Genomic DNA, 71346 nt, shown 5'->3' on the forward strand with positions numbered 1-71346 from the left:
TATGATGATAGTATATATATATGATAGTATATCTGTATCATGAATCAATTTAAGTGGACCCCGACTTAAACAAGTTGAAAAACTTATTCGGGTGTTACCATTTAGTGGTCAATTGTACGGAATATGTACTTCACTGTGCAACCTACTAATAAAAGTCTCAATCAATCAATCAAATTTACACAGCACTGCAGAGCAGACAATTTGGCCGGGCAGGGGCCGGGTTGACAAAAATTTCGGTTCGGTACATACCTCGGTTTAGAGGTCACGGTTAGGTTCATTTTCGGTACAATAAGACAACAATAAAATATAAATTTTTTGGTTATTTATTTACCAAATTTGTAAACAATGGCATAACATACATTACACACAGGGTCCATCGCCAGGGTTAATGTGGTCAACATATATAAAATAAAAACAAAATAAGATAAGGCTCAGAATGGTTTCTTAACAAAACTTTTCTACATATAAAATGCTTTTTTTGATTAATTGATTGAGACTTTTATTAGTAGATTGCACAGTACAGTACATATTCCGTACAATTAACCACTAAATGGTAACACCCGAATAAGTTTTTCAACTTGTTTAAAGGCCCACTGAAACCCACTACTACCGACAACGCAGTCTGATAGTTTATATATCAATGATGAAATCTTAACATTGCAACACATGCCAATACGGCCGGGTTAACTTATAAAGTGCAATTTTAAATTTCCCGGGAAATATCCGGCTGAAAACTTCTCGATATGATGACGTTTGCGCGTGACGTCACGGGTTGAAGCAGACATTTTGGAATAGCACAGTGGCCAGCTTAAGTCGTCTGTTTTCACCACATAATTCCACAGTATTCTGGACATCTGTGTTGGTGAATCTTTTGCAGTTTGTTTAATGGACAATGAAGACAGCAAAGAAGAAAGCTGTAGGTGGGATCGGTGTATTAGCGGCTGGCTACAGCAACACAACCAGGAGGACTTTGAGTTGGATAGCAGACGCGCTATCCGACGCTAGCCGCCGACCGCACCGATGATCGGGTGAAGTCCTTCGTCGCACCGTCGATCGCTGGAACGCAGGTGAGCACGGGTGGTGATGAGCAGATGAGGGCTGGCGTAGGTGGAGAGCTAATGTTTTTAGCATAGCTCTGTCGAGGTCCCGTAGCTAAGTTAGCTTCAATAGCGTCGTTAGCAACAGCATTGCTAGGCTTCGCCAGGCTGGACAGCATTAACCGTGTGGTTACAGGTCCAGGGTTTGGTTCGGTGTCTCCTGATAGTAGAAGTAAAAATAGTATAGTTGATCTTCTGTCTATCCTTCCAGTCAGGGGCTTATTTCTTCTGTTTCTATCCGCAGTTAAGCACGATGCTATCACGTTAGCTCCGAAGCTGAAGTGCTTCACCGATGTATTGTCGTGGAGATAAAAGTCACTGTCAATGTCCATTTCGCGTTCTCGACTCTCATTTTCAAGAGGATATAGTATCCGAGGTGGTTTAAAATACAAATCCGTGATCCACAATAGAAAAAGGAGAAAGTGTGGAATCCAATGAGCCCTAGCTTGTACCTAAGTTACGGTCAGAGCGAAAAAAGATACACCCTGGCGTCTTGCACTGCACTCTAATCCTTCACTGTCACTTTCCTCATCCACAAATCTTTCATCCTCACACAAATTAATGGGGTAATCTTCGCTTTCTCGGTCCGAATCGCTCTCGCTGCTGGTGTAAACAATGTGCAGATGTGAGAAGCTCTTCAACCTGTGACGTCACGCTACTTCCGGTACAGGCAAGGCTTTTTTTATCAGCGACCAAAAGTTGCGAACTTTATCGTCGTTGTTCTCTACTAAATCCTTTCAGCAAAAATATGGCAATATCGCGAAATGATCAATTATGACACATAGAAGGGATCTGCTATCCCCGTTTAAATAAGAAAATCTCATTTTAGTAGGCCTTTAAGTCAGGGTCCACGTTAATCAACATTAAACTGCCTCAAGTTGTTGCTCATATTAAATAAAATGACAAAACTTTTCTTCTACATATAAAAAGTGCAACATCAAACAGTTTTAAGTCAACTCAGCCTCAGATTAACTTTTCTTCCCCCCAACCCCCAGCCTGGCTAACTTGGCAGTAAGAGGTGGGAGCTGTTTGCTCGTCTTTATCTTTGTTGAAGCGATGTTCACTTGAGGGTGGTGCCGCTTCAAATGGGTTAGCATGTTTGACGTGTTGGCAGAAGCATACCTTACCGCTGCTGAACAATGTCGGCAAACCTCCGTCCTCCGCACCGTGCAGCCGAAGTGTTCCCAAACGGGAGATCTTAACGAGGCAGGAGGGTCTTCCAGCTCTGGCTTTTATATGTTGTCCTTGCCCGGTCATTGCTAGCATGCCGTGTGTTGTGCCTCGGTGTGCATTGTTTACACAACGTGCGCTACTTAATATGTCCGTGTGGAAACTCGTTCGGTACACCTCCGGACCGAACCGAAGCCCCCGTACCGAAACGGTTCAATACAAATACACGTACCGTTACACCCCTAATATATATATGTACAGTATATATATATACAAACTGTACGATCAGTGTCAGAGCTTGGTCCGCATTGCCAGCAGTAAGTCGGACACGTTTCCAGTGAGGGTTGGACTCTACCAGGGCTGCCTTTGTCACCGATTCTGTTCATAACTTTTATGGACAGAATTTCTAGGCGCAGTCAAGGCGTTGAGAGGATCCGGTCTGGTGGCTGCAGGATTAGGTCTCTGCTTTTTGCAGATGATGTGGTTCTGATGGCTTCATTTGGCCAGGATTTTCAGCTCTCACTGGATCGGTTCGCAGCCGAATGTGAAGCGACTGGGATGAGAATCAGCACCTCCAAGTCCGAGTCCATGGTTCTCGCCTGGAAAAGGGTGAAGTGCCATCTTCGGTTAGGGGAGGAGACCCTGCCTCAAGTGGAGTAGTTCAAGTACCTCGGAGTCTTGTTCACGAGTGAGGGAAGAGTGGATCGTGAAGTCGACAGGTGGATCGGTGCGGCGTCTTTAGTAATGCGGACGCTGTATCAATCCGTTGTGGTAAAGAAGGAGCTGAGCCGGAAGGTAAAGCTCTCAATTTACCGGTCGATCTACGTTGCCATCCTCACCAATGGTCATGAGCTTTGGGTTATGACCGAAAGGACAAGATCACGGGTACAAGCGGCCAAAATGAGTTTCCTCCGCCGGGTGGCAGGGCTCTCCCTTAGAGATAGGGGGAGAAGCTCTGCCATCCGGGAGGAGCTCAAAGTGAAGCCGCTGCTCCTCCACATCGAGAGGAGCCAGATGAGGTGGTTCGGGCATCTGGTCAGGATGCCACCCGAACGCCTCCCTACGGAGGTGTTTAGGGCACGTCCGACCGGCAGGAGGCCACGGGGAAGACCCAGGACACGTTGGGAAGACTATGTCTCCCGGCTGGCCTGGGAACGCCTTGGGATCCCCCGGGAAGAGCTGAACGAAGTGGCTGGGGAGAGGAAAGAGGAAAGTCTGGGCTTCCCTGCTTAGGCTGCTGCCCCCGTGACCCGACCTCGGATAAGCGGAAGAAGATATATATATATATATATATATATATATATATATATATATATATATTCCTTGCGCAGTAATTGACTGAAAGAGCATGCACTTGTCACGTTATCGATGGGAAAATGCATTTTTAGACAACATGATATGCCTGAGCGGCTGGGAGACACCGAGGGTAACAAGCGGTGGAAAATGGATTAGAAAGGACAGATTTTAAAAAATAATAAAACAAAATTTAAAACAATTTTTTTTTTTTTAAACTTGGGACTTTCCGCGGGCCGAATTTTGGATGCCGGCGGGCTGCAGCCGGCCTGCAGCCTGTAGTTTGGTGACCTCTGCACGAGACAGTATATCTTAACTTTACTTGTAAATGGAGTCCATTCGCCTTTCCTTCTGGACGAAGATCTCTATGACTTTGTTGTAGAAGTCCTACTATTTCTCTTTTTCTTTGAGTTTTAAAAGTCTCTCTTTCTCAATTGAAATAATTGCCACAAAATGCAAGCAAGCTCCTGTTTCCCCAAAAAGCAAGTGGTGTTTATCAGGTCTTTTAATATCTCACGGTTTTCCTTTACATTGGCATTGTGGATGCTGATATCTAGTGTCCGTTGTTCATTTAGAGCCAGATCAATATGTGATATGCCAAACGTTTTTAAAGAAATCTGACCTTCAATGTGGGCAGATGAGCTTTCATGTTTTTCGAAGCTTCTTGGCAGGTTTTTCAGATCCATTCCTTTCCATCCCATCCATTTTCTACCGCTTGTCCCTCTCGGGGTTGCGGGGGGTGCTGGAGCCTATCTCAGCTGCATATCCCATTTGGGTCCAAACACGGTCACTCATTGAGAATGAAAGGCAGGGAAAGCAATAAAGACGTTTTTTGTAGCACAGCCACAAAGCCATTCTTTTCCAGTATACCAATTCTTTTGAAATGGACAAGTTATGTTCTGTCCTCGGACCACACATGTTTGAATCAAATCTGGCAGCTCTGGTGTTGGTCTCCCAGTAATAATGACTTATTGCTTTGATTGAAAGTCCAGTCTTGAAAAAAATCCTTATTTTAGGAATCAAATCCTCAATTTTTAGGGCGAAAAAGCATCACAGTTTGCGGGAAGCGTAGCAGTTGTTGTCTGTTGTTTTCGTCTTCTACTTCTTAAGGGTTAACCGCTGTTGGCAGTTCATGAACTTTTGACAAATCACCCCCTACTGTGAGGCAGAGGTACTTGCTGCCTCATGGCCTGCCTTTTCCTCGCGGCAACAAGCATGCACCCCCTCGTCCTCACACGCTCAATACACTTTGTGTGTAGCCGTGGAGGCACCACCTGAGCCTGCCTCACTTCTCGTTTCCATCCATCCATTTTCTACCGCTTGTCCCTTTCGGGGTCGCAGGGGGTGCTGGAGCCTATCTCAGCTGATCGTCTGCCGTGTTATTTTGATCAGGAACCACGAAATTTCCGCTATTTTGACCGTGAAAATTATCAAAATATACAGTAACCACACAGAAAGCATAGAAAGCATAGACCAAAAGAGAAATATTAAAACTGATTTTATTTTATTACTTCGTTTTTGAACATCTCATGGTTACGCCTTTTACCCCCATGGTGGCAAGGTGAGACACTGCCTCACTTGCCTCCCCTGACAGCACGTCACTGATCATGAACACAACTATCCATCCATCCATCCATTTTCTACCGCTTGTCCCTTTCGGGGTCACGGGGGGTGCCGGAGCCTATCTCAGCTGCATTCGGGCGGAAGGCGGGGTACACCCTGGACAAGTTGCCACCTCATCGCAGGGCCAACACAGATAGACAGACAACATTCACACTCAAATTCACACACTAGGGCCAATAAGAGTCCACTCCAATTGGAACCCATCCATCCATCCATCCATTTTCTACCGCTTGTCTCTTTTGGGGTCCCAGGGGGTGCCGGAGCCTATCTCAGCTGCATTCGGGCGGAAGGCGGGGTACACCCTGGACAAGTTGCTACCTCATCACAGAGCCAACACAGATAGACAGACAACATTCCCACTCACATTCACACACTAGGGCCAATAAGAGTCCACTCCAATTGGAACCCATCCATCCATCCATCCATTTTCTACCGCTTGTCCCTTTTGGGGTCCCAGGGGGTGCCGGAGCCTACCTCAGCTGCATTCGGGCGGAAGGCGGGGTACACCCTGGACTAGTTGCCACCTCATCGCAGGGCCAACACAGATAGACAGACAACATTCACACTCAAATTCACACACTAGGGCCAATAAGAGTCCACTACAATTGGAACCCATCCATCCATCCATTTTCTACCGCTTGTCCCTTTTGGGGTCCCAGGGGGTGCCGGAGCCTATCTCAGCTGCATTCGGGCGGAAGGCGGGGTACACCCTGGACAAGTTGCCATCTCATCGCAGGGCCAAGACAGATAGACAGACAACATTCACACTCAAATTCACACACTAGGGCCAATAAGAGTCCACTCCAATTGGAACCTTACCTACCAAAATATCAGCACAGCATCTTATGTATTATAATCTATGGTAAATTATTTAATAAATCCTACACACTGTGAAGAAAACAGACAATTAATTATGTGGAACACAAAGGCATGCACATACCGTCTAAGAAATTCAATAAAACTAAAAAAAGACAATGACTCTCTTCATTTTGAAACTGTTCCACTCACAAAAGATGTTTTCACTTCTTGAACATAATGAAGTCATTTCATACAAGCTCAATGCACTGTGTGTGTGTGTGCGCGTGTGTGCGCGTGTGTGTGTGTGTGTGTGTGTGTGTGTGTGTGTGTGTGTGTGTGTGTGTGTGTGTGTGTGTGTGTGTGTGTGTGTGCGTGCGTGTGTGCGTGTGCACGTGCACAGATCTGGGTCTGCTGCAGGCCGTCAGGGAAGTTGAAGTAATGTTGACAAAGAAACACAGGAAGTGCACAAGATTCACGTGTACTAATCTTGTTCTTGGTTTGGCACAAAGCCATTAACAAGGCAGCTGTGTTGACAGGAAGCAGAATGTTCATTTCCTGTGCAAGAGACGCAACTCATTGTGCGCGCGCTCCTGTGGGTCACGATGCAGTCAAACAGGATAAGATGATAGTCTACAGATCTACGTGCTGGATTCTTTTTCTGTAAACATCCGTGTCAAACTTTGACTCAATATTGACCTTACAGGAGGAGTATTTACTGACGTCCTCTTTGTTTTAACAAGCAAATGACACAACAATGTATACACAATGACTATTATTTTGAAGGGTTGAGGAAAAAGTGGGAGAAATTGGGTCATAGCATGTTTAACTAATGTAGCTGTCATTATATAATGTGTACGTACAGTACCAGTCAAAAGTTTTTCAAAATATCTATTTTTCATCAATAATATTGTAATTAAACCACAATTTTAAAACTGATCATCCTTTGTTAGCCATCTTGTTGTTTTGTTAAATTCAGCTACTATAAAGTCCACAAATATTTTAATATTTAACAAATATGTTTAGGCTTTTATGTTCAGAGTATACACAGACACACACAGTAAAAACAACTGTATGTCTTGCTTTGTGTTATTAGTGTCAACATTTCCACCTTTTCTCATTAATTTACACCTGTTTGCTATTTTGTTTCACTTTTAATGTTTGTTTTTTCAGTAATAGTGTTTTTAGAATGATCCGCGGGCCGTTAAAAAAAAAAAAGGCCCTCAGGCCGCACTTTGGACACCATTCACAATGAATTAAAAATAAATAATCTAATAACTCTATCAGCATGCGATTGAATTGTAAACTTTCAACTTTAATTCTAAGAGCTGCAACAAATTATTGCTATTTACTATTTAGGAATTAAAGGTACATGATAGCACTGAGTGTGCCAAAAACACACTGAAAATGTATTTTTAATTTTAACACGTATATACAAATCATTTGCCATAGATGAAAAGCGTGGAGACCATTAGATTATGTATATTAAGGTTAAAGTATTTATAATTATGTTAGCTGATAAAACCATTACATATTAAATGGTTGTTATCTACAACAGTGTTTTTCAACCACTGTAACGCGGCACACTAGTGTACCGTGAGGTATTGTCTGGTGTGCCGTGGGAGATAATGTAATTTCACCTAATTAGGTTAAAAATATTTTTGGCAAACCAGTAATTATAATCCACAAATGTGCCGTTGTTGAGTGTCAGTACTGTCGAGAGATCAGCAGAGTAACCGTGTAATACTCTTCCATATCAGTAGGTGGCAGCAGGTAGCTAATTGCTTTGTAGATGTCGGGATCATGGTTTGTCGCGATCACAAAATGCAGACGACAGCAGGAGGCAGCTTGCAGGTAAAAAGGTATCTGATGCTTAAACCAAAAATAAACAAAAGACGAGTGACGCTAAGGAAAGGCATTGAAGCTTAGGGATGGCTATGCAGAACAAAACTAAACAGAATGCTGGACGACAGCAAAGACTTACAGCGTGTTGAGCAGACTGCGTCCACAAAGTACATCCATACATGACATGACAATTAACAACAAAATAGGAGCGCAAGACAAGAACTAAAACACTACACACAGGAAAACAGCAAAAAACTCAAAATAAGTCACGGCGTGATGTGACAGGTCGTGACAGTACACCTACTTTGAGACAAGAGCTATTAGGGCTGTGAATCTTTGGGTGTCCCACGATTCGATTCAATATCGATTCTTGGGGTCACGATTCGATTCAAAATCGATTTTTTTCAATTCAACACGATTCTCGATTCATTCAATATATAGGATTTCAGCAGGATCTACCCCAGTCTGCTGACATGCAAGCAGAGTAGTAGATTTTTGTAAAAAGCTTTTATAATTGTAAAGGACAATGTTTTTTCAACTGATTGCAATAATGTAAATTTGTTTTAACTATTAAATTAACCAAAAATATGACTTATTTTATCTTTGTGAAAATATTGGACACAGTGTGTTGTCAAGCTTATGAGATGGCATGCAAGTGTAAGCCACTGTGACACTATTGTTCTTTTATTTTTATTTTTATAAATGTCTAATGATAATGTCAATGAGGGATTTTTAATCACTGCTATGTTGAAATTGTAACTAATATTGATAATGTTGTTGATAATATTCATTTTTGTTTCACTACTTTTGGTTTGTTCTGTGTCGTGTTTGTGTCTTCTCAATTGCTCTGTTTATTGCAGTTCTGAGCGTTGCTGAGTCGGGTTTGGTTTTGGAATTGGATTGCATTGTTATGGTATTGCTGTGTATTGTTTTGTTGGACTGAATAATTAAGAAAAAAATTAAAAAAATTAAAAATTAAAAAATAGATTAAAAAAATCACAAAAAAAATCGATTTAATTTTTTTTATAATTGATTCTGAATCGCACAACGTGAGAATCGTGATTCAAATTCGAATCGATTTTTTCCCACACCCCTAAGAGCTATAGTGATGCATGGTTGGTTATGGTCTCAATTCATATCCAACAATTGCGAGAACGACTTTTTACTATCAATAACGGCTGCTCGAGTTAAATTTTTTTATGTTTTCTGCTGGTGGTGTACCTCCGGATTTTTTTTAATGAAAAAAATGTGCCTTGGCTCAGAAATGGTTGAAAAACACTGATTTACAACATGTACCATTAGCTTCAATCCCTAGATGCTTAATGACATATTTGTGTCAAACCGCTTAATCAAAACTAAAACCCCACACTGCAGTCACATGTTGATTTGTTTAGTGATTGACTGATTTCAAATATTTTGAGGTTGTGTAACAATGTGAGGCCAATAAAACCGGTCTTGTGGGCTTTTATTGTGAAACTCCTTTTTAGAAGTATTAGTCTACAGAGCAGCAGCAGGGGGAGGAGCGGACCAATGACAGGAAAGGTGTCAACAGGTGAGGTGAAGCTCCCAGGTGATTGCATCGGGAAGTAAAGTCACTTCGAGCTTGGCCAAAAGACTGTAAAATCTTTTTTTCCACTTTTGATTGTGTCTTCAGTTCCACGTTCGAAACTCGGATGAAACTTCGTCCATCTTCTGTGTGACGCGCGCGTACGCACGCTCCCTCCGAAGCTCCGCTATGAGTTCGGAGTCGCTGAGGCCGGCCTCCGGAGGCCGCAAGCCGCTCGGCAAGCTGGCGACCCGGCTGGAGGAAGTGAAGAGCCCGTGGAGGCAGGTGGCCTCGCTGGAGCTGAGCCACAGCGAGGCGGCCCGGCTGGCCACCGACGCGCTGCTCGAGCAGGGAGAGCGGGAATACCGCCGCGTTCTGACCGAGGAGCGAGAGCTCAGCTTCTTGTCCGAAACGGAGATCCAGTACATCACCCGGCACGCCGTCAAGACCGGCGAGCCGGACAGCAACGGAACCGGCCCGGCGGACTGCGACGTCGCTGGGGACGGCGACGTCGCGTCCGAGTTGACATCCGGCACTTACTTTCCCATGATGTCCGACGAGGAGCCGCCCGTGCTGGAGCTCGGTTGGCCGGACGCCCCACTCCGGTATGGGCCGTCCGAGACCCAGATCTACTTCCAAAGAGACAAGTCGGTCAACGTCAAGGACCGGATCCGCTCCCTCATCAACAAAGCAAAAAAGGTGCGCCGCACTCGCTTGTCTCGATACATAATAAAGTACATGTACATATTTCTATGACTCTATTATAGAAATAGACGTATTAGACATATATATATAGATACATACAGAGCAGGGGTGTCAAACTATTAAGGAAAATCTATTCTATTGGGGCAGTATAGCTCGGTTGGTAGAGTGGCCGTGCCAGCAACTTGAGGGTTCCAGGTTCGATCCCCGCTTCCGCCATCCTAGTCACTGCCGTTGTGTCCTTGGGCAAGACACTTTCCACCTGCTCCCAGTGCCACCCACACTGGTTTAAATGTAACTTAGATATTATATGTAAAAGCGCTTTGAGTCACTAGAGAAAAAGCGCTATATAAATACAATTCACTTCACTTCACTATTCCCCAACTGGGCCGGACTGGTAAAATCATTGCATGATAACTTAAAAATAAAGACAACTTCAGATTGTTTTCTTTAAAAAAAAAAAGAAGTTAAGTTAAAGTTAAAGTACCACTGATAGTCACACACACACTAGGTGTGGTGAAATTATGCAGAGGAGGTGAGGGGAGCAGTGAGCAGCAGCGGTGGCCGCGCTCGGGAATCATTTTGGTGATTTAACCCCCAATTCCAACCCTTGATGCTGAGTGCCAAGCAGGAAGGTAACGGGTCCCATTTTGATAGTCTTTGGTATGACTCTGCCGTTTTAACTCACAACCTACCGAACAAGCACCACCTGAAAATATACAAATCATAATGTTGTTGTTTGTTTTTTAACACTTATATTTTGCAGTTAATAGTATTCTATCTTCCTTTGCCGTTATTTCTACTTTCGGAATAAATGATGTAATAATGTTCATCGGTCAAATAGGTGGAATTAAGTCTGGCAGAATTTTAACATGCTCTCATTGGTGTTCATTTTTAATCTATCAGAAGATGGAATGAATCATAATATCAATTATTCAGGGAATAAGCGGTAGAAAATGGATGGATGGATGGATATTATTATTGTACTTTACCCATTTTCCTCAACTGATGTACTAACATAATGTGGTTTATTCTGTACATATGTAGCACCAGCTACAACAAAATTTGTGAATTTGGGCTTATTTCATTAATCACACATGAAGTTGAAGGCAGACACAAATTATTTCAGTTTATTTATGTGATAAATAGCTTATTTTTATACTCCGCAAACTCATCTCGCGGGCCGGATAATACCTGTTCGTGGGCCTGATCCGGCCCACAGGCTGTATATGTTGACACCCGTGATATAGAGTCAATTTGTCTAGAGAGGAAGTAATTAAGTGCTGTACACTTGTGTCGTCTACGTGACACAAACCTACTGTACTTTATTACTATTTCACACAGCTTTATTACATACAGTACATATACTTTTACTTCAAAAGTATTTAATGGTTGACTGTATAAATATATATCAAAGGATTGAAAAAACTGAAGTATTTTTCCCATAAGAAATAATAATTGTTTCCAAACTCCCAAAAGTATGTACATAGAGTATAAATATAGTTTTACATAGAGATACTGTGAAACACATTTACTGTATATCGTTTTTAGCATATTGTACAAAATGATTGTCCTAAGTCAGGGGTAGTTTACTAAATCAGGGGTGTCCAAATTACAGCTTGCGGGCCAAGTGCAGCCCGATGGAGTCTTCAGTGCGGCCTGTGAGACTTCACAAGTTTAACAAGGAAGTTTGGGCCTGCAGCACGTATTTGCCTGAATTTTGTCTGCTGTGAATTGGAGAGATGTTGCTGCCCTTTTAGTGGACGAAGATGGAATCAATGGTCATTGACCACGAGTTTCACTTGAAGCTGACCAGAGCACAGCATCAATATATATGACCCAATCCAAACAACTTTCCCCACTCATGGTATAAATTAACTGTAACCATTAAAAAAACTCAACACACAGTCGCACATAACACCCCTCCTGCTCATTGAACTTTGTGGACATTATAAAGCACGTATATATAATTTAAAATTACATTTGTATAAAAGCCATTACAGTGCATGATGCAAAACACTCTGTCCACACTTCCCCATGTTTGGCATATTTTAGCTGATTGATGTTTCCGATTGATTCCAAAACTTTAACGAGGTCATCAGGGAAAGAAACAAGGTCGGGTCGAACTTTCACATACTCCTAATAATGTTTTATCGTTTATACTTTATATTGCATTGTCATTAAAGGCCTACTGAAAGCCACTACTACCGACCACGCAGTCTGATAGTTTATATATCAATGATGAAATCTTAACATTGCAACACATGCCAATACGGCCGGGTTAACTTATAAAGTGACATTTAAAACTTCCCGGGAAATATCCGGCTGAAACATTGCGGTATGATGACGTATGCGCGTGACGAAGTCCGAGTAACGGAAGTTATGGTACCCCGTAGAATCCTATACAAAAAGCTCTGTTTTCATTTCATAATTCCACAGTATTCTGGACATATTTTGCAATTTTTTTAATGAACAATGAAGGCTGCAAAGAAGACAGTTGTAGGTGGGATCAGTGTATTAGCAGCGAACTACAGCAACACAACCAGGAGGACTTTGTTGGAGCGCTAGCCGCGCTAGCCGGCGACCTCACCTTGACTTCCTACGTCTCCGGGCCGCCAAACGCATCGGGTGAAGTCCTTCGTCCTTCTGCCGATTGCTGGAACGCAGGTGAGCACGGGTGTTGATGAGCAAATGAGGACTGGCTGACATAGGTGGAGAGCTAATGTTTTTAGCATAGCTCTGTGCAGTCCGGTTGCTAAGTTAGCTTCAATGGCGTCGTTAGCACAGCATTGTTAACCTTCACCAGCCTGGAAAGCATTAACCGTGTATTTACATGTCCACGGTTTAATAGTATTGTTGATTTTCTATCTATCCTTCCAGTCAGGGGTTTATTTATTTTGTTTCTATATGCAGTTAAAGCAAGATGCTATCACGTTAGCTCGTAGCTAAAGCATTTCGCCGATGTATTGTCGTGGAGATAAAAGGCACTGAATGTCCATTTCGCGTTCTCGACTCTCATTTTCAAGAGGATATAGTATCCGAGGTGGTTTAATATACAAATCTGTGATCTACAATAGAAAAAGGAGAGTGTGGAATCCAATGAGCCAGCTTGTACCTAAGTTACGGTCAGAGCGAAAAAAGATACGTCCATCGCTGCCTCTCAAGTCATTCACTGTAACGTTCCTCATCTACGAATCTTTCATCCTCGCTCAAATTAATGGGGTAATCATCACTTTCTCGGTCCGAATCTCTCTCGCTCCATTGTAAACAACGGGGAATTGTGAGGAATCCTAGCTCCTGTGACGTCACGCTACTTCCGGTACAGGCAAGGCTTTTTTTTATCAGCGAGCAAAAGTTGAGAACTTTATCATCGATTTTCTCTACTAAATCCTTTCAGCAAAACTGGCAATATCGCGAAATGATCAAGTACGACACATAGAATGGATCTGCTATTCCCGTTTAAATAAAAAAAAATAATTTCAGTAGGCCTTTAAGGTCTGATGTGGAGATGGGGGTTGTTAAAGTTGAAGTTACTGTATGTGTTAAATCTGTTAAAGCCCGCTTTAATCAATGCAAACTGAAGAGTTATTTTGGTACAAAAGATTGTTTTTAGGTCACAATCAACGCTCTGGCAAACTCCACACACACATACTGTATGTATTTATGTGTGTGTATATATATATATATATATATATATATATATATATATATATATATATATATATATATATATATATATATATATATATATATATATATATATATATATATATATATATATATATATATATATATATATATACACACATATATATATATATACACACATATATATATATACATATACACACATATATATATATACATATACACACATATATATATAATATATATATATAATATATATATATATATATATATATATATATATATATATATATACATACATATGGATAAGCGGAAGAAGATGGATATATATATATATATATATATATATATATATATATATATATATATATATATATATATATATAGTATATATATCCATCCATCCATCCATCTTCTTCCGCTTATCCGAGGTCGGGTCGCGGGGGCAGCAGCCAAAGCAGGGAAGCCCAGACTTTCCTCTCCCCAGCCACTTTGTCCAGCTCTTCCCGGGGGATCCCGAGGTGTTTCCAGGCCAGCCGGGAGACATAGTCTTCCCAACATGTCCTGGGTCTTCACCGTGGCCTCCTACCGGTCGGCAGTGCCCTAAACACCTCCTTAGGGAGGCGTTCGGGTGGCATCCTGACCAGATGCCGAACCACCTCATCTGACTCCTCTCGATGTGGAGGAGCAGCGGCTTTACTTTGAGCTCCCCCCGGATGACAGAGCTTCTCACCCTATCTCTAAGAGAGAGCCCCGCCACCCGGCGGAGGAAACTAATTTCGGCCGCTTGTACCCGTGATCTTGTCCTTTCGGTCATAACCCAAAGCTCATGACCATAGGTGACAATGGGAACGTAGATCGACCGGTAAATTGAGAGCTTTACCTTCCGGCTCAGCTCCTTCTTCACCACAACGGATCGATACAGCTTGGACTCGGAGGTATGTATATATATATACCTGTATGTATATATATATATATATATATATATATATATATATATATATATATATATATATATATATATATACACATACCTCCAAGTCCATGGTTCTCGCCCGGAAAAGGGTGGAGTGCCATCCTGCCCCAAGTGGAGGAGTTCAAGTACCTCGGAGTCTTAATATATAGTTATTACACATGCAGTTGGCTTTCGGCCCCCCGAGTCAAAAAGTTTGGACACCTCTGCCCAAATCAAGCATGTTCTTCCATTAAAAAAGGCTATATATATATATATATATATATATATATATATATATATATATATATATATATATATATATATATATATATATATATATATACATACCTCCGAGTCCATGGTTCTCGCCCGGAAAAGGGTGGAGTGCCATCCTGCTCCAAGTGGAGGAGTTCAAGTACCTCAGAGTCTTAATATATAGTTACTACACATGCAGTTGGCTTTCGGCCCCCCGAGTCAAAAAGTTTGGACACCTCTGCCCAAATCAAGCATTTTCTTCCATTAAAAAAGGCTATATGAGCTAAAAAAACAACAACAATATTACTGTCGTAAAAACCACTAGATGAGACCAAACCAATCAGATCATGCTGTTCAGTATCATGACCACTGATTGGCTCAGCCTCAGGAAGCATTACTATATTGGATTAAGAGTGTAAAGGTGATCGTGGGAAATGTAGTGTTTTTACAGTTTCGCATAAAACTACAAAACGGCAGTGCACGCGCGTGACTATGGAATCTCTGACTGCGGACATTCCGCACACAATCCAGTTTGCCCACAATACACTGGAGTCTCTGCACACATTTACAGTGCATCCGGAAAGTATTCACAGCGCTTCATTTGTACAACACTTTATGTTACAGCTTTATTCCAAAATTGACTTAATACATTTTGTCCTCAAAATTCTGCACACAATACCCCATAATGACAATGTGAAACAGTTTTTAGAAAATTTAAAGAGTGTAAAGGTGACTAAAGGGTGTTATTTCATGTCCAGAAGGCTCCCACAATGTTGAAAAGTTTATTTAGAAGGTCGTGAAGAGTTTTGTATGCTCTAGCTATGAAAATATTTGTTTTTTAATTAATTATTCCTACTTTACGGAAATTAATTTATCGCGGTCATGTCGGGTACCAATTATCGGTGATAAACAAAGGTTTACTATAAATGACAAATTAAATGGATAAATGAACATTTAACATCACTTTTACTTCTATTAAAGACGTCATTGAGAGGTCCGAGCATACACAAAGCAAACATCCGCCAGGCCTGTAAGCGCGAAGTTCAAATTTTATGACCGTGCGGACTCTGCTCCGTGCACACACAATACACTAGTCAGCGTGTATTTGTACACCGATTTGCATTTTGCCGCCAAAGCGTCTTTAGTCTACTGCTTTTCATAGCAAGCAGGTAGAACAGGTCCACTTCCTCATCCTCAGTGTAGGGCGCCATGACCGAAAAAATGTTAACGGGCAGGGATCGTGGGAAATGTAGTGTTTTTACAGTTTCGCATAAAACTACAAAACGGCAGTGCACGCGCGTAACTATGGAATCTCTGATGACTGCGGACATTCCGCACACAATCCAGTTTGCCCACAATACACTGGAGTCTCTGCACACATTTACAGTGCATCCGGAAAGTATTCACAGCGCTTCATTTGTACAACACTTTATGTTACAGCTTTATTCCAAAATTGACTAAATACATTTTGTCCTCAAAATTCTGCACAGAATACCCCATAATGACAATGTGAAACAGTTTTTAGAAAATTTAGCAAATTTATTACGAATAAAACACAAATAAATCACATGTACATACAGTAAGTATTCCCAGGCTTTGCTCATTACTTTGTTGATGCACCTTTGGCAGCAATTACAGCCTCAAGTCTTTTTGCATATGATGCCACAAGCTTGGCACTCCTATCTTTGGGCAGTTTTGCCCATTCCTTTTTGCAGCACCTCTCAAGCGCAATCGGGTTGGATGGGAAGCATCTGTTTTTATCCAGGATGTGTCTGTACATTGCTGCATTCTTCTTTCCCTCTATCCTGACTTGTCTCTCTGTTCCCGCTGAAAAACATCCCCACATCATGATGCTGCCACCACCATGCTTGACTGTGGAGATGGTACTTGCCTGGTGATGAGCGGTGCCTGAATTCCTCCAAACATGGCGCCTGGCATTCACGCCAAAGAGTTCAATCTGTGTCTCATTACACCAGAGAATTTTGTTTCTCATGGTCTGAGAGTTTCTCAGGTGCATTTTGGCAAACATTTAAGAAGGAATGGCTCTGTCTGGCCTGGTTGGTGGATTGGTTCTCCTCTCTTCACAGAGGAATGCTGTAGTTACCATCGGGCCATTTTCCTCCGATAACTCAGTTTAGACGGCCTGTTTGTTCCAAACTTCTTCTATTTACGGATGATGGAGGCCACTGTGCTCATTGGGACTTTCAAGGGAGCATATATTTTTCTGTACCCTTCCCCAGATTTGTGCCCCGAGACAATCTTGTCTCCAAGGTCTACAGAAAAATTCCTTTAACATCATTCTTCGCTCTGCCTTGCACTGTCAAGTGTGGGACCTTGTATATAGACAGGTGTGTGCCTTTCCTGATCATGTCCAACCAACTGAATTCACCACAGGTGGACTCCAATTAAGCTGTAGTAACCTCAAGGGTCATCAGTTAAAACAGGATGCACCTGAGCTCACTTTTGAGCTTCATGGCAAAGGCTGATGAACATTTATGTACGTGTGATTTATTAGATTTATTTTTAATACATTTGCAAACATTTTCAAAAAGAAAAAACTTTCACATTGACATTATAATAAAATAATTGATTTTATTTTGCAACAAGGCAATAACATAAACCAAATGTAGAAAAAGTGAAGCGCTGTGAATACTTTCCGGATGCACTGTACTTGCAATGTTTGGTCCTATGATAACCGAGACGGTATACAGAAAGTGGGTCAAACTTATGGTGAAAATATTTTTTGAAACAACGAATCCTACGAAAACCGAGTACCATTTGCAATTATGCATGTACGTGGTCCTCAAGTTCTGTTCCTAGAGTTTTAGTGTAAGTTATACCTAAATTCAATCAATCAATCAATGTTTATTTATATAGCCCTAAATCACAAGTGTCTCAAAGGGCTGTTGATTCCTGTCACTGTCACTAAGTGCATGAAATACATACTGTATGAGATACAGTAATATCAAATACAGTACAAGGAAGAAATAAGTCCTGGAAGGGGCTTTGCAAGGGAGGCGAGAGAGGCTTATTGAGATATAATCTACTTAAGTAGAGGGTACAGCATCACTTGCAGGCCTTTACTATCGTCTTAAAATATTGTCCATGCCAGTCTAGAATGATAACCTGCTCTTCGCCTTAAGAAAGCGTACAACATCCATGACCTGTCGAGCATTCATTAGCATTCGATAATCTTTATCCTTAATAATGGTCACAACAGTCGTCACCAATACATACATATAATATATACTGGTAGGCTTTTCTCATCTCTAGGAGCTTTCTATGATGTTCCTTGACATTTTCACTTCCATGGTAATGGCTTTCCTTTTCTTTGACGCACTGCCACTAGGGAGACTAAAGATGGATGTTCATAGTTAACTCAAAATTAATCATGATTAATGGCAGATAGATATAATTTTTCATCATTAATAAGTTTACCCTAGACTGATAATTTTCAAGTTTTAATACCATGGCTGTGCAATTACTTTGCTTTAATGAAATGTGTTTTAAACATTATTCTTTTTTAAACAGCTTAACACAAAAAAAGGACATAACTACGTTTTTAATAACAACAAACATTGCCTTCAGTGTGTTGGTGTCTTGCCAGATTTTGCATTTTGTAGAAACACATAATTTGTATTCCTGCTGTAGAAGCACTTGCCTTCAGAGGAGGAGCTACACTTCCATGTTTAGATACCAGTTTCACGCATTAATAACACAATATGACTTAATGTGGATTGTTATGCTCATGCTTTGATTGCCAAAGATGCTTGGAAATGTATTCTTTGATATTTCTACCTGAATAAATGCTTCTGATATTCTGTACTTTACATGTTGTACAAGTTAATTGTACATATTCCTCAAGTGTTGTAATAGCATGGTTTTTTTTAGGTACAAATATCACAGAATAACATTAAAAAACATTGTTGACAAAGCATGATCATACTGTAAGACATTTTTATTTTGTTAATATAGTTAAACCGGATGTATAGCATAGCGCTTTTATTTTGAAGTTGGAAATGTGATTGGTTTGAGAAGGTGTCTTGACATGTTTTGATGTCGGCCTGACAGTTTGCAATAAAAAAAAGTCCCCTTTTGACTTCCTGCCTAGCGTGTTTAATTTCTGTTGAGCTGTTATGCCTTCTTACTAAAGCAGTTAGTGTAACAGTCTACATTTAATGTATCAATGCACCTTAGCTATAAACATGGAAATAAAGCGTTTACCCACCTCTGATAGACGTGCGCAGCAGGCATTTGCTGCAGTGATGTCGTCCCATGGCAAAAAATAAGTTATTTTTTGTTGGGAGAACAACTTACCATGGTTTTGGACCTGATATTTCCATAATGTACACTTTTCTTTTTCCATTTCTGCTTGCTATTTTCCCACTTGTGGCTCATCAGTAACAACTGAACTCAGCCAAGTTACCCTTTGCTACGAAGCATCCCTAGGGTCAAAAAGGACTGGTGCGCGTTAATCAACCATAAAAAAAAATGTTTTGCCGTTACTGGAACCTATAGTTAACATGTATATATATATATATATATATATATATATAATATTATGATATATGTTATGATATATGTTATGATATATATATGTAGCATATTAATATTATATATATATATTGTATTATACAGGCATGTGATTTTTCCGTCTAAAGTCTGAATTCCGTCTTTTTTAATCTCGGGGAGAAAAAAAAAAAATCTCCCGTTTTTTTTACGACCCTAAATCAAGATTCGAGACGTAGTTTGTATTACGCCGTAGTTGATTGGTCGATATGTTCCTTGTGACCAATCAGGACATCTGTTATGAATGATGACGTTAATAACGTCATCATTCATAATGGTTACTATACGGCCATTTTCCATATGTAAACAATGTCGGTTCTCGAGAGAAAGGACGCTTTACGAGTAAAAGAAATTGATAAACATGTCAAAGATAAGTTTCGATGGGACTGGATGGAAAGGGAAATCACTGATGCTGTTGGGAAGAAGAAAGTTACGACTTTGTTCGGTGATTTTATTCGGAAAAATCGATCGTCCCGGAAAGGTTTTGTGCACGTGGTGTCATGATAATATTGACTATGGATCACGAGGTTTCAAGGCTTTGGAAGTACATGCGAAACACCAAAAACATATGAAACAACTTGAAGCAAGGAAAACAAACTTTTCACTAGCTGGTATACTCTTGGATGTCAACCGAAAGTGAGCAAACCTTACGGACTTCATCTTTTGTTTACATCGACAACTGCCGTAGACATCGAGAGGAAAGATCCACCCACTTCAGTTGCAGACAGGGTTGTTAATAATGAGGTAAGCTAAAAAATATTTGCTTGCGAAATACACATGTTTGTTTTAAATATTAACCAATTATTGCTTAGCGAAATATAAATGGGTTTTTCTAAAAATAAAAAGCCACGTGAAAATATATTATGAAATTACAGAAATTCAAAGAGTCGCATTATTGAATCCAGTTAACAATTTATTTGAAATAAATTTGCATATAATACTATTTTGTAATATTAAGTTCTTATGTAGTCTGGTGTAACAATCTTGAAGGTAAATATTTTCACACTTGTTTCATGCAATTCTCCTGAAGGAATCAATAAAGTACTATCTATCTATCTATCAATATGTCAGTGTCCCCACATTATTATTATTTCCTATTTTCAAATATGAGTAAACAATACTAAACATGTTTAATTATTTTCATAAATGTATATCCTATTTTGGCAAAAAGAATGAAATGTTTACATTACATGAACTGAAGTAATGTGGTAATACTGTAAATAAACTGTGGATAATAACACTGATCAATGTGACACCTGTGGATGTGAAATGAACACAAGATGTAAATATTAGTGCCTAAATACTGTTGGGACTGAACCATATACAGTGATTCATTGGGATAATTGGGTTATGTATGTTCTATTAATGATGTTTTCATGTCTTTAAACACTAAAATATTTTCTTCAAATGGTGCTGTCTTTGTTAATTTTAGCATGTTAAATTGGTGAAAAACCAGGAGTTTCGGGGGGCCTGGACCTGGCTGGGGGCCTTCGTCCCCCAGACCCCCGGAAGTTTTTTCAGTCTTTTTCATTGTGGTCAAATCACATGCCTGATTATATATACATTTATAATGTACACACGTATCTAGTATCTACCTTATATATACAGTAGATACATGCATATATATACAAAACTCAAAATCAGTGAAGTTGGCACCTTGTGTAAATCGTAAATAAAAAAAAGAATACAATAATTTGCAAATCCTTTTCAACTTATATTCAATTGAACACACTGCAAAGACAAGGTATATAATGTTGGAACTGAGAAACTTGTTGTTGTTTTTTTGCAAATAATCATTAACTTAGAATTTAATGGCAACAACTCATTCCAAAAGAGTTGGCACAGGGGCATTTTTACCACTGTGTTACATGGCCTTTCCTTTTAACAACACGCAGTAAACGTTTGGGAACTGAGGAGACCAATTTTTGAAGCTTTTCATGTGGAATTATTTCCCATTATTGCTTGATGTACAGCTTGAGTTGTTCAACAGTCCAGATTTCCGTTGTGGTATTTTAGGCTTCATATTGCGCCACACAAGACGTTGCTTGGATGGCAACATATGTTGCACCAAAACCAATATGCACCTTTCAGCATTAATGGTTAATGGGGCCTTCACAGATGTGTAAGTTACCCATGCCTTGAACACTAATACACCCCCATACCATCTCAGATGCTGTCTTTTGAACTTTGCGCCCATAACAGTCCGGATGTTTTTTTTCCTCTTTGGTCCGGAGGACTCAACATCCACAGTTTCTAGAAATAATTTGAAATGTGGACTCGTCAGAGCACAGAACACTTTTAAACTTTGCATCAGTCCATCTTAGATGAGCTTAGGCCCAGCAAAGCCGGCGGCGTTTCTGGGTGTTGTTGATAAATGGCTTTGGCTTTGCATAGTAGCGTTTTAACTTGCACTTACAGATGTAGCGACAAACTGTAGTTACTGACAATGGTTTTCTGAAGTGTTCCTGAGCCCATGTAGTGATATCCTTTACACACTGATGTCGGTTTTTGATGCAGTACCGCTTGAGGGATCGAAGGTCCGTAATATCATCGCTTACGTGCAGTGATTTCTCCAGATTCTCTGAGTCTTTTGATAATATTACGGACCGTAGTTGGTGAAATCTTTAAATTCCTTGCAATAGCTAGTTGAGAAATGTTGTTCTTAAACTGTTCGACAATTTGCTCACGCATTTCTTCACAAAGTAGTGACCCTCGCCCCATCCTTGTTTGTGAATGACTGAGCATTTCATGGAAGCTGCTTTTATATCCAATCATGGCACCCACCTGTTCCCAATTATCCCATTCACCTGTGGGATGTTCCAAATAAGTGTTTCACGAGCATTCCTCAACTTTCTCAGTCTTTTGTGCCACTTGTGCCAGCTTTTTTTAAACATGTTGCAAGCATCAAATTCCAAATGAGCTAATATTTGCAAAAAATAACAAAGTTTACCAGTTTGAACGTTAAGTATCTTGTCTTTGCAGTCTATTCAGTTGAATATAGGTTGAAAAGGACTTGCAAATCATTGTATTCTGTTTTTATTTACGATTTACACAACGTGCGAACTTCACTGGTTTTGGGTTTTGTAGTATATACATGAAATGTGTGTGCTAACGTGTATGTGTGTGGGCGCTGCAGGTCATCGCATTGGTCATGGATGAGTTCACTGACGTGGACTTGTTGTGTGACCTGATGGAGGCGTCCAACAAGCGCAAAGTTCCAGTCTACATCCTTCTGGACCACAAGAACCTGGAGCACTTCACGGACATGTGCTCATCTTTGGATGTGCAGAACGTTCACCTGAGCGTGAGTCTTGTGCACGCGTAGCGTCCTGTATTTATCTTAGCTTTTCTAGCTGTCATGTTGTCTTTGACCTCTGACCTTGTTTGACTTTATTTTTTTACATGCTGTTCTACTCGTGTTTCACAGAACATGCGCATCCGCAGCGTGTGCGGCGACATGTACTGCACCAAGAACGGCAAGAAATTCAGCGGACAAGTCCTAGAAAAGTTTATGATCATCGACTGTGAGGAGGTCATCGCCGGATCCTACAGGTCACACACGCACGTACACACACACACTCCACTTGTTAGTTACGAACATGCAAAGAAGACAAAATATTATTTGTACTTCCTGTTGGACTGGAGGTCTGACAGGCTCCTAAAAGAAGTATATGATCATCACGGCTACCATTTTCAGTGAACCGCCTACTTTCTGTTTACCGGAGGATTGCGATTGAGCCGTGACTCACCTCACAGGTGCGGGAATGAAGGGCAAGGTGTGGAGAGGCGTTGACTGACCCAACCCCTCCCCCTCTAGAATGACATACTTTGACAACTGGGAGTGTCCCGCCAATCATTTCAGCATATTTGTCCAACTATTTTCTCCACTCAAATACTTATATTCACTTACTACTTCCATTCAAATTGATTGCTTCATTCCAACTACTGATTAAGAAAAATGTATAGATAATTAATTATCTATTTCATTCATCAAATGAGGAAAGCTCAAGTTCAAATCCAAAATTTCTGTCATCAAAATGATGCCTACACCACTCTCTTTTGGGGGTCACATGACCACAGTGGCACCATGCAAGAAGAAGGATGGGCGTCCATTTTCCTTGAGCAGTTTTGCATGTTAATACAACTGTCCAGGTGCACACCATCGTGTGAATGAACACCTGTCAACAATTAATAGTAGAGTCAAAAAACCTTTAAATTATTTCGAGCCCCACTCCCCCACTACCCATACGCACATCGGGCCCCTCCCAGCCCTGATGCAGAGCAAATTAAGTAGCGTGCATTGGTGAGGCAAAGTTGTTGTCAGTCGCTTACACATGTCAGGTAACTTAAGAAAAAGTGACAAGTGTGACGAGTTGCTATTCCGGTTCTACAACGTTTGCACTTAATACTCCTTCAAGTCAGCCATCCATCATGGATTTGACATGCTAATATTTTTTTTGTCTTCATGCATCACAGCACACGCCACAGAGGAGACACGCGATTGTATTTTTTTCATTAAATCAACAAAACCGCACATTTTAGTCACAGGCTAACACCTTTATCATCTAATAGTGGCTGATACAATAAAGCAGATAATGATAATAATGTTATTAGTGAATCGGGCATGTAACATCATTTCTTTGTGCTTAATTCCAATGTTGGATACAATTCTAATATTGATGTTGTGTGTTTATTGTGCAGCTTCACCTGGCTGTCTGCTCAGGTGCACAGCAACATGGTCATGCACTTCTCGGGTCGCATCACGGAAAGTTTTGACCGCGAGTTCCGCTGCCTGTATGCCGACTCGGAGATCATCGACTGTTTCTATAACGAGGAGGAGGAGGGTCTTCCATACTTCCCGCCCTACCAGGCCCCGCAGACGGTCATGGGGCATATTCCGCTCCTGAAAGCCAATCTACTTCTAGACAGGTACCAAGATTGTTTAACATAGATTTGTTGTAATCAGATACAACTAAGTATCTACTCCGACTGTCAACCCATTTTGAAAACAAGCTTTTTTGTATGGTATAGAAACTTGTGGGTTTTTTAAAATTATTTAATCATAAATGTAACCACTTTGGTGTTAATTTAACTTGTTAAGCATTTCTGAAAGAAATATTCCACACCATACCAGATAGTTCCTGATTAATCCTTTGGAGTCCAGGCTAGGATTTAGTTTTTGCGTAAACCTTTTATATTACATAATTTCTAAAAACAATTTATCTTGCCTCGGTTGGTTTCCTTTTTTCCCCAGTTAAACCACACATGCGACTGTACAGTCATTTTTTTTTACATTTCTATTAACACATGGCCTAAAATCACCCTAAGACAGGGGTGGGCAATTAATTTTTACCGGGGGCCGCATGAGCTACCCGAGCACTGCTGGAGGGCCACATCGACAATATTTCAATTAAATTTTGCTCAATATTATTTTTGATATATACCGTAAGATAAATAATAATAATAATAATAATAATAATAGTAATACTTCAACATAGTGTGTGTAACAGCATTCCATGACTAATATATATAAATTAACATTAATAATAAATGACAGTAAAATAAGCACACGTATGACTGAGGAGTCATAGTGTAACTTTGTGTGGTGTTTGAGTTGTCCGACTTTTTGTGTGGCCTTAAACGCACCAGTGGTTTAGTGCTATGCGTGTTGGTGACAGATGACAAGTTGGTTTTGGCCTGGTTTGTACGGCAGAAAATGACTAGTTTTTCGAGATAGAATTGTTTTACTCATGTTTTTGGTGTGGTTATGTCCGAATATAAACAGTTTTGTTCAATAAAGTGATCGATATAATTCCTGTCCTCGAAGCATCTCGATAGACGTTACAATAATTGAACGGTGTTCAATTGAACGGTGTTGACGAACACCATTAGGGCCGCTTGTTGTCACTGTCACTCAAAGTTGCATTGCAAAATTCCATAGAATAAATATGTTTATTTTGTTTATAATTCAGATGGGATTTGATTTGGTGCGCGGCATATACTTGCTGCGCGCAGCGGACGCTTGAGCAGTGCGCAATTGCGCAGGCACGCACCTTAGGTGAGGGGACGTTGCTTTGCAGTTCATGTCTTGTTGAAAACACGGCATTCCTCATCAACTTTTCTCTTTTTAGCGTCTCGGGTGTAAACCGTGCATCACTTGTCGCTGCATGTGCACCTTCACTCGCAGGTTACACACGGACACACGCCCATAAATAATACTTTTCAAAATAAAAGCAGCACAGTTGTATTGCGCGCAGGACATAGATGTTTTTTCAACTTTATTTTGTAATTGCAGTTGTTCACATTCACTCACAATCACGCATACGTCCACACGGAAGTAATACAAATAACGATTTTCAAAACAAAAGCAGCACCGTTGTATTGCACACTCGACATAGATACTTTTTAAAATTTATTTTGTAATTTATAATTGGCCTCACGCGGGCCGGACAGGGACGCACAAAGGGCCGGATGCGGCCCGCGGGCCGCAGAATGCCCAGGTCTTCTATGAGAATTCCACTTCCAAATCACGAAAATATGTTGTGATAAGTTGTAAATGTTTGTTTTATGTTTTAGCTGCACATTAGCCCTATTATAACATCATAAGTGACTGTAAAGTGTGCATCTTTTGTGGGACAGTACATGCTGTAGTAGTTTATCACTTACACCAGGGGTCTCAAACTCAATTTACCTGGGGGCCACTGGATGCAGAAACTGGGTGAGGCTGGGCCGCAAGAAAAGATTTCTTAAAAAAAATCTAACATGCACTTTTTAACGAATTCACCTTCTTTGAATGGCTTTCCCGCCCTAGCAACCATCTCACTCACCATGTAGCTAGCTTTGACTGCTGCATCGCTCTTTTCATTTGCTTTCTTGAAGAAATCTTGTTGCCTCAGTAGACTGGTTTTAAAATGTGCAACCCGGTTCACTCTCTCATCTCCCTGGTATTTTGCATACTCCTCAGCATGTCTAGTTGTATAATGACGTTTCAAATTGTATTTCTTCTGCACCGCAACTTTCTCTGTGCAAATAAGACACGTAAAGGGCATCTCTATCCTCCTTCAAAACCGCAATAAAAGTACACCTTAAGGTAACTTCAACCCTAAACTAACACCCTCCCCGGATTGTTAATAATCAAATGTAGATACTGTTTCTTGTGCTCTCTCTCTCTCTCTGTTCTCAATTGTTGATGACTGATGATAACAACCAAACCCAACCCCCACCCCTCCATATCCCACACCCCGGATTGTAAATAATTCAATTTATATACCCTGATGATTATCTTGTATGATGACTGGGGCGGCGTGGCGAATTTGGTAGAGTGGCCGTGCCAGAAATCGGAGGGTTGCTGGTTACTGGGGTTCAATCCCCACCTTCTACCATTCTAGTCACGTCCGTTGTGTCCTTGGGAAAGACACTTCACCCTTGCTCCTGATGGCTGCTGGTTAGCGCCTTGCATGGCAGCTCCCGCCATCAGTGTGTCAATGTGGAAATACTGTCAAAAGCGCTTTGAGTACCTTTGAGGTAGAAAAGCGCTATACAAGTATAACCCATTTATCATTTATTTATTTGTTTATTGAATGGATCCCCATTAGCTGACGCCAAGGCAACTGCTAGTCTTCCTGGGGTCCATATAGGAGCATACATAATTAAAATACAAAGAATACATACATTACCAGACATTATACAATGGAAAAATACAACATAAGATAAAAAGCTAGTTAAAACCAGTATTAAAAATTCACGTCATGTGGGCAGCTGCAATAGGTGTATTTTCAAAGCTGTCTTGAATGACAATTTACTTTGTGAGAGATTAATGTGAGATGGCAATTGATTCCAGAATGATGTACATTTATACATGACTGTATGTTTGAGGAGATTAGTCCTGGGAGCAGGAAGTGCCAAGTGTATTATGATGATAGTATATATGTGATAGTATATATCTGTATCATGAATCAATTTAAGTGGACCCCGACTTAAACAAGTTAAAAAACGTATTGGGGTGTTACCATTTAGTGGTCAATTGTACGGAATATGTACTTCACTGTGCAACCTACTAATAAAAGTCTCAATCAATCAATCAATCAATCAATCGGGGTGCCCCTGTGCTCAACAAAGAAATATTGCATCTCCCACTTTTCCTGGAATTGTCTTTGCTCATCACTAACCTTTCTCTTCACTGCAGGCTTTGAAAAAGACATGTTTGGGGTTGTGGAATATATTTGTATTTAGCCGACGCACGCAGAATAATGTTATTTCCGCAATGTGTGTCGTTCCGCTTTTCCTCCCTACAGCAACACGGCGGTCGGCGGAAAGTACCGGGAACGCGAGCGCAAAAAAGTGACGGCTCCCGGAGTGTTATCCGGCGTCATATAAAAATATATGTAGTGTTCATCGTGTGAGACAATGCAAATTAAACAATAAAAAAAAAACCGGTTTGAATTAGTCCAGGTTATCAGGGACTTTATTACTGACAGAGAGGTGTCGCGGTGATCGCGGTCGGGGGGTGTCGGAGTGTCACCGCTGGGGTCCAGTGCACCAGTTTTGTATTGTAGCTCGGTCCTTCGGCGGAGTGCTTTGGAAGCTACGGGACCGCTCGTCTCCCCACCCGGACTGTTTACAGCGGCGCCGGGGGCGGGAGCGAGCAGGCGGGCGAGCGAGGGAGGCAGGGAGGGAGGAAGGAAGAGCATGTGTCCTGGAAAAGAGGCAAAATGTTTCTCTGCTTGCATCACGCAAGTGACGTCGATGCATACTTGCCAACCTTGAGACCTCCGAATTCGGGAGATGGGGGTGTGGGGAGGGTTTGAGGGGTGTGTGTGGGGGGGGGTTTGAGGTGGGCGGGGGTGTTTTTGTAGCCCGGAAGAGTTAGGGCTGCAAAGGGTTCTGGGTATTTGTTCTGTTGTGTTTATGTTGTGTTACGGTGCTCCCAAAATGTGTTTGTCATTCTTGTTTGGTGTGGATTCACAGTGTGGCGCATATTTGTAAGAGTGTTAAAGTTGGTTATATGAACACCCTCAGTCAGACCTGTATGACTGTTGCTCAAGTATGTCATGCAATAACTTGTGTGTGCATGCAGATGCCGCACACAACACGTGACTGGGTGGGCATGCTGTTTGTATGAAGAAAAAGTCTGTGTGATGTCAGGTTCTGGAGGATAGTAAAGGCAGTGCCATCACGGCATGCCCTCAATATTGTTGAGAGCCATATACCACACCGTGATTGGTAGATTCCTTCAGCTCCTCACACAACGCTGTCAGGCGCCATTCATTTAAAACTCTCAGGCCGCACTAACATTAAACTTTCATATTAAGGTGGGGGCCGCAAAATAACGTCTCGTGGGCCGCAATTGGCCCGCGGGCCGCATGTTTGACACCCCTGACTTACACACACACCAACTACGGTTGTAATGAAAGTACCATTAAAAAATAGCTACTAGATGAATCAGAAGTTTCTAACCAGTTACTCAGTACTTCAATATAGTTTTTTTCACTAAACACTTAAGTAATTATATGGATGACTACTCTTTACTTAAACTTGTCATATTACTCTAAAGTACTCTTACTTGAGTGCAATTGTTGGCTATTCTACCCACCTCTGCTTCTTACCTAGAATTCAAATATAAAATGTACAATGCAAAAACTCATGCACAAATTTAGTTAGTTTAGTTCATGCCTCAGGCAGGTACAATTGACTATGTACACAACAAATAACGTGTACCGTTCTAAAACAAATGTTTTTAAAACAATGACACTAACACAATCAGGATGATTGTTACTGATCATAGGCCTGGATTTACTTACATGATTTTCATCATTTAAAGACTTGAATAGAGTGTAAAGTCTGGCCTTTTGGTTAAAACAGAGTGTGGATGTATCATCATGCTGCGCTTGCATAGACCGTGGATAAAAGGTTGTGGATTCCTGAGAGTTAATCGTGCTCTGACTGTGTGCTAGATCAGTGGTAGCTTTGTGCTTGCTAACACATGCTAACCGTGTCCTTCCCCCTGCAGGCAGAGGACGAGTTCTGATAACTCAAGCAGCCAATCAAGTAATAGCATATCAAGTGTAAAGGCGGCACCCGGACAGACCTCCAACCCCGTTTACATGGTCAGTCAAGGTCAAGACAAACTGGAGCTGAGTAACTCTCACCTGAGCCCTGAGAGGCAAATTGGGGAGCGCAGAGTCCAAAACCTGGCACATCAGAACAACATCTCTCCGTTAACGCGAGTCTCCGCTAACGGAGTGCTCAATCACACTCCGCTTCTGGAGCGCACTACTGGAGGCTACTCTACGGACTGGACCAAAAGCTACCCGGCGGACCTCAAGTGGTCACATTTTACCGGTACCACCTCTAAGTTTCAGGCGTTAGGAATGTACGAGCACAAACCGACTATGTACACCGGCACCACCCCTGCACGCTTAAATCCAACCAGGACTACAACCCTGCTCAGTGAGACTAAACTGGGCGCCAAGCAAAAGGGCTCGTCCAGCCAGTTCCTCAATAAATTATCAGACTTTTTCACGCCACCTTCCGACAAAGACCAATACAACTTCCTCAGATCGCAGTCGCCTCTCGGAAACGTGGCACGAGGTGGACCTGACCTCACGCAAACCGTACCGGAGAGCCAACAGGCGCCTCCGTCACCGTCCCCGCCACCGCCACCACCACCACAACCACCACCACCGCCACCGGAGCTGCCTCCCTCTCCTGTGTCGCCCCTGTCTCCTGTGGCACAGATGACCAGGCAGGACGAGAAGCGTATGACACTTGGTCACAGCAAGCTGGACCTGGTGAACCAGTACAACAAGCTGAAGAGCAAACAGGTCTACAGCCGATTCGAGCTCAAGAGCTCCAACTGAACCGCATGGACAAACGTCTCCAATGATCCCCAACACGAAGGTTGGAAATAAGTTGTGGACGTCAACTTGTTGAATTTGGATGACATCATGTTTGTCTAATCGTTTTAGCTGTGAGGACTTTAATGTCAACTTGTAAAATAAGCATTTTGCCCAGGCTATTTCTCTTTGCTTTACTGTGACGTAACGTTCTGTTTCATACACAGGCAGTCCTTGCTTTACGACGTTTTGTGGTTACAACACGATCCCGTAAATGATTACTAGTGTGCAGAAAGAAATAGTTAGACTTGTGTGCGCACGGTGAAAAAATGCGTAGGCGGAATAACACGCAAGTCGTGAGTCACTTTTTTTTTTTTTCTTCATTAATTTTTTGCTATTCATCATGTCTCCCAAGTGTCAGGCATACACAAGCTTTGCGTCAAAGAAAAGGAAAGTCCTCGCCATAGAAGTAAACTTAGACCGTGTGAAATGCTCCGAATCAAGAGAAATGCTCACCATCAAGATCACGATGGTATCGTTGAACATGCGAAAGGATCTGCTCTTTTGAAATAGACAGTGATAAATGAGCAGCGTCGTGGTGTCATTATTGAGACTTCCCTTTCCCCATAAGACTGTCTCACCATCCCTTCTAGTGTGCAAGCTGTCCATGTGGATACAAAAAGCAAGTTCTCTTTTTTACTACGGTTTCATTTAAATCTTTTACTGTATTTTATATGTTAATGTGTACAGTGTACAGTGTATCAATGTAGGTATATATTGGCGTTATGGGAACAAAACTGAAGACCTCAGTTTTTTAAAAAGAATGGCACAGCCTTTGTCCTGCCTCCGCTGCGTGGACCACACTGAAAATCCATGTTTTCTTCCTGGAGTCATGATGGAGTTGACAACATAATCTGCCTCACTTCGCCCTTTAGCGGAGGTAATGTGCAGCACAGTGACACTGATCAAACATATATTCTACACTTACATATTTTCACAAAATCTTATACTACTGGAAAATGTGAGTTCCTTTTGTACGCTCAAGAACATTGAAATGAAATAAAGCTATGACTCTTTGTACGCACTTTCAAATATCACCTCTGGTAACCAGCTGTGGTAAAGGGGCATCGAAGTGGAGATGTGGAGGGGAGGCTTGTTTTTTTTTCATTTAGATATGTACAGTCGTGGTCAAAAGTTTACATACACTTGTAAAGTACATACTGTCATGGTTGACTTGAGATTCCAATAATTTCTACAACTCTTATTTTTTTGTGATAGAGTGATTGGAGCCCATACTTGTTGGTCACAAAAAAAACATTCATGAAGTTTGGTTCTTTTATGAATTTATTATGGGTCTACTATAAATGTGACCAAATCTGCTGGGTCGAAAGTATACATACAGCAATGTTAATAATTGGTTACATGTCCCTTGGCAAGTTTCACTGCAATAAAGCACCATCCACAAGCTTCCGGTTGAATTTTTGACCACTCCTCTTTACAAAATTGGTGCAGTTCAGCTAAATTTGTTGGTTTTCTGACATGGACTTGTTTCTCCAGCTTTGTCCACACGTTTAAGTCAGGACTTTGGGAAAGCCATTCTAAAACCTTAATTCTTGCCGGATTTAGCCATTCCTTTACCACTTTTGACGTGTGTTTGGGGTCATTGTCCTGTTCATACTTGCCAACCTTGAGACCTCCGATACCGGGAGGTGGGGGGGTGTGGTTAAGGGCGTGGTTAATAGGGGAGTATATTTACAGCTAGAATTCAACAACTCAAGTATTTCATATATATATATATATATATATATATATATATATATATATATATATATATATATATATATATATATACATATATATATATATATATACATACATATGTATATATATATATATATATATATATATATATATATATATACATATGTATATATATATATATACATATGTATATATATATATATATATATATATGTATATATATATATATATATACATATGTATATATATATATATATATATATATACATATATATATATATATATATATACATATGTATATATATATATATATATACATATGTATATATATATATACATATATATATATATATATATATATATGTATGGAATACTTGACTTTCAGTGAATTCTAGCTATATATATATATATGTATATATATTTATTTTATTATACATATAAATAAAATAAATACTTGAATTTCAGTGTTCTGGGGGCTATCCAGTAGATGGCAGTATTGTCCTGTTTAACTTCTCCTCCGTTCATGACTCGGCCACCGTGTTCAATGGAGAAGTCTGTTCTACAAAATGTACAGGCAACATAATTACATACCCCTTCTCCTTCGAACTGTCCTGGATGAACTGAAATTCTTGTTTCCATTCGTTTTGGAACTTGCAAGCGTATTTCTTCATCTTGCTCGTCGACGGCGTCGCCATGTCTGTAACTTCCTTGTTCTTCTGCTTCGTCTCCTTGTTGTGTGAGCAGTTGTGCACTCTACTCTCTAAAAGCCGTAGATGTTATGACGTCATCGGGCAGGCAAGCTGTTTATATTGTGGGAAAGCGGATGTGAGAACAGGCTGTTCCCACTCAGGTCCACATTGAGCTGGAGGGGGCGTGGCCTCCAGCTCCGGCTGAATACCGGGAGTTTGTTGGGAGAAAATTTCTGCCGGGAGGTTATCGGGAGAGGTGCTGAATACCGGGAGTCTCCCGGTAAAAACGGGAGGGTTGGCAAGTATGGTCCTGTTGGAACACCCAACTGCACCGAAGACCCAACATCCGGGGTGATGATTTTAGGTTGTCCTGAATAGTTTGGAGGTTATCCTCCTTTTTCATTGTCCCATTTACTATTTGTAAAGCACCAGTTCCATTTGCAGCAAAACAGGCCCAGAGCATAATACTAACACCACCATGCTTGACGGTAGGTTTGGTGTTCCTGGGATTAAAGGCCTCACCTTTTCTCCTACAAACATATTGCTGGGTATTGTGGCCAAACAGCTAAATTTTTGTTTCATATGACCACAGAACTTTCCTCCAGAAGGTCTTATCTTTGTCCATGTGATGTCAGATGAAAGTGGTAAAGTAATGGCCAAATCAGGCTAGCATTCAACCAGAAGTTTGTGGATGGCTACCAAAAGCGCCTTATTGCAGTGAAACTTGCCAAAGGGACATGTAACCAAATATTAACATTGCTGTATGTATACTTTTGACCCAGCAGATTTGGTCACATTTTCAGTAGACCCATAATAAATTCATAAAAGAACCAAACTTCATGAATGTTTTTTGTGACCAACTAGTATGTGCTCCAATCACTTCATCACAAAAAAAGAAGAGTTGTAGAAATGATTGGAAACTCAAGACAGCCGTGACATTATGTTCTTTACAAGTGCATGTAAATTTTTGACCACGACTGTAAGTTATAACGATACGGCATCATAAATGTTAAGGTAAAATAAATGTAGCTGTGAAAGTTCAATAATAAGGTTGCATTAATTAAATTAAGTTTGTCGACACCCCTTATGACGAATGCAATATAGTTTGTTTCACCAGTATAGCGACTAACCTAGCTTTGAACACTTCACTTAGCACAGACGTCATTAAAGATCAACTTTAGGCATTTACACACAGCACCGGCATTTTGGAACAAGAATGAGATGATGAACAAAAAATAAAAATACACTTAACCTATATTTGTGGCAGCAAAGTAGAATTATGTACTAGTTTCACTTCTGCATCTTAATGCCCATAACTGTTGCGAGTTCAATTACCTTTCAAGTTTACTTGGGGATGATTTAGAATGGCGCTATTCAACTAGGACCAAGGACTGAAAATATAGACCTGGATTGCTATGCTGGTTTTAAAGGGAAACTGCACTTTTTGGGGTATTTTGCTTATCATTTACAATCCTTATGTTAGATGAGGATAGGTTTTAATTTTTTTATGCATTTTACTCGTAAACAAATGTGAGCAAAAGTCCGCTTACAATGGAGCCTTTGGGAATCGCTCTATTCTGCCTATAACGCGCTTAAAAAAACTTCCAAACACTTCCATCATTGTTTTATATACCATACACGCTGTAAGTAGATATGTAATGTAGTGACAGAAACAATAACATGTAATACGTATTTTGATCATTTTAAGCATATGCGGCGCACTAATTTAAAAAACGCATCACAAAGTTCAACATCACTGATTACTAGTCACTGCAGACTTCATGAGAGCATACAAACATAAAACAACTTACTGTACAATGTCTGCTCTCACTGGGATGCCGACTTTATACATTGATATGTTTAAATATTATTAAGATGAAGAATGACTCGTAATACTTGAAGAATAAAAGGGGTGGAACTAAGCTTCTTTTTGGGTCTTTTTTTCCCATTTCCAGGTCTAAGTTGGCTATCAAAGTGTGCCAACTTCTCAGTTTATGTCCACATCCTTTTACTGTCCAGGTGAGAGGCATGATTTATAATCGAGAATAAACTTTCACGAGCTGTGAGGCGAGAAGGCGGCTCACCAGCTGATGATGTCAATACAGCAGCATTAGGAAGGTACTTCTCTCTGGTCAATGTGCCGCTTATAATAATATCGCTCATACTTGGCTAATAGTCACGTAACATACAGTAAATGGAGTATTGTTAGGGCTTTTTGAATGGTTATTGGGTTTTATGGTGGAAATAGACGCAATGACGTCATTGCTCCCATTAGCTCCATCGAAAGCAGACTTTTATTTACAAATTAAAATGTATTATAAAAAGACAAACTTGTTCTTGAAGCTTAAGTCGTCTTTAAGGAGGAACTCAGAGTACAGTAGAACCACTGCCCCTCCAAGAGAAACCATTTGAGGTGGCTAAGGCTTCTAGTTAGGAGTTTTTGATTGAGACTTTTATTAGTAGATTGCACAGTACAGTACATATTCCATACAATTGACCACTAAACGGTAACACCCGAATAAGTTTCTCAACTTGTTTAAGTCGGGGTCCACGTTAATCAATTCATGGTCCTATCCATCAAGGAGGCCCCTAGAAGCCCTCATGGTGAGGTGAGGAAGACCCAGGGCACGCTTGAAGACACTTCTATTGATGGACTGGTAACACAATAACTGGAGAAAAGCGGAAAATGGACGACAGTCTGTAGACCCCAGACAATGTGTACAAACGTATAGCTTTCAAAGACAACATTCACAAACAAAGTAAATAAAATATTATTTAAATTCTGGTACACATAGGCTCCAGCACCCCCTGCGCGACCCCTAAAGGAACAAGCGGTAGAAGAGGGATGGATGATACATCATACATGAGATGACTTGTCAAAACATGACAACACTCCAGGTCAAAGGTCATTTGAGTTGGTACTGCAGTGAACACAGTTGGTCTGCAGGTGGCAGTGTCGTCATGGTGCATGGTCACATGGGCCGTTTGCCGTCCCTCCAAGTGTGATCTCTGAGTTGCAATATGCATCTTGTCCAGCAGATGGCTTTGCACTTTTTGTTCTTCATTCTTCATTCATTATTGTGTCTTCATTGTGTTTTATGTCCTTATTGTGTGCCTTCCTCACATCTTTTTCATGCTATCATATCATCTTATGTCTATCAAGTCTCAGTGTCTTCATGTTTTTATCATATCTAAATGTGTCTTTGTGTCTCTATCGTGTCTTCATGTCTTTAGCTCTTGTTTCGTCATGTCTTAATCATGTGTAATTGTGTCTTCATGTCTTTTACAGGTCTTTATCAGGTCTCAATTGTCTTTTACAGGTCTTTATCATGTCTCCACACGTGTCTTCTTAATGTCTTGATTGTGTCTTTACTCTTAATGTTTGTTTTTTTCCCTCATGTTTTACCCATCCAATTGTGTCTTTATCGGGTCTGTCTTCTTCAGTTATTAGTTAGAAGAAAGCCATTTCTACGCAAAGGTCACAAAGTATCCCGCTTACATTAAGCCAAACAGCACAGAGACAACCCTCAAAACTTCTGGAACAAAGTAATTTGGAGTGATGAGACCAAAATTTAACTTTTGGCCACTCGACCATGCAGCCCATTTTTCTTCAAGTGCCTCCTTATTGTGCATCTTGAAACAGTCACACCACAATTTTTCACAGAGTCCTGTATTTCAGCTGAAGTTATTTGTGGATTTTTCTTTGCATCTCGAACAATTTTCCTGGCAGTTGTGGCTGAAATCTTTGCTGGTCTACCTGAATCCCTCATTTTCCACTTCTTAATCAGCGTTTGAACACTGCTGATTGGCATTCTCAATTCATTGGATATCTTTTTATACCCCTTTCCTGTTTTATGCAGTTCAATTACCTTTTCTCGCAGATTCTTTGACAATTATTTTGCCTTCCCCATGACTCAGAATCCAGAAACGTCTGTGCAGCACTGGATGAAAGATGCAATGGTCTGTCAGAAGCCCAGAAACTCACTGACCTTTTATACACACACATTAATTACAAACAAACAGGTCACAGGTGAGGATTGGAACCTTGATTAGCCATTCAAACCTGTTTGTGTCAACTTTTGTGCATGTTATCAGATCAAAGTCACTGGGGTATGTAAACTTTTGATCAGGGTCATTTGGGTACTTTATTTTGTCATTTTGATTTAAAAAGAGTAAACACAGTTTGCCAATAAATAGCTTCACACAACCAATAAGCATGAGTGGAAGGAAGGTTTTTGTGTTATCATTCATATTCTCTGAAGAATGGCCAATAAATCATAAATTCTCCCAGGGTATGTAAACTTATGAACACAACTGTAAATGTCCTCTTTATGTCTTTGTGTCTTTTTTCATGTATTCATGTTTTTAGCAGGTCCAAGTTGTGTCTTCATGTCTTTATCATGTGTCACATATCTTCTTCATGTCTTTATTGTGTCTTTATGTCTTTAGCAGGTCTTAATTGTGTCTTCATGGTCTTTTCCAGGTCTTTATCACATCTTACATGTCCTTTTCATGTCTTTATTGCGTCTTTTTTCATGTCTTCATGTTTTTAGCAGGTCCAAATTGTGTCTTCATGTCTGTATCAGGTCTTTATCATGTGTCACATATCTTCTTCATGTCTGTATTGTGTCTTCATGTCTTTAGCAGGTCTTAATTGTGTCTTCGTGGTCTTTATCACATCTTACATGTCCTCTTCATGTCTTTATTGTGTCTTTTTTCATGTCTTCATGTTTTTAGCAGGTCCAAATTGTGTCTTCATGTCTTTATCAGGTCTGAATTGTGTCTCCGTTGTTTTATCAGGTCTTTATCATGTGTCACATATCTTCTTCATGTCTTTAGCAGGTCTAAATTGTGTCTCCACGTCTTTAGCTCTTGTTTCTTTGTGTCTATCAGGTCTTAATTGTGTCTTCATTGTCTTGTTCATGTCTCTGCATGTCTTCTTCACGTGTTTATTTGTTTTCGTGTCTTCAGGTATATAGGTCTTAATCGTGTCTTCATTGTCTTCTTCGGGTCTTTATCATGTCTCCACATGTGTCTTCCTTATGTCTTTATTGGGTCTTATTTCAGAATCAGATTCAGCTTTATTAGCCAAGTATGTTTAACAAACAAGGAATTTGACTTAGTAGATTGTGCTATCTTGTTCAATTTGAGAAATAAGTAAAAACGCAACTATACCCTTGGGGCCATCCACATCACCATCTTGGTATGAGAAACGAGAGGGAAGTATTAAAGAAAACCAAGGACAAAAAGGCATTAAAAGAGCACAGAGCTTCTGCAACCAGCTGCCACTCATGTTTCCACGTGTGTCTTCTTCATGTCTTTATCAGGTCTTAATTGTGTCTTTATCGTGTCATGTATTTATCATGTCTAAATTGTGTCTTCGCGGTTTTCTTTAGGTCAGTTATTCTCAAATTGTTGTACGCTGGCTCCATCTAGTGGTATGCCAAATAATCACTTGATTAAAGTACAGTGTTTAATTTCATACATTCAAACACAGTGTTACTGTTCAAACTGTGTGTAATGTTACAGTGGTTTAAAATATTAAATCCATCCATCCATCCGTCCATTTTCTACTGCTTGTCCCGTTCGGGGTCCCGGGGGGTGCTGGAGCCTGTCTCAGCTGCATTATATATGTTAAAACCTCTGCCTTGTTTTTACTTAATAGTTAAGACTACTACGCTTATGTACTTAATGTTGGTTATTATGGTGGTACTTGGAGTGTCATTTATTTTCTGAGGTGGTACTTGGTCAAAAGAAAGTGTGAGAACTAGAGATGTCCGATAAGGACTTTTTTGCCAATATCCGATATTCAGATATTGTCCAACTCTTAATTACTGATTCCAATATCAACCGATACCGATACATACAGTCGTGGAATTAACACATTATTATGCCTAATTTTGTTGTGATGCCCCGCTAAATGCATTAAACAATGTAACAAGGTTTTCCAAAATAAATCAACTCAAGTTATGGAAAAAAATGCCAACATGGCACTGCCATATTTATTATTGAAGTCACAAAGTGCATTATTTTTTATTAACATGCCTCAAAACAGCAGCTTGGAATTTGGGACATGCTCTCCCTGAGAGAGCATGAGGAGGTTGAGGTGGGCGGGGTTGAGGTGGGGGGGTTAGGGAGTAGCGGGGGTGTATATTGTAGCGTCCCGGAAGAGTTAGTGCTGCAAGGGGTTCTGGGTATTTGTTCTGTTGTGTTTATGTTGTGTTACGGTGCGGATGTTCTCCCGAAATGTGTTTGTCATTCTTGTTTGGTGTGGGTTCACAGTGTGGCGCATATTTGTAACAGTGTTAAAGTTGTTTATACGGCCACCCTCAGTGTGACCTGTATGGCTGTTGACCAAGTATGCATGGCATTCACTTGTGTGTGTGAAAAACCGTAGATATTATGTGACTGGGCCGGCACGCAAAGGCAGTGCCTTTAAGGTTTATTGGCGCTCTGTACTTCTCCCTACGTCCGTGTACCACTCTGTACAGCGGCGTTTTAAAAAGTCATACATTTTACTTTTTGAAACTGATACCGATAATTTCCGATATCACATTTTAAAGCATTTATTGGCCAATAATATCGGCAGTCCGATATTATCGGACATCTCTAATTTTTAATAAAGGCCACCACACATTCCTGCACACAAACACATTTGCATGGGAGTGACATCGATTTCTGTATCCTCTTCGAAGTGAGATGGCGGCGATTCTGTGACCTGTATGGCTGTTGACAAAGTATGCCTTGCATTGTGAAAAATCGTAGATGTAACGTGACTGGGCCGGCACGCAAAGGCAGTGCCTTTAAGGTTTATTGGCGCTCTGTACTTCTCCCTACGTCCGTGTACACAGCGGCGTTTTAAAAAGTCATAAATTTAACTTTTAGAAACAGCTACCGATAATTTCCGATATTACATCTTAAAGCATTTATCGGCCGATATTATCGGCAGTCCGATATTATCGGACATCTCTAGTGAGAATCACTGCTTCAGGTCTTTTTATTTCTCCAAATGTGTCTTCTTCATGTCTTCCCTGCCCTCTTCACCCATCCATCCATTCATGTTCTACCGCTTGTCCCTTTTGGGGTCGCTGGAGCCTATCTTCATGTCTTTACTATATATTGTCTTGTTCTTGTCATTACAATGTTTCTTCATGCCTTAACTGTCTTCCTCGTATCTGTATCGTATCCGTATTGTCTTCTTTGTTGCATCTTCTTTGTATCTTTATCTTGTCCTAATTGTGTCTTCACTGTGTATTCTTGTTTTCACTGTCTTATAGATGTCTTTGTCATTCTTTACTGGGTTTTCGTCATTGTATTCATTGAGGTCTTCATTCTACCTTCATGTTTATATTGTCTTTTTTTAATGCCTTCATTTGGCTCTCCATCAATATTTTTCTTTGCGTCATATATTAATAGTTCCCTTTGTGCTGTTGCACATCTGTGCCAGTGCGTGCGCGCGCAGGCGCAATCAGCTGAGAAGCGCATGCGCAGAGTTAGTGGGGATGAGCTTTGTGTGGGGGGGCAGGCAGAGGCAGACAACAGCGAGGCAGAGGAGCGGGGATGATGAAGACGAGGGTCTCGAATAGTGTTCTTTGGTAAACAGGGCAAGCACGAGGCGGGAGGGGGGGAAGCTGTCATGGCGGTGGGGGTTGGCGGAGTGAAAAAGAGGAGGGGGGGCCTCAGCTGGAAAACCTTCCCAATTTTCCTGTGGCTCGTGTCCGTGTGCGGAGGGGAGAAGACATTGATTGTGGAGGTAAGCTGCAGGATTTCTTTCTATTAACATTACTTAAATATGCCCCCCCGCCCCTTCTGCATCACTGCTTATAAACAACTAGACACCCTCTCTAATGATGTGGGAGGTGGGGGGCACACTGCGATGAAAACAAGAATGATTGCTACTGGCTAATCACTGTTAATTGACATGTTGACCCCTCCCCTTCCCTCCTGTCCATGACTGACATAGTGGGGGGGAGGTACCAAATATAGACCATCTTTATTATTTATGGGAAAAAGAGGACAGAAGGAAAGGAACGTTGGCGCTAAAAGGACGCTCTGATGATGATGTGGTCATGTGATGTTTTTGATGTGAGGGAGTGCCACTGTCGTCCATGTTGTTTACCTTGTCGCTCAGTCACTACAGACCTCATAAGAATGTGCAGAGAGGACAGAGCGCCACCTACAGGCTAGTAATCAGGTCTAGGGGAGATGTCCTAGAAGGTGGCTACAAACACGCATGGACAGATTGAGTCATACGAATCATACAGGCCAGGAATAAATCAAATATGAAAGATAGTTCCGTAAAGCAGTGTTTTTCAACCACTGTGTGCCATGAGATACAGTCTGGTGTGCCGTGGGAGATTATCTAATTTCACCTATTTGGGTTAAAAAAATGTTTTGCAAACCTGCAAATTATGTGTTGTTATGGAGTGTCGTTGCTGTCTACAGCTTGACAGAGTAACCGTGTAATACTCTTCCATATCAGTAGGTGGCAGCCGGTAGCTAATTGCTTTGTAGATGTCGGAAACAGCGGGAGGCAGTGTGCAGGTAAAAAGGTGTCTAATGCTTAAGCCAAAAATAAACAAAAGGTGAGTGCCCCTAAGAAAAGGCATTGAAGCTCAAGGAAGGCTATGCAGAACGAAACTAAAACTGAACTGGCTGCAAAGTAAACAAAAACAGAATGCTGGACGACAGCAAAGACTTACTGTGGAGCAAAGGCGGCGTCCACAATGTACATCCGAACATGACATGACAATCAACAATGTCCCCACAAAGAAGGATAAAAAACAACTGAAATATTCTTGATTGCTACAACAAAGTAGATAGCGGGAAATATCACTCAAAAAGAAGACATGAAACTGCTACAGGAAAATACCAACAAAAGAGAAAAAGCCACCAAAATAGGAGCACACGCCAAGAACTAAAACACTACACACAGGAAACCAGCAAAAAACTCAAAATAAGTCACGGCGTGATGTGACAGGTCGTGACAGTACACCTACTTTGAGACAAGAGCTATATTGATGCATGGTTGGTTATGCTTTAAAGTCATATCCAACAATTGAGACAATTACTTTTTACTGTCAACTGAGTTTCGTTTTTTAATTATTTTTGCTGGTGGTGTGCTTCCGGATTTTTTCAACGCAAAAAATGTGCCTTGGCTCAAAAAAGGTTGAAAAACACTGCCGTATAGAACCGGTCTGATATCATGTGACAGGAAGACGGCGGCATCTTCTGATGGTTAGTTGTCCTCCGCAGACATGGCTCAAGAACTTCGGCTACCTCCTGCCCCAGCACATGCGCACGTCCGACCTCCGCCAGCAAGAGGTGATGAAGTCTGCCGTGGCCGCCATGCAGCGCTTTTACGGCATTCCCGTCACCGGAGTCTTGGACGACGCCACACTCCAGTGAGTCGCCTAGGGTCTTGGGGGGGTTGGGGCGGAGCTTCAATCCTCTCCATTTCTGAATTTAAGCAAGCACTGAAGTCAGAGGAGAGGACATAATTTGAACTGTGATTGGTTCCCAGGTGGATGAGACGGCCTCGCTGCGGCCTTCCAGATCAACCTCACCGCAGCCGACGGCAGCGCAACAAACGTTACGCCCTGACTGGACAGAAGTGGCGTGACAAAAAGATCACGTACAGGTACGTGTGTTTTTTTATCATTGACTTAAGAAATCCCCACGCTCTCACGACACCCTAAATGCATCTTAGCATCCTACTCTGCAACATGGAGAACAACTTTTTGTTAGCATGTTGGCTTAGCGAGCAGGCGTTGTGACTTGGACACGAAGTAGGTGTGTGACCTTAGCAGCTGACTTCCCTGAAGCTGACTTAAGGGCGGTATGGCGTAGTGGGTAGAGCGGCCGTGCCAGAAACCTGAGGGTTGCAGGTTCGCTCCCCGCCTCTTGACATCCAAATCGCTGCCGTGTCCTTGGGCAGGACACTTCACCCTTACCCCCCGGTGCCGCTTACATCACATCATTCATTCATTCACCAAATGAATGACTGATAGGTGGTGGTCGAAGGGGCCGTAGGCGCAAACTGGCAGCCTCGCTTCTGTCAGTCTACCCCAAGGCAGCTGTGGCTACAAATGTAGGTTACCACCACCAGGTGTGAATGAATGATGGGTTCCCACTTCTCTGTGAGCGCTTTGAGTATCTAATAACAGAAAAGCGCGATATAAAATCTACCGTATTTTTCTGACTATAAGTCACAGTTTTTTTCATAGTTTGGCCGGGGGTGCGACTTATAGTCAGGAGCGACTTATGTGTGAAATTATTAACACATTACCATAAAATATCAAATAATATTATTTAGCTCATTCACGTACGAGACTAGCTGATAAGATTTCATGGGATTTAGCGATTAGGAGTGACAGATTGTTTGGTAAACGTATAGCATGTTCTATATGTTATAGTTATTTGAATGACTCTTACCATAATATGTTACGTTAACATACCAGGCACGTTTTCAGTTGGTTATTTATGCGTCATATAACGTACACTTATTCAGCCTGTTGTTCACTATTCTTTATTTATTTTAAATTGCCTTTCAAATGTCTATTCTTGGTGTTGGGTTTTATCAAATAAATTTCCCCAAAAAATGCGACTTATACTCCAGTGCGACTTATATACGTTTTTTTCCTTCTTTATTATGCATTTTCGGCCAGTGCGACTTATACTCCGGAGCGACTTATACTCCGAAAAATACAGTAATCTATTACTATTATTCCCACAGCATCTCCAACTTCACTCCCAAAGTGGGCGAGAAGGACACCCAGAGGGCCATCCGACACGCGTTCAACGTGTGGCAGGCCGTCACGCCGCTCTCCTTTCAGGTGACGCCCAACCCTTTGCACTCGCCATCTTTTTTTCTTTCTTTTTTTTTTACTCATTCCTCTTCAAAATCACCAGGAGGTGCCATACTCTGAGGTCAAGAACGAGGGCAAAGAGGCCGACATCATGATCTTTTTCGCCTCCGGTTTCCATGGCGACAGCTCGCCGTTCGACGGCGAGGGGGGCTTCTTGGCACATGCTTACTTCCCCGGCGCTGGTATCGGAGGCGACACACACTTTGACTCGGACGAGCCGTGGACGCTGGGTGGAGCCAATCGTGACGGTGAGTTCTTTGCCTCCTGTGGTTTCCACGTTGGAAGCTTCACGCCTTGATGAAATAATAATTTCCTGTCATCTTCAACATTAATTTTGACCTACGCACTCCAGGAAATGACCTTTTCCTGGTGGCGGTCCACGAGTTGGGCCACGCCCTGGGTTTGGAGCATTCCAACGATCCAAGCGCCATTATGGCGCCGTTCTACCAGTACATGGACACGCAAAGGTTCAAACTGCCGCTGGACGATCTGCAGGGCATCCAGAAGATCTACGGTGAAAAGCGACGGGAGGAAGTGGACCAATAAGGTGCCGCCGCCTCAGCTAACATGGATTTTTGTCTCATCAGGCGTCCCCACCGCCATAATGGAGCCAACGCGCCCGCTCCCCACCTTGCCTTCCCACCGAACACACTCCACCTCCACGCGACGAGGTCACGACCGCCATTCCCGCCCGCCACGCCCCCCCAGCGAGCGCCCGGCATTGCCCGGAAATGGCAAACCAAACATCTGCGAGGGCCAATTCGACACGCTGGCATTCTTTAGGCGTGAGATGTTCGTCTTTAAGGTGCATCCTCACAATGTATACACTAATACATGTCATTAGGTTGTCATGTTCAACACTGTTATGCAACAGCCCACTGAACCATGTAGGCAGCCCTTTGGCTTTTTGTGGCCCTAAACAAGATTTAGTTGATGGCCCCATTTTGGTCTTTATTGTTAGTGGTTATAGAGCTTATTGCAGCCTAGTGCAAGTCTTCCCTCACCACATCCCGCTTTCGAGGTTGCGGCAAGTAAAAAAAGGTGACTGTGGGTTTTATTTAATATCTAGATGGCTTTCTTAATGGTAAAAAAAAAAAAAGGATCTAAAAAGTTGTAAACAGTTTTTATCCTCTAGCTATGAAAATGTGATATTTATAATTAAAAATTCATACTTTGCAGAAATTAATTTACCATAGCCTGACCCGGGACCAGTTAACAGCGAAAAATTAGGGTTTTCCCCACCAGAAGTAGATCTGGCTATGGGAGCCTGAGTGTGTGCATAAAAGACAACCAACAAAATTCAGTTTAAGTATGTATATAATTAGATATAAATAAATAATGTATTATTAATGTTTTACAAGTTATGTAAAGATTTGTATTTACTAAAATCACAAATGAACAATAAACAAAAATAATACGTTGACAACTATGATCTAGTATTCTAGTTCAATCCAATTTGTTCAATAGTCATGTGTTTATATATAATAATGATATAAAAATATAGTAAAATAATTTGTGAATAATATTATTACTATCAGGCTTCGTACATCTTTTTCATGGCCAAATTCAAGCACTTTTTAAGGACTTTCAAGATCAATTTTCCAGTACCTTTCAAAAGGCAAAAACCAGTGTGAATCAATCCATACCCTTGTTGTTTGAGGTCACTAAATGCTGTCTGTAAGAAAAATACAGAAGATCTGCTAAAACCTAAGCCTACGATTGAACCAGCAGTTATCATTAACTGAATGGGGCATAGAAAATGAAGCAGTGTTTCTGTAGACTATTCAATGTCATTGGTGTTTGCAAACGTTGTTTACTTGTTTGTATCATCATCACTCATGTATACTGTACATCATACCTTACAAGAAATAACATTAATTATTGTTTACTTGTTTGTTTGAATCATAATTCATGTACACATCATTCTTTACAACAAATAACATTAATTATTATTGTTTACTTGTTTGTTTGTATCATAATTCATGCAAACATCATGTTCATTAAAACGACAACCTCCCGGCATGATGGACCGATGCACCACTGTCCTCTTGGGGGCAACACAGAGCCGTATATACGGCCCTGGCATGACAACAACCTAACGTAAGGGCTCGTGCAAAGCCAAGAAAGGTGATGAACATTTCCAAGCACTTCACCCAAAATTGAAGCATTTTTCAAACCTTGAAAATACAACATTAAAATTCAAGCATTTTCAAGGTTTTTAAGCACCCGTACGAACCCTGTACTATATTCCAGATATTGTCCAAAGTTTATATAAAAATTAAAAAAATAAGTTGATATGTGCAAGGTGTAAACAAAAAACATTCAAAATTGCTATGCTGCTTCTGCATTAATGGAAAATGTAAACAAAACACAATAAACAGGAAAAACTACAAAATAACAAATGTTCTTTAGACATAATTTTTTAGGGATAAGATTTGGCAACTTTAAATAGTACAGTCAATTTAGACATAGGGCCATAAAACTGTCACGACGGCGGAGTTTGAACCGATGCTAAATTAGCAATAATCTTGAAGGGCTTTTGAATTGACTCGGCCACAATGCTTTAAAAAAAAACTAAAACTATTCCGAAGGACATGTGGACTCACCGCTGTAAAAGAGCTTAGCAGAAACAAAGTATACATTTATTCATGAGGTAATTCAGTCCATCAAAGTAAAACAAGCAAACACCAGCACAGCACGACGAGCGTGGTGATGATCAGCTACTGACGTGACCGGTCGCCATAATCATGTCCCCAAGGGCTGGCCCTGCTCATACTGTGGGTGTCAGCTGGCAATGTTGGGATGGAAGGCCAGGAATGAAAAAGCAAACCTTTGTTGGCGCAAATTCCCCAAAGTATTGATCCTGCACGCAGACGATGACAGGCTACCTTGTTTGTGCTTCAGGACCGCTGGTTCTGGCGTCTGAGGAACAACAAAGTTCTAGAAGGTTACCCGATGTTGATCGATCATTTTTGGAAAGGTTTGCCGCCTCATATCGACGCTGCCTATGAGAGAGCCGACGGCAAATTTGTCTTTTTCAAAGGTGAAGGAGGATTCAAATGACAACTTCCTGTTTTGTTTTGAAACTTAACGACGTCATCGTCTCTTAGGGGACAAGTACTGGCTGTTCCGGGAGGTGACTCCTGAGCCTGGCTTCCCCCGCAGTCTGGCCCAACTTAATGTGCGCCTACCCGAAGGCGGCGTGGACGCGGCTCTGCGTTGGGAACCGGTGGGAAAGACGTACTTGTTCAAAGGGGACCGATACTGGCGCTACAATGAGGAGAGGGGGGCGGCCGACCCGGGCTACCCGAAACCCATCAGCGTGTGGAAGGGTGTGCCCCCTGCACCCCAAGGGGCCTTTGTCAGCAGGGAGGGATGTGAGTGTCATGCACCTACAAACACCAACACACACAAGTAGTATAAAAATGGGACCCATTACTTCCCTGCTTGGCACTCAGCATCAAGGGTTGGAATTGGGGCTTAAATCACCAAAAATTATTCCCAGGCGCGGCACCGCTGCTGCCAACTGCTCCCCTCACCTCCCAGGGGGTGAACAAGGGGATGGGTCAAATGCAGAGGACAAATTTCACCACACCTAGTGTGTGTGACAATCATTGGTACTTTAACTTTAACTTTAACTTAACTTTAACTAGTATGTACAAGTACACAGTAAATATACGCCCTTGTTAACACATTCACACTGACCAACACACACATACTGGTTATCATTTGGAATGGGGACCAAGTTTTTGATCATCACTTGTGGGGACCACCCTTTCTACAGGTTGTGGAGGCATAAAAAAAATTTGGTTAAATGGCCACTGCCCAGTTAGCTCATAGACGTCTTTAAATCTCTGGATTGATGAAGTAATGTGCTAATCATGCTTACTGGGGACCCTGTGGAAAAAGAGTTAATATGGTTCATGGGGACCAAATTTAAATAATTTTGCATAATTCACACAAATTTGAACGTGACTACTGAGGACCATTTTAAAAAAAAAAGTTCAAATTAAATATGACATGATCCTCAGAGTACAGCACTACAGCTGTCCTCTTATAGGAAGTTTCACCACTTAAATGTTAAAGCAAATCCTGCATCTTCTTTGACATTACTGAAAACTGCTATTTAGCAGTAATGAAGTTGCCTGCAACTCCAACTACCATATATAGAAGGATGGAAAATTCTGAATGTGAATGTCAAATGTCAAAGCTTAAAAATCACTTAGGCATCTTCAGAATGGATCTGACTATCATTTAAAAAAGGTTTCCCTTTAGGGGACCTGTTTTTTTGTCCCCATACCATCAGAGGTCCCCTAAAGGTGACTGTGTAAACAGAGCAATGTCCCCATTAAGTAAGCATTGCCAGAACACACACACAAGTCGGCACACACACTTACGCACAGGTACACATTCTTGCACCCACTAACACGCACAGATAAACACACACACATAGACACAAGGACGTACAGGTCCACACACGTACCGTATTTTTCGGAGTATAAGTCGCTCCGGAGTATAAGTGGCACAGGCCGAAAATGCATAATAAAGAAGGAATAAAACATATATAAGTCGCACTGGAGTATAAATCGCATTTTTGGGGGAAATTTATTTGATAAAACCCAACACCAAGAATAGACATTTGAAAGGCAATTTAAAATAAATTAAGAATAGTGAACAACAGGCTGAATAAGTGTACGTTATATGACGCATAAATAACCAACTGAGAACGTGCCTGGTATGTTAACGTAACATATTATGGTAAGAGTCATTCAAATAACTATAACATATAGAACATGCTATACGTTTACAAAACAATCTGTCACTCCTAATCGCTAAATCCGATGAAATCTTATACGTCTAGTCTCTTACGTGAATGAGCTAAATAATATTATTTGATATTTTACGGTAATGTGTAAATAATTTCACACATAACATAAGTCGCTCCTGAGTATAAGTTGCACCCCCGGCCAAACTATGAAAAAAACTGCGACTTATAGTCCGAAAAATACGGTATGTGAACAAGCATAAGTGGTCTTGTATGTTTTTGTACCCCTCTCCCCACTCCAGACTACACCTACTTCTACAAGGACCGGGACTACTGGAAATTCGACAACCAAAAGCTCTCGGTGGAACCCGGATACCCAAAATCCATCTTGAGCGACTGGATGGGATGCGAACAGTCCCCAGACATGGAGTATTCTGACGGTAAGGGTAACCGTGGCGACCGCCAGGGTCCCCTGGACGACCGAGACATCATGGTGGCTATTAACGACACCCCAGCCACGGTCAACGCCATCGCCGTAGTGATCCCGTGCATCCTGTCGCTGTGCATCCTGGTCCTGGTCTACACCGTTTTCCAGTTCAGGAACAAAAGTGTGCAGCAGGCCGCCATGACGCCACACTACTACAAGTACACTGTGCAAGAGTGGGTGTGACTAACAAAGATGGCTGACAGCCAAAACTGGAATGTTGTCGGTTCCCTTACGCCGACGCCCCCTCCACGATGAAGAAGACAGGCGATAATTTAGGTGACCAATGTTGCTACAACCACGACATCACATTGTTTTATTTACAAATTGTCCAATACTTTTTTCCTCTCGCATACTAGCTACTCGCTAAAGGCAGACATGACACTTTCACGTGCTCGCTAGTTAGCATGTGTTGTTAGCACATATTCACGTTCATGTGCACAGGTCATTGGGACAGGCAAGAACGTAGGGCGACATTAGCAGCTAGCTGTGACATTTATCTTTTTGTGTCAAGTTTTACGAAGAAAAAAGGTTCTGTAAATAAAGTAAATGGATCGTCAGATAGAAATTATGGCAATTCTCGGTAATTGTTTGTGAAAAATGTTGACAAAGGACTAGTTAGGTCGTTTACGTGGCGTGTTGCATTAGCTGGCCGGGGCTTGTCATATCATCCCATCGTACCACATTTACACACGTACTATACTTACTGTTAAAACACAGAAGCAGGGAATTGTGTAAACAAGCCCGGCTGATGTGTGCTGAGATTCTTCCAAGGTTCTGCCGAGGTTCTGGTGGATCTTGTCTACAGTGACATACCTTTAAAGGGAGATGCAAATCTGCCACAAAAGAAGCGTCCCGGGGGCGTGGCTTGAAGCATCTGCATCTTCCTTTAGCAAGCACGTTGTTGCCTTTATTGGTTTGTAAAAACATATCACAAATAGCTTTAACAGTTGGCTTCTAGTGTAAATAAAACCTGTTTTTGATTGATTATAAAATGTAAAAAAACTTTTCAAACACATTTTGTATTTAGATTTATTGACAATGCAATGAAGTTTACGTCACTTTTTATTTTCAAGCACAAAGCTTTTTTCTAGTTTGATTCCGCCTCTTTTTTAACCTTTTCATGTTTGGCATGTTACCATGGCCCACACCTTTATTCAAGAATGTTTTTTTTCTATTTGTTGGAAAGGTCTTTTCAATAAAATGTCAAATTATAATCATGTTTGTGGATCATTAACACATACACATCACATGACTACCACACTGCATGTGGTGCATGTCTGCAAATTTGCATGACATCACCGCCTGGACAAACGCCAGGCGGCTAACCTCAAGGATTCATTTTTGTAGTTTGTACCTGTCCAGGTCAAGCAGCCATACTCCGGTGTCCCCGAATGCATAACGTAAAGCCTCAATACCAATTGGTGCACGTAATCATGAAGCGCATGTCATCCACCTTTCTGTTTCCCAGCATGCACTGGGGCAACACTCCTGGATGCTCTGTGTAGCAACAACACACATTTAGTAACTGAACTTCATATACAGTGTATGTACAGTTGTCCCTCATTTATTGTTAATTGGTTCCGGACATGACCATAATAAATTAATTTCCGCAAAGTACTGTAGGAATAATTTTTTATCAATTAAATATTTTCATAGCTACAGCAAAAATGTTTTCCAATATCTGAATAAAGTTAACATTATTTGAGCCTTTCAGACATGAAATAACACCCTGAAGTCACCTTTCCACTCTTGATTCAATACAGCAGGGGTGTCAAACGTACGCCCTGCGGGTTTTATCCGGCCCGCGGGATGAGTTTGCTAAGTATAAAAATGTAATATATATATATATATATATATATATATATATATATATATATATATATATATATATATATATATATATATATATATATATATATACACACACACACACACACGTTATGGACGTGATTGGCCCGTAAGGCAACCTGCGCAAGACATGGAAGGCGGGGCCTGGTGACTGTCAAGCACCGCAGTTGCCAAGCGGAAGTCAAACCTATTGTTTTCCCACAGGAGAGCTGATTTCAATTAAATTTTAATTTTTAATTTTTTAATAGACTAAGAAATAAAAGAAAGGGCACCCGGGGTTTTATTAGATTAGAGAATTACATTTTGAAGAAATACGAGGTTCAACATCTACATTTTTTTCAAATTGAACGAATTTCTGATTATTATTATTAATAATGTATTTTTTTTTTTCCTTTATTTAATTGATGTATTCGCAAATACTACTTGGTTTTTCTGCTGTTTCTTTCTTTTTTTGGGGGGGGGGGGTGGTATAGTTTGGGATATAAACAAAAAATATTTTGACATTTACGGCAGACAACAGATATATGATGTATGTGAATATGATGTAATGGATAGGAATGTCTGAAGCTGGATTTCAATAAAAACAAAATGAAAAAAAAAAAACAAATTGAACGAATCATGAATAACATATGTGCAGAAAATGCTTGATTAGTCTAATTCAGTATATTGTATTAATCCATTACATTACTAAATACTAAATTCACTTTTGAAAATGTTTGGAAAAAACAGAGTCCGTACTTCCGGGTTCAAAGGCAGCGTGCCTACGTCATCTATCGTCACGCACATTTAGCGGAAGTGAGCACGTGAGGCTGAGAGTAGATACGCACACTTCGGGAGAACACGCGTATTGATCAGGTAATCTCCCTATTTTTCTCCCAATAAAAGTTCAAAGTAGTGATTGAGTCCATGTGTGTTAAATGGATCCAATTGTTGACGCCTGACTAGCTATTTTACCGCGCTAGCGAGTATGCTAGCTCGGATGCTAACGCGAGTTTTTCCCCTTCGCTCTCAGGTAACATTTGAGTTAGTTGTGACATCATGGCGGTGAGAGCCTCCTTCGAGAAGAACAACGAGATTGGCTGCTTCGCCAAGCTGACCAACACTTACTGCCTCGTCGCCATCGGAGGAGCCGAGAACTTCTACAGGTAAACTGAGTGACGTCATCGGGGGCTTGGCTACTAATGGCAATCAACGTGACCAGTAGTTGTTGTGCTCTACGTTCGCAGCGTGTTTGAAGGCGAGTTGTCAGAGGTCATCCCCGTGGTCCACGCATCCATCGCAGGATGCCGGATCATCGGACGCATGTGTGTGGGTGAGTACCAGTTTTGGGTTAGTTACTGAAAACCAGTAACTAGTTACAGTTACTAGTTTATTTCAAAAGTAACTCAGTTACTTACACCAAAAAGTAATGCGTTACAGTGAAAAGTAACTATTTTATTACTTATTTCTTTTTTTAAGGCCCCCTTTAATGCCCTTTTAGCATTTATTTCAGTACTGTTATTGCACTAGAGAATAATACAATCTGTTGATCACCTTGACATGCATTTGCATCACTGAACTCTGCTAAGCAATGTGGTCTACATACAACACACAAAGACAAAGATATGTTTCAAAGGGCCAATTTGTTTCAGGCCAGAACAAATTGACAAAACTATTTTAAATAGCTGCAACATAACATACATAAGTAACAAACAGCATAATAACAACATAGCTGTAAACCAAGGAAGGCACACACTACATACACAAAGCCTAACCAGGTGTTTTTTTCTCTCAAGGAATTGTGAAATAAAATCATGTCTGAAGCCCAGAACACTACACATTTCCCCAGTTTTAGTTTAGAGATAAGGAAAGATTGGCCTGGCCCACTATGATCCCTCGTTATGTTTGTGAACTTTATAGTCTATACATTTAGAGTGATGTGATAACCAAACACTCTAGAAGTCTAGAATGAAAGAGCAACAGTATACAAGAGAATTGACAGAGTGTGTCTTCAGTGCTGAATGATGAGCAGAGGCAGAGTTTGGAGTGTTTTCTTTAGCTCGCTTTCCATTTTTATGTACTCACTGTCCAGGTGCTATTTGACGCCCGGTATTATGCTAATTAGCTGCCTGAAAGCAGGTGACTCCACTGTAAAAAATAGCCTGCATGTCTTCTAGCACATACGCTGCAATGGCTCTATCAATGTTGTCCTGGCTAGCAGTGCCTCGTTAAAATCCAGCCGCTGTTGCTTAGGAGGTGAAGTGTGTCTCTTTTTACTAGCTTCGTCGAAGCATGTTGCTTTTGTAGCTGTTTCAGCAGATTTGAATTGCTAGGATAGGATCTCTGATCCAAGACACAACTTACATTTAACTAAAATGTTCTTTTCTTTGTGGTGACAAAAGAAAAGTAGTGAGGATATCTCCATGTTAAGAAACTCTGCTTCGCCATCGCCATGTCTTGTTAGTAAACACAGACACGCCCCCTCCCCCACACAGAGCGTGCCTCTTCTCCGTCGCCTCTTCTGCAGCGCTCCAATAAAACACACTCAGATCTTCTCAGTTTCTAGCCGATACTACATAAAACGTGGGTTAAGTTAAGCCACCTACTCAGTGGCCTAGTGGTTAGAGCAGACCTGGGCATTCTGCGGCCCGCGGGCCGCATCCGGCCCTTTGTGCGTCCCTGTCCGGCCCGCGTGAGGCCAATTATAAATTACAAAATACATTTTAAAAAGTATCTATGTCGAGTGTGCAATACAACGGTGCTGCTTTTGTTTTGAAAATCGTTATTTGTATTACTTCCGTGTGGACGTGTGCGTGATTGTGAGTGAATGTGAACAGCTGCAATCATTAATTACAAAATAAAGTTGAAAAAACATCTATGTCGTGCGCGCAATACAACTGTGCTGCTTTTATTTTGAAAATTATTATTTATGGGCGTGTGTCAGTGTGTAACCTGCGAGTGAAGGTGCACATGCAGCGACAAGTGATGCACGGTTTACACCCGAGACGCTAAAAAGAGAAAAGTTGATGAAGAATGGCGTGTTTCCAACAAGACATGGACTGCCATGCAACGTTCCCTCTAAGGTGCGTGCCTGCGCAATTGCGCACTGCTCAAGCGTCTGCTGCGCGCAGCAAATATATGCCGCGCACCAAATCAAATCCCATCTGAATTCTAAACAAAATAAACATATTTATTCTATGTAATTTTGCAATGCAACTTTGAGTGACAGTGACAACAAGCGGCCCTAACGGTGTTCGTCAACACCGTTCAATTGAACACCGTTCAATTATTGTAACGTCTATCGAGATGCTTCGAGGCCAGGAATTATATCGATCACTTTATTGAGCAAAACTGTTTATATTCGGCCATAACCACACCAAAAACATAAGTAAAACACTTCTATCTCGAAAAACTAGTCATTTTCTGCCGTACAAACCAGGCCAAAACCAACTTGTCATCTGTCACCAACACGCATAGCACTAAACCACTGGTGCGTTTATGGCCACACAAAAAGTCGGACAACTCAAACATCACACAAAGTTACACTATGACTCCTCAGTCATACGTGTGCTTATTTTACTGTCATTTATTATTAATGTTAATTTATTTATATTAGTCATGGAATGCTGTTACATACACTATGTTGAAGTATTACCATTATTATTAATTATTATTATTATTATTATTATTATTTATCTTACAGTATATATCAAAAATAATATTGAGCAAAATTTAATTGAAATATTGTCGATGTGGCCCTCCAGCAGTGCTCGGGTTGCTCATGCGGCCCCCGGTAAAAATTAATTGCCCACCCCTGGGTTAGAGTGTCTGCCCTGAGATCGGTAGGTTGTGAGTTCAAACCCCGGCCGAGTCATACCAAAGACTATAAAAATTGGACCCGTTACCTCCCTGCTTGGCACTCAGCATCAAGGGTTGGAATTGGGGGTTAAAAGTGATTCCCGGGCGCGGCACCGCTGCTCCCCTCACCTCCCAGGGGGTGAACAAGGGGATGGGTCAAATGCAGAGGACAAATTTCACCACACCTAGTGTGTTTGTGACAATCATTGGTACTACTTTAACCTACTTTAACTTAACTTAATACCTTCTGTTAAATAAACGCGCTCAGGTGCTTGGAACGATTCACAAAGTGCGTATGTGGGCTCTGTACCGAGGATGTCGTTGTGGCTTGTACAGCCCTTTGAGACACTTGTGATTTAGGGCTATATAAATAAACATTGATTGATTGATTGACGTCTTTCTCCCTGTTTGAAGCGAGAGACTAAAATGCTTCAAACAGGGGGAAATTGTGATTGGCGAACATGTCTGTCAGTCAATTGCCGGTGACAGTATAGAAAAAAATAACTCAGACTCTTGCGGTTATGTAATCGCAGTATTTAAAGCCTCGATGTTGAGTCGACGTCAATCCTGCACCCCTAACATAAGAAATCTTGCCTCGTTAGAGCGTTTGGGTTTTTTATTCGTTATCGGAGCTATTTTTAATGTTTTCGGATTTATCACTGTGATGTCATAATATATCCGTATGATAATTATCGTGCGAACTAATGCAAATAGATCCAAATGCTAAAACTTCCTGGTTTTTACCAAGATCATCCCGATGGACACTGGTCAAAAATACATCAGTGGTGTCCATAAACATCACAACCCATCCTCAGACTACATCATATTCATCATGAAGCTGGAACCTATCCCAGCTGGATTGTGTGCACATAAAAGCAAACAACAAACATTGAATGTGGTTTGTATGTTCGCTTCTAATCTAAATGATCCATATATATTAGTCACGTGATTGTATCTTTCCAGGAAACCGCCACGGCCTTCTGGTTCCAAACAACACAACTGACCAGGAACTGCAGCACATCCGAAATTGTCTTCCCAGTTCTGTCAAGATACAGCGAGTGGAAGAGAGGCTGTCCGCACTCGGGAACGTCATTGCCTGCAACGACTACGTGGCCCTGGTTCATACTGACCTGGATAGGGTGAGACAGATGGTAGCGCGCACATACGTGGCTACAAGTTGCCCACTGGCTGTTCCTCGTCCCTTAGGAGACCGAGGAGATCCTGGCAGACACCTTGAAGGTGGAAGTGTTCCGTCAGACGATAGTGGATCAGGTTCTGGTGGGATCCTACTGCGCCTTCAGCAACCAGGGGGGCTTGGTGCACCCAAAGACGTCCATAGACGACCAGGAAGAGCTGTCTTCATTGCTGCAAGTTCCCCTCGTGGTGAGGAGGCACACACAAGCCTCTTTGTTGTACTGAGAAATATTGAAATACGTCACTTCATACATTTTTTGAAACTTGCAGGCAGGCACGGTGAACCGGGGCAGCGAGGTCATCGCTGGCGGGATGGTGGTCAACGACTGGTGCGCCTTCTGCGGACTGGACACCACCAGCACCGAGCTGTCTGTCATTGAGAGCGTCTTCAGACTGGGCGACGCTGCACAGCCCTCCGCCATTGCCACCACCATGAGGGACTCGCTGATTGACAGGTGACGCTCACACACACTTGCAATACTTCAGAAAAAGATATTAAAGTTTGTCAAATATACAGTAGACCTCCCTCTCCCGAGAATGTCAAACTAATAAGCAAACGCTAAAAATGCTTAATAATTTTTCTAATTATATTCCTCTGTTTATTAAACATCAGTTTTACACATTAATATAGCATTAAGCATAGTTTTGTACTTAAAGGGGAACTGCACTTTTTTGTAATTTAGCCTATCATTTTTCTTTTCTTTTTGCATTCTAACAAGTAAATGAATGCGAGCAAAAGTTTGCTTACAATGGAGCCTATAGGAGTCACTCTATTCTGCCTATAAAGCGCTTAAAAAACGTCCAAACACCTAATGTACAAAACCCAAAATCAGTGAAATTGGCACGTTGTGTAAATTGTAAATAAAAACAGAATACAAAGATTTGCAAACCCTTTTCAACCTATATTAAATTGAATAGACTGCAAAGACAAGATACTTAATGTTCGAACTGGAAAACTTTTACAAATATTAGCTCATTTTGAATTTGATGCCTGCAACCAACATGTTTCAAAAAAGCTGGCACAAGTGGCAAAAAAGACTGAGCAAAAAAGCTTCCATGAAATGCTCAGTCATTCACAAACAAGGATGGAGCGAGGGTCACCACTTTGTGAACAAATGCGTGGGCAAATTGTGGAACAGTTTAAGAACAACATTTCTTAACGAGCTATTTCAAGGAATTTAGGGATTTCACCATCTACGATCCGTAATATCATCAAAAAGTTCAGAGAATCTGGAGAAATCACTGCACGTAACATTGAATGCCCGTGACCTTGGATCCCTCTGGCGGTACTGCATCAAAAAGCGACATTAGTGTGTCAAGGATTTTACCACATGGGCTTAGGAACACTTCAGAAAACCACTGTCAGTAACTACAGTTTGTCATTACATCTGTAAGTGCAAGTTAAAACTCTACTATGCAAAGCCAAAGCCATTTATCAACGACACCCAGAAATGCCGCTGGCTTCGCTGAGCCCGAGCTCATCTAAGATGGACTGTTGCAAAGTGGATAATTGTTCTGACGACTCCAAATTTCAAATTGTTTTTGGAAACTGGACGTCGTATGTTGCCATCCAAGCAACGTTAGCATGGTCGCCCCTGCTTATTTCAGCAAGACAATGCCAAGCCACGTGCTAAAACAGCGTGGTTTCATAGTAAGAGTGGAGACCTGGACTGTTGAACAACTTAAGCTGTACATCAAGCAAGAATGGGAAATAATTCTACCTAAAAGCTTCAAAAATTGGTATCCTCAGTTCCCAAACATTTACTGAGTGTTGTTAAAAGGAAAGGCCATGTAACACAGTGGTAAAAATGTCCCTGTGCCAACTATTTTGCAATGTGTTGCTGCCATTAAATTCTAAGTTGATTATTTGAAAAAAAAAATTAAGTTTCTCAGTTCTAACATTAAATATCTCATCTTTGCAGTCTATTCAATTGGATATAAGTTGAAAAGGATTTGCAAATCATTGTATTCTGTTTGTATTTACAAATTACACAACGTGCCAACTTCACTGGTTTTGGGTTTTGTAGTAACCGGCACATTCGTGACAAAATTACATATTTTGCTCAATTTAAGCGTACGGCGGTGCATTATTTTCACAAACGCACCACATTGTTCGCTTTTTCCTTCAACATCAATGATTATTACTCATGCAGACTTCATGAGAGCCAACGAACATAAAACATCACTTACTGTACAATGTCTGCCCTCATTAGGATGCCTTCTGTTAGGATGTTCATAGATCACCGTTGAAATGAAGAATGACTCGTGAAGAAATAAGTGGATGGAAAGAAGTGTCTTTTCAGGTCTTTTTTGCCATTTGCCAGGTCTAAATTGACTGTGGAGTGAAGTGTACCAACTTCTCAGTTTATGTTCGCACCATTTTATTGTGCAGGTGAGAGGCTCGATTTATAATCCAGAATAAACTTTCACATGCTCAGAAACGAGAGCAGCTCACCAGCTCATGTCAATACAGCAGCATAAGGAAATTACCTCTGATCAATGCGCCACCAAAATAGTTCCTCAATGTTAGCTCTTATAACATCGCTAACCTTAATACTCATGTCAAAATATGTAAATGGGGTATTTTTGGCACTTTTTGGATGGTTACTTGTTTTTTATGGTCAGAATGGACGCAATGACGTCATGGCTACCATTGGCTCAATTGTAAGCAGACTTATTTACAATGAATTGATTACATGGACCCCTGACTTAAACAAGTTGAAAAACTTATTCGGGTGTTACCATTTAGTGGTCAATTGTACGGAATATGTACTGTGCAATCTACTAATAGAAGTTTCAATCAATCAATGCATTAAAAAAGACATCTTGTTTCTCTTAAGAACTGTGAATTAGAGGTACAATTCCATTAAAAGGCAGTTCCTCTTAAAACATCCTAATATACAACATCACTTTAGACTGCTTGTAGCTAGTGCTATCCAACCACTCTATTTAGGTTTCCATTAAAAACTGAATTATTTGCAATTTAGAGCAGAGAAATACATTTTGCAAATGTGTGGGGATGTAAAAATGCAGAACCGCGTAGTGGGGAACTGTAATTTGTAGTGCATGATGCAATGCTGTTTGTGTGTAAATATATTTTTTCCCTCTGTCGTTAGCATGGCATAAGATGACGATGGACGCCCCCTCTTCATCATTTTGGGCCTTTGGAAACTTTTATCAACGTTGCACGTGCACAAACTCACCTCCCAGAAGCAGGGACCGCAGATAAGCCAGAAAGCGAAATGTTGGCGTGCCTGAATGGGTTCAGGCGCTTCTGGAATATCGGACACTGAAGATTGGACATGGTGTTGGTCTTTGTCTATGTGGCGAACGCTTGATTTCACATGTCCATTAAACTTTTTACAAAGATGTTTTGCTTTGACATTTCTTTCGCATGGCCTATATCAGTGGTTCTCAAATGGGGGTACGCATACCCCTGGGGGTACTTGAAGGTATGCCAAGGGGTACGTGAGATTTTTTTTAAATACTCTAAAAATAGCAACAATTAAAAAATCCTTCATAAATATATTTATTGAATAATATTTCAACAAAATATGAATGTAAGTTCATAAACTGAACATCAAATCAAGTAGGCTATTCCATTCATTACCATAAACCCAGAGTTTCCCCCATGCCATGATGGTTTAACCCTCACTAAAATGTCTGTCAAAAAGAACTGTGAAAAGAAATGCAACAATGCAATATTCAGTGTTGACATGTACCATAAATATTGATAAAAGATTTCTTTTTTGTGAAGAAATGTTTAGAATTAAGTTCATGAATCCCTATTACAATCCCCAGGGAGGGCACTTTAAGTTGATTACTTCTATGTGTAGAAATCTTTATAATTGAATAACTTGTTTATTTTTCAACAAGTTTTTAGTTATTTTTATATCTTTTTTTCCCAATAGTTCAAGAAATGAGCAATATTTAGCACTGTTATACAATTTAATAAATCAGAAACTGATGACATAGTGCTGTATTTTACTTCATCTCTTTTTTTCAACCAAAATTCTTTGCTCTGATTAGGGGGTACTTGAATTAAAAAAATGTTCACAGGGGGTACATCACTGAAAAAAGGTTGAGAACCACTGGCCTATATGAATGTGACCTTGCGTACATGTTCATTCTTTCCTTATTGTTACACATTCTGATACATACCATTATAATCAATGTTGTACAATGTTAATGTATCATGCCAAAAATCTTCAGTCATAAAAATTGTAGTCAAGTAGGAAGACAGTCAAGTATTTTTTTCCTCTTTAATTTTTGGCAAGAGTTTGGTGTGACGTCATAGCAACGCATCTATTTACACACTTCATACAACTTAATGACGTTAACACACATACACTTTTTTCCACTTTTTGGTTGAGATTTGGAAAAAACTTAAAACAGCTCAGTAAAATGAACAACTTATCTCGATAACAAAAAATATAAACATGCATTGTCTGTAGTGCCTCATGAAACCGATGATTTTAGAAAGATTGCAGTGTTTGACGTGCAAAAGAAGATAGTTTGTCATTAATGTCACGTTTAGAGTATAGTGGAGGACGACACAGGGTGAATGTCAGCGAAGCATTTCTCAATGTTCTCAAAGCATGCAGTCTGATCGACAGCCCTGGTGGCCATCTGGCAGGTTGCAGGGACTAATTAGTAAACCTTCAAGAATTTAAACTAAAAAGAAAGATTAAAAAGATTGTGCAGGAACGTTGAGCTTCCCTCAAGTGTGCTAATACTAATGTGGTGCTCTTACATGTTTTTTGTCAACAAGTAGGAAGGTGCTAAAAGATTAAATGTAAATATTGCACACGTGCCGTTAGCATCCATTTGCGCTAACGTTGGCTAACATTTGAAGATGACAAACTACGTTCAAAATAAAAATTTAAAAGTTCCGATAGGGGAGCGGCGCATGTTGGGATAGTGTTACTGACTGAAAAAGACCGACTGGATAGCAGACATTTATGTTTTTTTTTTTTTAAGCCTTCCCCTAAGCTCCGCCCCTTCCTAGCAGCCAAAGGTCTCCTGCGAGGCATATACCATGTAAAGGAAGCCGTCGTCATCTCGCTCCTGCTCATAGATCTCGGAGATGGGCGTTGCCACGGAAACCATACTGTGCTGATTGACCAGCAGGAAGAATGCTTGAGTGGGGTTCAGCTGCAGACGACGTCTGGAGGGGTAAATGGGGGGCATGTTAACACACATCCAAAGCTACCTGCAGAGTGTGTGTGTGTGTGCATGCATGCACGTCACCTGATAATCTTGACCAGCTCACTCATGTTGACATGGTCAGGAACCAGGAACTTGGTCTTGTCCAGGACGGGGAGTTGCTTCTCGCCCTTGTAGCGCTCGATGATCACCTGCAAATGCTCCCAAGGTGAGAATGTGCTTTTCTGAGCGTAAAAACAGGTGTATGTGTGCGTGTAAACGTACAGGGATCTTGTTGGGATGCTGTTCTCGGATCTGCTCAACTTCTTTGCAGCGCTCAGCTGTTGGCCAAACTAATGTTAGTTACACATACGCATATGATTTACATACATCCGAGTCGGGCCTTAAATAACGTTTTGATGACGTCATGGCCGCATAGGCCCCACCCCAAGCTTCCTGTTGCGCCTAACAAGGGTGCATGTTGTTTTTTTAGCTACAAATTTGCGTTCACGTCAATAAAAGGTTAAATTTGAAGGCTAACCAAGCTAAAGTGTTCTTTAATACGACTCTCAAACTGTTTTTGTGGGGCGACACAAGTGCAAAACGCAAGTTTTATAAAGTCAACAAGCTAGGTGGCTAGCAGGCCGGCAAGCTAGCGCCGCCTTGTTTTTGTCTGTTTTTATCCTACCAAAAGTCCTCCTTTGTTTGAAGGCTCTGTCGGACGGCATCTTGGTGAGCGTTTAAATGACACAAACGCAGCTCTGGAGTGTCCGAAGGCCAACTTTAAGACGAAAAAATGGGCAGCAGTGAAGACTTGTGGAGCGACGTTCGACTGAAGCCAGCAGCTCGCGACAAACAACAAAGCCAGTTTAGCCACGCGTGACGTCATCGACTGTATTTAAAGGGAGCGTCGCCATTTTCTGTGAATACGGAGGTGGGCGGAGCTAACTCCAAAATACACATTGATAGTTTTGTCCACCAAAATACAAGCATAAGCTTATTCATGACAAATGAACGCTTTGTTTTAAAGATGTGATATTTGGATTTACACTGTATGAAAAAAAATTTTGAAAAGGAATTTTACATTTGCAACTTCCTTATACTATTGGCTAAGTTTTATATTCATAAATGTAAGTTTCTCAATACCCGACCTGTTTTTTGTGCCTTTAAAAAAGATTTAGAACTCTACATTAAAACACTCTCTACCTCTAACAACCAAAAAGCTGTGAAAACAATGATGCTGTGTTCCAAATTTAAGTTATTTACTGAAATTGAGTGAGCCTATGGCTTTGCACTTTATTTTATTTATATATATATATATATATATATATATATATATATTTATTGCATTGTATTTTAGTTACTTTGAATTTACAACCCCCAGGCGCTGTTTTGTACTGTTTTTGTACTTATTTTGATTATTGTTTCTCGACTGATTGTAAATGTTGAAATTTATAAATAAAGGTTTTTTAAAAAAAAGCATAAGCTAGTCCAGTGGACATCAAGATAGTTGTTTTTCCACACTCATTCGAAACTGGGATATTTAAAAACATGATGTTTGTACCATTTTCCTTATATTAAAAAAACAAAACATTAAGATCATCATCATTGTGATAATTATTTATTCAACATGTGATTTGTTACAAGCGCAAATGACAGCAAAAAAAAAAAGCAAAAATCTGATAAATATTTGCATGTTGTTGAGCAGAATAAAATGGAAGCAAAATGGAAAAAGCTTTTCCTTCCGCTTCAGTCTGAAGGATTCTGGATGACGATCATGAAGTAGTCCTTGTCTGCAGCACAACAACAACAATTCTCAATACTTTGGTTTTGAAACGACCGTACACAGATATAGATGGTCACCTGGTGCAATCATGATCTCGTTTTTCTTGGAGCGCAGGCGCAGGAAGGTGAGGTCGTTGAGGGGGTCAATGTCACGGATGGTACTTCTGGCCTTCATCACCAGCTGGTGGATGAGACCAGCGTAGTGCACCGTGCTTGTGTTGTCCAGCGTTGACCTGATAGGGATTCCTGAACATAACACACCGAAGGAACATGTCACATATTGACTTCTTTATTGATCTTTTTCATGATCTGGTCACATTTTGATCTCTCATGTTCTAAACACATATTGACTTCTTTGTTGTTCTTTTTCATGTTCTACTCACCATCAGAATTGACGATAATGAGTCCCTGAACTCCTTTTTGGCCTAGAATTCTCTTCAGAGTCTCCTCTACTTCAGCCTGTCCAACAACAACAACAACACAATAGCATCCTTCAGCACCATTTCATTGAGATTGGCATCCTTTCTATACAAATACTAGTATTTTCCTCTTCAGTTAGCTAATACAGACGATGCTTATTCTACCAAAGCAAGACAAGGCATGTTTATTCATATTTGTATACCATTTTTACACAGGGCAATTCTAAGTGCTTTACAGAAAATTACAAGAAGGCAAAAACAAAAAAATAAAAATCATAAAAATAATCCAGCCATCCATCTTCTTCTACTTATCCGAGGTCGGGTCGTGGGGGCAGCAGCCTAAGCGGAGAAGCCCAGACTTCCGTCTCCCCAGCTACTTTGTCTAGCTCCTCCAGGGGGATACCAGGGCGTTGCCAGGCCAGCTGGGCCATAGCTGTGGCCTCCTGCCTGCTGGTCGTGCCCTAAACTCCTCCCCAGGGAAGCCTCTGAGGGGCATTCTGATTAGATGCCCGAACCACCTCATCTGGCTCCTCTCGATGTGGAGGACCAGCGGCATGATTCTGAACCTCCAGAATGACAGAGCTTCTCACCCTATCTGTAAGGGAGAGCCCCATCATCCGACGGAGGAAACTCATTTTGGCCCTTGAACCTGTGATCTTGTCCTTTCTGTCACAACCCAAAGTTCATGACCAGAGGTGAGGATGAGAACGTAGATCGACCGATAAATTAACAGCTTGCCTTCCGGCTTAGCTCCTTCATCACGACGGATCAATACAGGGTCCGCATCACTGCAGATGACACACCAATCCGCCTGTCGATCTCACAATCCACTCTTCTCTAACTCGTGAACAAGACTCTGAGGTACTTGAACTCCTCCACTTTGGGCAAGATCTTCTTCCCAACCCGAAGATGGTACTCCTCCCTTCTATGGACGTGAACCATGGACTCAGATTTGAAGGTGCTGATTCTCATTCCAGTCACTTCGCACTCACCTGCGAACCGATCTAGTGAGAGCTGAAGATCCCGGCCAGATGAAGCCAGCAGGACCACATCATCTGCAAAAAGCAGAGAGCCACCAAACCCTTCAATGGCCTGATTGCGCATAGAAATTATGTCCATAATGTTATAAACAGAGTCATGACAAAGGGCAGCCCTGGCAGAGTCCAACGCTCACTGGAAACGGGTCCAACTTACTGCCGGCATTGCAGACCAATCTCTGACACCAAACCATACAGGGACTGGACCCGACACAATCAGGCAGTCCGTTACTTAATCCTCTCTGAGCACTCCTCACAGGACTTCCCTAGGGACAAAGTTGAATGCCTTCTCCAAGCCCACAAAGCACGTGTAGACTGGTTGGACAAACTCCCATGCACCCTCGTGGACCCTGCCGAAAGTATAAAGCTAGTCCACAGTTCCACGACCAGGACGAAAACCACACTGCTCCTCCTGAATCCGAGGTTCGACTATCCGGCGTAGCCTTCTCCCCAGTACACCTGAAATTACTTTACCGGGAAGGCTAAAGAGTGTCATCCCACGATAGTTGGAGAACAGTCTCCAGTTCCCCTTCTTAAAGAGAGGAACCACCACCCTGGTCTGCCAATCCAGAGGCACCGCACCCAATGTCCACGCAATGCTGCGGAGTCCTTTTCAACCAGGACAGCCACACAGCATCCAGAGCCCTGAGAAACTCTGAACGTATCTCATCCACCCTCAGGGCTACAGAGAAGCTTTGAAACTACCTCTGCAACCTCAGCGCCAGAAATGAGAGAGCCCACCACTGATTCCCCAGGCACTGATTCCTCATAGGAAGACATGCAGATGGTATTGAGGAGGTTTTCAAAGTATTCCCTCCACCCTCCTTCCATTTTTGCCTCTGCGACCGCCAAAGCCGCACGCTGCTTGGCCTGTCGGTACCTGTCCGCTGCTGCCTCCAGATAGGACTTCTTCAACTTGATGGCATCCCTCATTGCCGGTTCTAAGATTACCTCCTTGACAGGCACCAACCAACTTGTAGCCACAGCTCCGATCGGCTGCCTCGTCAATAAAGGCACGGAACAGGGTCCACTCGCACTCAATGTCGAGTGGCTTCTCTGTGACATGTTCACAATTCTTCCGGAGTTGGGAATTAAAACTCTGAAATAATCCTACTTCAAGTTAAAATCAGAAAACAATGATAATTCAAATTAAAATCAAAGAGTGTAGATACAATAATTTCAGTTGTTATATGCACAACTGAATAAAACTGTTTTCAGCCTGGATTTGAACATTGCCAACGTTGAGAGGCCAGTCTCACATCCTCTATAAAACTATTCCAGACTTTAGGAGCAAAAAACTGAAGCGCAGCCTCACCATGTTTGGTCCTGACCAGCAGGAAACCACTACCTGAGGTTCTCAGGTGGTTCATATAGTTTTAACATGTCAGAAATGTACTTGTACATAAGTCCGGCTGTTTTAAAGTCTATTCTCTGAGCTACAGGAAGCCAGTTTAGTGACCTAAGCACTGGACTAATGTGATCATATTTCCTGCTTCTGGTCAGGACTCAAGCAGTAGCATTCTGGATGTACTGCAACTACTTTACATCTCATTTAGAGAGCCCAGTGAGAAGGCCATTACAATAGTCTAACCTGCTCGAGACAAAGGCATGGCTTAGTCTTTTCTAAATCTAATTTAGACATTATTCCTATGATTTTTGCAATTTTTTATGTGGTAAAAAGCTGCTGATGTTATTGACTTAATGTGGCTATTTAAGTTAAAGTCTGAGTCCATTATTACCGCTAGATTTCTAACCTGAGAACTCGGTTTTAAGGGAAAGTGTTTTGAGGTGACTAATAACGTTTTTATTTTATTCTGTGGCCCAAAGACAATGAGTATAGCAAAATAAAATTGTTTTGCATCCACACACTGATCTGTTCGATGCAGCGACAAAGTGAATCAACAGGCCGACATTCACCTGCCATCATTTGAGTCTCATCTGCATAGTTGTGATCATCAGCCGTTGTCAGTCCACTGCTGGACGAAAGCCTCAGCATGTTTCTGCCATAGTGAACGATCTCTAGCTGCTCCCTGCCACTGCACTGTTCCCCAATATTTGTCTATTTCATCTCGCCATCTCACTCTTTGTCTTCCTCTATTTCTGCTCCCATCCATGGGTCTCCATGATGTCATTAGGGAAGTCCATCTATTATCTGTTCTCCTACTGATATGTCCAGCCCACTTCCACTTACTTAATTTGATAGTTCTCATAGTGTCTTGGACTTGCGTTTGTTTTCTCACCCATTCATTTGTTTTTCTGTCTTTATATGTGATTCCGAGCATATTTCTTTCCATGTTGTGTTGTGCTGCTGCTATTTTCTTTTCCATTTTATTTGACAATGCCCAGGTTTCAGCTCCATATGTCATGGTTTGTAACACGCATTGATTAAAGACCTTTCTTTTTAGGCTTAACAGTATTTCTCCTCTCATGATGTTGCTCAGTTTTCCATATTGGCACCAGCCCAATCTGATTCTCCTCCCTATCCCCAGTTCTTGACTCTTTTCTTTCAGGCTAAATCTCTGCCCCAGATAGATATATTCATTAACTTCATCAATTTCATTTCCATTAACAGTCACAGGTCCATGAAGTACCATGGAATTTGCCATAACTTTTGTTTTCTTCATATTCATTTTCAATCCACAGCATTTACAAGGTCTTTAAGCATATCTTCCACTTCACTGATTTGCTCTCCCAAGACAACAATGTCATCTGCAAACCTCAGATGATTAAATTTGTCTCTGCTGATATCAACTCCTTTATCCTCCCACTCCAGAGAGCGAAATATGCCTTCCAAACAAGCTGTAAACAGTATAGGCGAAATTGTATCGCCTTGTCGGACACCCTTCTTTATGTGGATTTTCTCGCTTGGTTTGTGCATCGTAACTGTGGTAGTGCAGTTTGTGTAGATGTCCTTGAGTAAGTTAATGTACTTATGATGAATTCCTTGATCTTGCAGAGCTTTTAGAACCGACTGTGTCTCCACCGATTCAAATGCCTTTTCATAGTCTATGAAGGCCATACAAAGTGGTTTGTTGTATTCTTGGCATTTCTCTTTGATCTGATTCAATGTATGAATATGGTCCATAGTAGAAAAAACACTCCTAAACCCTGCTTGTTCTCTGGGTTGGTGGCTATTAAGCGTATTTTCCATTCGATTTGTCAGGATTCTTGTAAACAACTTGTATATGTTTGAAAGAAGGCTAATAGGTCTGTAGTTCTTGAGGTCCCTCTTGTCCCCTTTCTTGAAAAGGATGATCATGTTAGCTTCTTTCCACTTCTCTGGCACTTTCCCCTGATGTAAGCAAGCTGTGTATAGCTTCGCCAGCTCCTTAGCAATGACATCCTCCCCCTCTTTTGGGGGAGGATAGTTGTGATAGGACTCATTAAAGATGGCTATTAACTGGCCCAGGGGCAACATGTATTATGCTGAGCAATAGAGGTCCCAGAAGTCATAGCCATTAGGGATGTCCAATAATATCGGACTGCCGATATTATCGGCCGATAAATGCTTTAAAATGTAATATCGGAAATTATCGGTATCAAAATTATCGGTATCGATTTCAAAAAGTAAAATGTATGACTTTTTAAAACGCCGCTGTGTACACGGACGTAGGGAGAAGTACAGAGCGCCAATAAACCTTAAAGGCACTGCCTTTGCGTGCCAGCCCAGTCACATAATAACTACAGCTTTTCACACACACAAGTGAATGCAACGCATACTTGGTCAACAGCCATACAGGTCACACTGAGGGTGACCGTATAAACAACTTTAACACTGTTACAAATATGCACCACACTGTGAACCCACACCAAACAAGAATGACATACACATTTTGGGAGAACATCCGCACCGTAGCACTAACTCTTCCGGGACGCTACAATATACACCCCCCTCAACCCTGCCCACCTCAACCTCCTCATGCTCTCTCAGGGAGAGCATGTCCCAAATTCCAAGCTGCTGTTTTGAGGCATGCTAAAAAAAATAATGCACTTTGTGAGTTCAATAATAAATATGGCAGTGCCATGTTGGCATTTTTTTCCCATAACTTGAGTTGATTTATTTTGGAAAACCTTGTTACATTGTTTACTGCATCCAGTGTGGCATCACAACAAAATTAGGCATAATAATGTGTTAATTCCACGACTGTATATATCGGTATCGGTTGATATCGGAATCGGTAATTAAGAGTTGGACAATATCGGATATCGGCAAAAAAGCCATTATCGGACATCACCAAATGATTCCCGAGCGCGGCGCACGCTGCTGCTCACTGCTCCCCTCACCTCCCAGGGGGTGAACATGCAAATGCAAAGGACAAATTTCACCACACCTAGTGTGTGTGTGACTATCATTGGAAATTTAACTTAACTTTGACTTTATTTAACTTTAATTTGGTCAGAGACACAGTTACCAATTTCAACAAAATCAGTGGTTAGGAACAATTCAACTGTAAAAGTCTGTATACCAATGAGATATACAAAGATATATAAAACATGTTGTCATTTTCTAGTACAATGCACCATACATTCACTTTCTTCACAGCTTGTACTCATTTGGGTCACGAGTTAGCTGGAACCTATCCCACTCTATCACATGACTCTTATAGACAAATAACTATTTACCTTTACACCAACCAACTATTTAGAGTCTCAACGCCATTAGAACAGCTAGTTAGGCGTAATGTGTTATAATGCAGTGTAGAAGAATGCTATGCTAACATGACAACGCCCGAATGCTAACAACAAAAGACACAGCACCGAATTAAAAACACCGTCTTATACTAAAATACAAAACATATACTACATGCATATACGAATACAAAAATACCATACAGTGACTACATACCATTTTTTATCTGGGTAGGAAGATTGACGCGTAAAATAAGACAACGAGCCAAACGGGAAGCTACTTCCGGTTTGGACTTCTTCTACTGTATGTTGTGGTTGCCAAGCAACGTCTCCCCTTAGCGTCCAGTACATAGAACTGTTCCAAGCCGTTTACAACAAAAACAAAATATCACCCGTCCCAGGTATTGGTGACGTCACTAACTTACGCTTTCTTATGTCATCTTTTGCATTATGTGAGGTAATTATGACTTCGTTAAGAAAAAAAGCATAGACATGACACACATTTCATTTTAAATGCCAACGTTCTGGATTTAAGAAACACTCAAATAAATCAATAATATAAACTGTGGCAGTCAGTTTAATTTTTAGTTCAAGCAGAGTGAAAATTAAGAAATCACTCAATTTTGAGGACACAGTTATGGAATCACCCTGTACATTTTTAATCTCCAAAGATAACAAATCTGTTCATTGTTATGGAGTTAAGGAGTGTTCACACTTTGGAGAGCTGTTGCACTAGGTGGATTGACATAAATCATGGCACCAACATGAGAGATGTCTATTCAAACAAAGGAAAGGATTATCAAACTTCAAAAGATGTTGATTGCTCAGTCAGCTATGTCTAAAATCTGAACCAAGTACAAACAAGATGGGAAAGTTGTAACAGGCAAGCATACTGGTATAGACCAAGGAAGACATCAAATCGTTACCATGAAACCTGACTTAAACAAGTTGTAAAACTTATTCGGGTGTTACCATTTAGTGGTCAATTGTATGGAATATGTACTGTACTGTGCAATTTACTAATAAAAGTTTCAATCAATCAATCAATCAATCAAGACAGAAAACTCCAGGCAATGCCTTGAAAACAGAAAATGCAGTGCAAAAGAAATTAATAACAAATGGGCGAATCGCCGTCTGTGACCAAACTGTAAAGCAACGCTTAAAGGATGTGGGATTTGAACACAGAAAAGATTAATGAAAGCCGTTGACAACTAAACAGAAAAAAAATATTTCAACAGGCTAAAGAAAGGCAATCATGGACTATGGATGACCGGATGTAAGTCATATTCAGTAATCCATCGCGAATCTGATGATGCTAGAACTTTTGTTTGGTGTCATTCCAATGAGATTTATGGAGATGTCTGCCTGAAGAAAAAATTAAAATTTCCACAGTCGATGATATGGGGCTGCATGTCAGGTAATGGCACTGGGGAGGTGGCTCTTAACATCTTCAATAAATGCACAAGTTTACTTTTAGGACCCTTTTCTTATTCCATCAATCCAAAGGATGTTTGGGGATGATATCATTTTCAAAATAATGCATCTTGCCATAAAGCAAAAACTGTAAAAACTTTCTTTGAAGAAAGATACATAAGGCTAATGCCATGGCCTGCAAATAGTCCGGATCTCAAAACAGTTGAAAATCTGTGTAGGAAATTGAAGAAAATGATCCAAGGACAAGACTGCAACCTGCAAAGCTAATCTAACAGCAATCAAAGCAGTTGGAGCAAGATTTATGGATTTATGTTTGCCACCTGTTAAGTCCATGCCTCAGACCGCAAGCTGTTATAAAAGCCAAAGGTTGCACCACCTTTGGCTTTTAGCACTAGTGACGTGTAGTTGTTTTTCATGATTTCATGTTGGCCCTGCGATGAGGTGGCGACTTGTCCAGGGTGTACCCTGCCTACCGCCCGAAAGCAGCTGAGATAGGCTCCACCGCCCCCCACGACCCCAAAAGGGACAAGCGGTAGAAAATGGATGGATTTTCTTTTCACACTGCTTGACCTAAAAATGAAACTTTTACACCAGAATGTATTTTGAATTGTTTTAGTATTTTTTAAAGCCATAAAGTTGCCATTTGAAATTAATATATTATTGAGTCATGTATGTTATTTTTTATCTACAAAATTAAAAAAACACCCTCCAAGACTGTGGAGTCCGTAATATTTTCCATGGGTTGTACATACTGAACAGTACTATATTATTTCGTAATCCAAATAATATCAGTACTACAAAAGGTAGAAAAATTAATTGATGAATAGTATGAACTGTAAAGTGTATCAGAAACACAAAACAAAAGATTGTGTTGGATGTGAAAACATCAGCTGGTTCACAGTTGATGCTATAGAAAAAACAAGACATATTTTGACATTTTAATTATATTATGAAAAAAAAGGTGATGGCGTTCAACCTCATGCGTGCGTAAGAGAGCGCCATCGAGTCAACTTGATGGTGGTGTTTAACACTTAAGTGCACATAATTGTCTACCTCTGAAAACATGTATTTTTTCTCTTGAATGAGCCAATTTGCAGACAGGAAGTGACGGAGGC

The 71346-nt window shown here is 41.0% G+C and overlaps 6 protein-coding genes across 7 annotated transcripts in view; 3 read left to right on the top strand and 3 right to left on the bottom strand.

Moving 5' to 3' along the window:
* The first annotated feature begins 9309 nt into the window (after window positions 1-9309).
* On the top strand, window positions 9310-31783 carry fam83c (family with sequence similarity 83 member C). 2 transcript variants are annotated; one of them, XM_062047363.1, is made up of 6 exons: window positions 9310-9375; window positions 9478-10068; window positions 22635-22802; window positions 22926-23050; window positions 24200-24427; window positions 29508-31783. In XM_062047363.1, the coding sequence occupies exons 2-6, from the start codon at window positions 9559-9561 to the stop codon at window positions 30355-30357; spliced, it is 1881 nt and encodes a 626-aa protein (XP_061903347.1). In that variant the 5' UTR covers window positions 9310-9375; window positions 9478-9558; the 3' UTR covers window positions 30358-31783. The 2 variants fall into 2 exon arrangements, with proteins under 2 accessions (XP_061903347.1, XP_061903340.1); XM_062047356.1 differs by having other exon boundaries at window positions 9325-10068.
* An 8636-nt stretch (window positions 31784-40419) lies between these two features.
* On the top strand, window positions 40420-50111 carry mmp24 (matrix metallopeptidase 24). The gene is made up of 10 exons (XM_062047375.1): window positions 40420-40536; window positions 42039-42187; window positions 42307-42423; window positions 43519-43618; window positions 43695-43899; window positions 44004-44165; window positions 44239-44456; window positions 46556-46694; window positions 46762-47028; window positions 48719-50111. Exons 1-10 carry the CDS (start codon window positions 40420-40422, stop codon window positions 49084-49086), a joined length of 1842 nt encoding a protein of 613 aa, XP_061903359.1. The 3' UTR covers window positions 49087-50111.
* A 1360-nt stretch (window positions 50112-51471) lies between these two features.
* Window positions 51472-59152, top strand: eif6 (eukaryotic translation initiation factor 6). Its single transcript, XM_062062279.1, has 7 exons — window positions 51472-51606; window positions 51764-51896; window positions 51978-52063; window positions 55552-55727; window positions 55795-55971; window positions 56053-56237; window positions 58899-59152. Exons 2-7 carry the CDS (start codon window positions 51790-51792, stop codon window positions 58906-58908), a joined length of 741 nt encoding a protein of 246 aa, XP_061918263.1. The 5' UTR covers window positions 51472-51606; window positions 51764-51789; the 3' UTR covers window positions 58909-59152.
* An 878-nt stretch (window positions 59153-60030) lies between these two features.
* On the bottom strand, window positions 60031-61806 carry map1lc3a (microtubule-associated protein 1 light chain 3 alpha). The gene is made up of 4 exons (XM_062047390.1): window positions 61616-61806; window positions 61213-61268; window positions 61033-61139; window positions 60031-60949 (listed from the first exon to the last, which is right to left on the bottom strand). The coding sequence occupies exons 1-4, from the start codon at window positions 61653-61655 to the stop codon at window positions 60787-60789; spliced, it is 366 nt and encodes a 121-aa protein (XP_061903374.1). The 5' UTR covers window positions 61656-61806; the 3' UTR covers window positions 60031-60786.
* A 726-nt stretch (window positions 61807-62532) lies between these two features.
* On the bottom strand, window positions 62533-69151 carry dynlrb1 (dynein, light chain, roadblock-type 1). The gene is made up of 4 exons (XM_062047403.1): window positions 69015-69151; window positions 63096-63171; window positions 62791-62958; window positions 62533-62720 (listed from the first exon to the last, which is right to left on the bottom strand). The coding sequence occupies exons 1-4, from the start codon at window positions 69015-69017 to the stop codon at window positions 62677-62679; spliced, it is 291 nt and encodes a 96-aa protein (XP_061903387.1). The 5' UTR covers window positions 69018-69151; the 3' UTR covers window positions 62533-62676.
* Window positions 69152-71156: 2005 nt separating this feature from the next.
* LOC133650310 (ubiquinol-cytochrome-c reductase complex assembly factor 1) overlaps window positions 71157-71346 on the bottom strand; it is a 6737-nt gene continuing 6547 nt past the window's right edge. Inside the window, exon 9 of the mRNA XM_062047418.1 lies at window positions 71157-71346. This exon is cut by the window's right edge and continues 212 nt beyond it. The gene's annotated coding sequence lies outside the window, so the exon portion shown is untranslated.

Source organism: Entelurus aequoreus, linkage group LG01 (genome assembly GCF_033978785.1).
Source record: "Entelurus aequoreus isolate RoL-2023_Sb linkage group LG01, RoL_Eaeq_v1.1, whole genome shotgun sequence".
NCBI classification, from domain to species: Eukaryota; Metazoa; Chordata; class Actinopteri; order Syngnathiformes; family Syngnathidae; genus Entelurus; species Entelurus aequoreus.

Excerpts from the sequence above, each read along its gene's own strand:
- fam83c (XM_062047363.1), top strand. The coding sequence starts at position 9,559 with ATGAGTTCGGAGTCGCTGAGGCCGGCCTCCGGAGGCCGCAAGCCGCTC. Across the intron at positions 22,803-22,925 it reads TGCAGAACGTTCACCTGAGC|AACATGCGCATCCGCAGCGT; the intron begins GTGAGTCTTGTG and ends CGTGTTTCACAG. Across the intron at positions 24,428-29,507 it reads GCCAATCTACTTCTAGACAG|GCAGAGGACGAGTTCTGATA; the intron begins GTACCAAGATTG and ends TTCCCCCTGCAG.
- mmp24 (XM_062047375.1), top strand. The coding sequence starts at position 40,420 with ATGGCGGTGGGGGTTGGCGGAGTGAAAAAGAGGAGGGGGGGCCTCAGC. Across the intron at positions 40,537-42,038 it reads AGAAGACATTGATTGTGGAG|ACATGGCTCAAGAACTTCGG; the intron begins GTAAGCTGCAGG and ends TGTCCTCCGCAG. Across the intron at positions 44,166-44,238 it reads GGGCATCCAGAAGATCTACG|GCGTCCCCACCGCCATAATG; the intron begins GTGAAAAGCGAC and ends TTGTCTCATCAG.
- eif6 (XM_062062279.1), top strand. The coding sequence starts at position 51,790 with ATGGCGGTGAGAGCCTCCTTCGAGAAGAACAACGAGATTGGCTGCTTC. Across the intron at positions 52,064-55,551 it reads CATCGGACGCATGTGTGTGG|GAAACCGCCACGGCCTTCTG; the intron begins GTGAGTACCAGT and ends GTATCTTTCCAG. Across the intron at positions 55,972-56,052 it reads TGCTGCAAGTTCCCCTCGTG|GCAGGCACGGTGAACCGGGG; the intron begins GTGAGGAGGCAC and ends TGAAACTTGCAG.
- map1lc3a (XM_062047390.1), bottom strand. The coding sequence starts at position 61,655 with ATGCCGTCCGACAGAGCCTTCAAACAAAGGAGGACTTTTG. Across the intron at positions 61,140-61,212 it reads AGCATCCCAACAAGATCCCT|GTGATCATCGAGCGCTACAA; the intron begins GTACGTTTACAC and ends GAGCATTTGCAG. Across the intron at positions 60,950-61,032 it reads GAGCTGGTCAAGATTATCAG|ACGTCGTCTGCAGCTGAACC; the intron begins GTGACGTGCATG and ends TTACCCCTCCAG.
- dynlrb1 (XM_062047403.1), bottom strand. Across the intron at positions 62,959-63,095 it reads CATTATCGTCAATTCTGATG|GAATCCCTATCAGGTCAACG; the intron begins GTGAGTAGAACA and ends TGTTATGTTCAG. Across the intron at positions 62,721-62,790 it reads CGAGATCATGATTGCACCAG|ACAAGGACTACTTCATGATC; the intron begins GTGACCATCTAT and ends GTTGTGCTGCAG.